Source organism: Salmo salar, chromosome ssa15 (assembly GCF_905237065.1).
Source record: "Salmo salar chromosome ssa15, Ssal_v3.1, whole genome shotgun sequence".
In the NCBI taxonomy this organism is placed as follows: domain Eukaryota; kingdom Metazoa; phylum Chordata; class Actinopteri; order Salmoniformes; family Salmonidae; genus Salmo; species Salmo salar.
Genome location: NC_059456.1, coordinates 37,700,931 through 37,761,878, shown reverse-complemented (window position 1 = coordinate 37,761,878; position 60,948 = coordinate 37,700,931). Strand labels below are relative to the sequence as shown.

Genomic DNA, 60,948 nt, shown 5'->3' with positions numbered 1-60,948 from the left:
GCCACAGATAAATTATATAAATGTGTATATTTCTTTGGGATTTGTATCATTGGTTGTGCCATTGCTTGTAAGAGTTGATGTAATGTAATTCATATATCACCATAATCTTGATTTAATAAATTACTCTTTTATAAGGAATCTATTCTGGCTGGTATCATTGTGTTTGGTTTGATTCCTCTTTTGTTATTATAAATGAGCCTCAGAATGTTTGCCTCCATGATGCCTATTTCATGAACAACTCTGAGCTCTGTGTTATTAATTCAATGCAATATAAAACATTTATGTAGATGTGTTCCTGTTTAATCTGTTGTTGGTATCTATCTGTCAATCATTACGCGGAACCTTCCAGTCAGTCCCAAGGGTTAACTTTAAAATCCCATTTGTCGATGATGACTGTGACTGTGAACCTGCTGATGGGTTACGCAATCCCAACCACCAGCCCTAAAATCTCAAGGTTCAACTTATGTTAACATCAGTTGGCTACAGTCTCCATAGGGTCAGGACAAGGTAAGAGGCAACATTTTCTTTTTAAATTTAACAAAAAATGAACAGAACAGCAGTTCAATTTGTAATAATTTTTGATATAAGGATTCCACTGTAAATATTGTCTTTGGAGTTTACTGAATAACAGGCATTATCATCAAATGTTTAAATATAATTGATTCCAAAGTTATACCAACATTTTATCTCAGAATGATTACATTTACATTTAATACTATACATTTACTATCAAATAGACTGTCAATCAGTGGTTTCTCTACATTTGACCAACTGCTTACATTTAATTTATTTTTGGTTTTAATAATTTTTGGATACACACGGAATTAGAAGACAATGTTTTGTAACAATCATTTTCTTATTAAAGGTAAATTAAAGCGATTGAAGGGATACCAGTTTTAGGCACTTGGCTTGAGGCTATTGTGTGCGTTTCCCAATAGTCAGATTAATGATTAAGGCCGAAAACTGAGTGAAAAACATTGAAAACCTGACTCATTGATAAGATGGCCCTTGTGACTGAGCCCCTCGTGTCCATTCATATTCATAGACAGTAACTTGTTTCATGTCTTCTTCTTTTCTCTAGAAAGCCATTGAACATCAGCAAACATGGGGGACTGGGGTTTTCTTTCCAAGTTACTGGACAAGGTGCAGTCTCACTCAACAGTCATCGGAAAGATATGGATGAGTGTCCTGTTCCTGTTCAGAATCATGGTCTTGGGTGCCGGAGCGGAGAGCGTGTGGGGCGATGAACAGTCTGGTTTCATATGCAATACGCAACAACCTGGTTGTGAGAATGTGTGCTACGACCATATCTTCCCCATCTCACACATCCGCTTCTGGGTCATGCAGATCATCTTTGTCTCCACCCCAACTCTTCTATATCTGGGCCATGCCATGCATGTCATCAGCCAGGAGAACAAACTGAGAGCCATACTGCAGAGCCAAGTTGACAATGGCACATTGAAGAAGCCCAAATACAGCAACGAAGCAGGGAAGATCAAAATTAAGGGGAATTTGCTGGGCAGTTACATGACCCAGCTGTTCTTTAAGATCATTATAGAGATCACTTTCATCGTGGGTCAGTACTACCTGTATGGGTTTATCATGGTCCCCATGTTCCCCTGCTCAAGATCTCCCTGCCCCTTCACTGTCGAATGCTACATGTCCCGTCCTACAGAGAAGACCATCTTCATCATCTTCATGCTGGTGGTGGCCTGTGTGTCTCTGGCTTTGAACGTGATTGAGGTGTTCTATCTGCTTTGTACAAGATTAAGATGTGGTGGCTCCAAAGGCCGCAGTTATCACACTACCTCAACAGCGAACCCAGCCACCCTCCCGCCTCCTGGGTGGTCTGGTCACGTAGATACTGAAATGGACGCCCTGAGACAGAACAAGATGAATCTGGAGTTTGAGAGTGGCCAGAGTTTAGGGGGTAGTCTGGATAGAGCTAAGGAAGAGAAACATTTGCTGGGTAACAACCACTAAAACACTTGAAAGTTAATTTGCCTTGAATGTATCTTAATCTTTTGTATTGTTGAAAATCTGAATTAATACACTACCTGTTTTGTCTTCTTATTTTTATTTGTTTTAGGCACAGTGTACTAGTAGTGTGTATTAAGTTTCTAAAATTGTCCTTAAGTTATGGCAACCACCAGCTGGGGTCTTGAACTGACTTGACACTTGAATGCCTACAGTTGACTTGACACTTGAATGCCTACAGTTGAGATATTTTCTGTCATGTGATACAATAAATGTGTCAAGATATACAAGTGTATTAAAAAAAAGAATAATCAAAATATAGTGCCTAAGTTAGTAGTGTTTTATTTGTATCAATGGTGCCTGAATGAAAATGAGAGACTGAAAACCCATCAATAAAATCACTGAAATGTAACAAAATAACACACGTTAGGAAAACGTTGATTATCTTAGGACACCATTTATGGAAATATGTCTATCAAATTAACATCACTGAACATAAGACATCTGGTCTCCAAACTCTCAAAATAAAGGGGCTTGTAAATAAACTCTCCTTTTTTTACCAGAACTTTGTCAAACTACCAATCCAGACAAATGTTCTAGAAGTGAGAGTATGAAAATATGTCTGTATCTATTTGAAAATAAGGAGCGCCCCGTCCTCCAACCCCTCACAATAAAGAGGCATAGAAGAGTTGTATGTCTCCCAACCCCTCACAATAAAGGGGCTTACAGGTATAATATAACAAAAATATCCTTATTGTTTTGCCAGAACTGGATTAACTACAGTACCAACCCAGGCACATATTCTGAGAGAGTATATTATATTTTAAAAAATCATGACCTCATATTACCTTCTACCTACCTGGACCACCCACATTTTCAATTAGAAATCCTTAGCACAGAACATAGCTTAGACTACAATGCTCTTTCATGGTTATTACTAATTCAATTGGAAATACTGATACATAATTAACTTTATCATTGTGTTGCCAATTATTAACCTTAACAATCACCACAGGTACAGCCAAATTCTAAACAGCAGACTTCTCATTTCAAGATGTCATGCACAACGTGCCACCTTGCACAACAAGCAAATTGTGCAACTTCAAGGTAGACGGTTGTAGGCTACTACGTAGAATTTGATCATTTGTCTCTACTGCTGGTGGCTGTTGTGTTCTGTCCAGAAACTGTCTCTTTAAAGGTAAAGCATTTTTTTTGCTTATCTTTCTACTTATTTTTTATGTTGCCTATAATTATGAATAATTGTATTGTTTTCATCTAACATGAATAGACATAAAAATGAAAATCTAATATCATCAAAACCAAAATGATTCATTGATAAGCTTGAACCATTCTAAGATGGACAACCAAAGTGAAACATAACCTACAAATTATTATCTGAAACAAGTGTACTAGTTTTTATTTAAATATTGATTTTGTGGTATTTGGGACATTTTACTTTGATAGCCTCGTGCCGTCTGTGTCCATTACTTGAAGCAAGTAAATCATTGATGCAGACTTAACACACAGACCACCTATACTGGTATACTGACCTCATAAGAGCCCCGTGAGGCTTACAGCATGGAAAAAAATATCACATTTACTCACTTTCCCAATGTTTTTGGGCATATCATTAAACTAAATTAATATAATTTGTAACAAAATTTTATCACATCGAAATAGAATACATACTGTATGTATAAATAAGTGATATACACTGAGTGGACAAAACATTAGGAACACCTGCTCTTCCCATGACATAGACTGACCAGGTGAATCCAGGTGAAAGATACGATCCCTTATTGACGTCACTTGTTAAATACACTTCAATCAGTGTAGATGAAGGGGAGGAGACAGGTTAAAGAAGGGTTTTTAAGCCTTGACCAATTGAGACATGGATTGTGTATGTGTGCCGTTCAGAGAGTTAATGGAAAAACAAAAGATGTAAGTGCCTTTGAATGGGGCATAGTAGTAGGTGCCAGGCTCACCAGTTTGAGTGTGTCAAGAACCGCAGTGCTGCTGGGTTTTTCACATTCAAAAGTTTCCCGTGTGTATCAAGAATGGTCCACCACCCAAAGGACATCCAGCCAACTTGACACAACTGTGGGAAGCATTGGAGTCAACATGGGCCAGCATTCCTGTGGAATGCTTTCGACACCTTGTAGAGTCCATGCCCCAACGAATTGAGGCTGTTCTAAGGGCGAAAGGGGGTGCAACTCAATATTAGGAAGGTGTTCCTAATGTTTTGTACACTCAGTGTATTTTGCTCCCGAAATACTGAATTCCAAGATGACACATTAGATTTTGACTAAGAAAAAACATCATCTGGTTGATAACAGACAGCATGGGATATCTCTCCTGTTATGCGATATGTTTTATAGCTCACTTGGCTCTAGGAAATAGCCTTACTATCCCATACACAGCTTGTGTTCTTATCTCCACAACACAGACTGTTCTCTGTTGAGCTACTTACTGTGTGTGATTCTGCTTTAGTCATTTGATATTTAGTCATTTCATTTTATCATAGATTTTTCATCATTTATCAGAATGTTGCAAATATTGTAACTCAACTTATACATTTGTTTTCCCAAACATTAGCATCACATTTATCGTTCCTATGTTCGTATTTCTTTCCAAACAGAACAATCCGCAAATATGGGAGAGTGGGGATTCCTGTCATCACTGCTGGACAAGGTGCAGTCACACTCCACGGTCGTCGGTAAAGTTTGGATGACTGTCCTGTTTATCTTTAGGATCATGGTCCTGGGTGCCGGGGCAGAGAAGGTGTGGAGCGATGAGCAGTCTAGTATGATCTGCAATACCAAACAGCCCGGCTGTAAGAACGTGTGCTACGACCACGCCTTCCCCATCTCCCACATCCGTTTCTGGGTCCTTCAGATCATCTTCGTCTCCACCCCAACGTTAGTGTATCTGGGACATGTCATGCACGTCATCCACAAGGAAAACAAACTGAGGCAATGGCTAAGTCAGGCAGGAAATGAGATGGGGAAAATGCCTAAGTATTCTGATGAGAAGGGTCATGTCAAAATCAAAGGTGACTTGCTGGCCAGTTACATGGTCAATATCTTCTTCAGGATTTTACTGGAGATATCATTTATAGTGGGTCAGTATTACTTGTATGGGTTTATTCTGGACCCCAAGATTGAATGCAGCAGAGCTCCCTGTCCGTTCACTGTAGAATGCTTCATGTCACGACCAACAGAGAAGACCATCTTCATCATCTTCATGCTGGTGGTTGCCTGTGCATCTCTGCTGCTGTATGTGGTGGAGATATTCTATCTGATCTGCTCCAAGTGTGGTTCTGGCTCAAGAAGACGAGCCAAAGCAGTTCCAGCCATTGCAATCCACAGCTGTCTGGATGGAGGCAGTATGATGCAGAACGAGAAGATGAGTCTTCATGCAACTGGTCACAGCACAGCCTGAAGTCACTGATCACCAATCAACTATTGTTAACACTATTGACATTTCTGTTGATATACAGAGGAAGAATGCCACTGAAACTGTCAGCCCTACAATAATGCAGGGTCTTAAAGGCCCAGTAAAGTCAAAAACGTGATTTGCCTGTGTTTTATATGTATTTTCACACTATGAGGTTTGACTAATGCAGTGAACTTGTGAGAATGATGATAATGCCCTTTCAGTGGAAGAGCTGTTTGAAATGGCTGCCTGAAATTGGAGTTTGGATGAAGTTTTGACCTTCCACAGTGACATCACCATGTGGTAATTAGTTAAATAGACCAATAAGAAAGAGAGTTCCAAACGTTGCTGACAATAACAGCTCATTTTCAGTTTCCCCCTCCCTACTCAGACCACGCCCAGACAGACCTAGCAAAATTATTGCTTGAGAAATTGCTCTTTGCTAAGAAGTTATTTTTGTTTCTTTTTGACCATTTACATTGAAAACAATCACAGTACGGTACTTCATTGAAATGATTTGATACTGAGATAAAAACAGCTGCATTGGACCTTTAAGATTATTGTTAGGCTTGGCTTGATTCCGTAAGTTTATTTATTTTAATTTTACCATTATTTAACTAGGCAAGTCAGTTAAGAACAAATTCTTATTTTCAATGTTGGCCTAGGAACAGTTGATGACAAGCAAGGGTTAATACAATACAGTAGGTGTAGCAGGACTGATGCTTTGAGCTTTGATGATGTGCACTAGGAGCAACTTAATTTTCAGCAGTCTTGTTGTCACTCCTCAGTGAGCTAGTCACCGCAGGGTCTTTCTCTAATGAGGTGTGAACCTTGATATAATGTGATTCATCATACATTGTTTTGGTTATTGAACCCACGCTGTCCTAAAGTGACACAAAAAATTGTTTCAGAAAATATTTGTAACTTCATCATGTGAATATGTCAATTTGATTTTGTAATTGATTTATGTTTTTGTAAAAAAAAATGAAATGTGAGCGTTGACTTGAGTGTATTTTATGTTATAAGATGAGGAAAGACGAGAAATAATATACACAGGGGACTGGTGAGATGTTTTTTCTCTATATGTACATTATATATAAAAAAGTAAATTGTCCAGCAAAACAGGACTTTGATGTGTACTGTATATTATATCAGTGATTTAATAGACCAAAACATAAGACGTATACACAGCATAGTCTTCATGGGTCAAGAGGTCAAACAAACTTCTCATGGTTATTGACCATAACAAGTATGTGTGCAATGAGGCTGTCCACTTGGCACACACTGGTTGAATCAACATTGTTTCCACGTCATTTCAATTAAATTACGTTGAATTGATGTCTGTGCCCAGTGGCTGTAGTCTACACACTGTATGTATATCTGCAGGAATGTACAATAATAATATTGAGTCAATTATGGTTGAATTGTAGGAGACGCAATTATAAGTACTTCATCAGTTAGATTTCAATGAGGTGACATTTTCAAAAGTTAATCATCTATGTACCAATCAGTGAAAGTTTGCTTTTGCTACATCATGAAAAAATGTGTCAGTCTACTGCTGCATATGTGAAGAGAAATGATGTAACATTATAAAACTCAGTGAACTCAAATTTGATGCTTGATATATGACTGCATGGATCCAGACAAGCTAATCTGTGTATGCAACAAATAAACTTTGATTTGGTTTGTTGTATTTGTTGAAAAGGCACGTCCTTATCAAATGCACAGCACTATTTCGTGATTCATATCCCAAACAAAAAACGCACAAAAAGAACCAATTCGGTTGTCAGTAGTAGCCTATGTATCTAGTCCTCCTCTAGTATTCGTCAAACATCAGAGATATTTTAGTCACAACTCAGCAATGTCTTAGAACATCCCAGTTTTTACTGCATATTAAACATATAGGCAGTACATTCAATCAATTGTACACAACAGAGTCAGAGAGCAGCGGTAAAAACAACAACGTATTGTATTCGGGATGTCTTGTTATAATTGTGAGGTCAATGGCTCTCGTCATACTGTACACAAGAAAATAAATTAAGCTAGACAGTGATTCAACTGAATATTCAGCAGAATGACTCTTTATCAAACTGCTTGTGTTTATCATGGAGTGCATACCTCTCAGCTGCAGGAGGTTGTCTGTTACACCCCTGCCTAACCTTTGATCCAATCAGGTGGAACATCTCCACCACATTGAGCAGCAGAGACACACAGGCCATCACCAGCATGAAGATGATAAAGATAGTCTTCTCAGTGGGCCGCGATATGAAGCACTCTACATGGTCTCCCTTACATGGGTATCCACTGCATTTAATCTTATTGGGCAATACAAAGCCATACAGGTAATACTGGCCCACTATGAATCCAACCTCAAATAGAATCTTAAAAAGCACATTGGACATGTAACTGACAAGCAAGGTCCCCTTTATGTGAACTTTGCCCTTGTCGTCAGTGTATTTGGGCACTTTCACGTTTCCATTCTTTCCTTTTGATTGTTGTCTTCTCAGTTTGTTCTCCTTGTGGATGATGTGCATGACGTGTGCCAGGTAAACCAGAGTTGGGACGGAGATGAAGATGATCTGAAGGACCCAGAAGCGGATGTGGGAGATGGGGAAAGCCCGGTCGTAGCACAGATTCTTACAACCTGGTGACAGTGTGTTGCAGACCAGACGTGATTGCTCATCCCCCCATACTTTTTCTATCCCTGCCACCAGAACCAGCAGTCTGAACACAAACAGGACTGTCAGCCAAACCTTCCCGACAACTGTAGAGTGGGATTGTACTTTGTCCAACAGGGAAGCAAGAAAGGACCAGTCCCCCATTTTTCAGGTGTGGCTAAATGTTCAAAGAAAGATAGGATAATAGGAGATAAAACATGATTAGTGTTGTTAGTACTGTATCTACTACATATGAATCTTAGTTTGATCGCTCTGTTGTTGCTGAGAACTTTTCTGCACTGAAGGATATGCAGATAAGCTTTGTGATTTACATAAATCCACTGACACACGGTGCAGTAACTAACCACGCTAACACACGGTTATATTAACAGAGCTTTTCATGTAGCCTACTTTTGGACAGCTAATAGCCTAACACTGATCAAGCAATATTATGGACTAAACGTTAAAATCCTTTTGCTGCAGGATTGTTTTGCTGTGAAAACATAGATCAAATTAAGATCATACATCTGTATACTCTATGAAGATACAGCAGTCAGCCAATGTTCTATGTAACACGTTTTGCTGCAGCGTAAACTAAATTACATGGTAGTTTGCTGAAATGTTGAGTATATAAAGCAGCTTTCTTACCTCAGAGGTGAGCACAATCTCCTCACACCAGTTCTTCTCTACTATGGGGAATTCTCTCTTAATGAATTGTACTCTCCCCTCTTATAGTTTGACCTCAGTTTGAATCATCAGGTCAGCCCCATCCAGCCCCATACTCTCTGACAACTTGCACGTCGTTCATTCCTCTTTACAAATGTTTAAACCAAGGAAGGCAGAAACTCATGACTGCTCCCCCCCCAAATATGTCATCATTGGTCAGTCACCACCCAATGCCTCATCCTTGTGAAACAATCAAATGACTGTAAATCCAAAAGGTCATGGTGGATTCAGGGATGTTATCAAACACGATCCATGGCATTTGGTCCCTACCTAGAGGGGTAGGCTACTATTCATATCTATGTTTGTGTTGATATCTCCTTTGAGACTTTCCAAACATGCCTTACTTTAACAGATGAGTTTGCTCATGGAGAATCTCAGCTGTGTACAATCATTTAAAGTACTGACACAAAAATCCATTAAGAAACTGTCAGGAGGTCTATGTGTAGCTGGTGTATAGGAGTCAGGCGCAGGACAGTAGATAAGAGTAAATAAACGTATTTTACTCAACATATAATAAATGCAATACAAAAACAGAGCCCACAATAACAGACCTACCTACATAGAAACAATCACTCACAAACAAACATGGGGGAACAGAGGGTTAAATAATGAACAGGTAATTGGGTGATTGAAACCAGGTGTGTAAGACAAACACAAAACAAATGGAAAATGGAAAATGAAAAGTGGATCGGCGATGGCTAGAAAGCCGGTGACGTCGACCGCCGAACGCCGCCCGAACAAGGAGAGGGACTGACTTCGGCGGAAGTCGTGACAGAAACAAACTCTCTGTAGAAAATACAGTCAGAGAGGGTTGAATGACTCTGCAAAATGTGTTTGTGATAGTTCACATGTTTAGATTGGGAGTTCAAGCACATCTTTTTTTGTGTTGACATTAACATGAGGAAGGGGTGGGATGTCAAAAGGTCAACCCACTTTAGAGGAAGAGAGAGATTAAGTGAAATTATGAAATTGTTGCATGGAAGTCTGATTGGTGTAAAAGTGTTACTACAAGCACGTAGTATAACTGTGAGTCAGGCTGACCAAACCCATCAGGTTTATAAGAAGGGGCTACTCTTTGAGTATTTCAATATCCTAATCCCATGTTCACGAATGCTATTCCTTGCATCTGCCTTATTGATGAAAAAAAAAATCTGATCTGAGCAACATAACAAGTGAGTAAATCTGTTTATTTTTGTACAAACTGAAGATAATAACTTATGGATATATAGAAATAAATAGTATTTCATTTTGAAATAGTGCTGTGAAGCCAATTTACTTTCCAGTCTTTTCACAGCTCACTACTATCAAAGGCAATTCCTTATCTCAGTATGTTGTCACTTTCTCTCTAAAATGGTATTCATGGATGAAATTTCACCTATGTTTTCCACAGAGATAATAATCAGTGGCAATGGGGGACTGGTCATATCTTTCCAAGTTATTGGACCAGGTGCAGTCCCACTCAACGGCCATCGGAAAGACGTGGATGAGTGTCCTGTTTATCTTCAGGATCCTGGTTCTGGGTGCAGCAGCAGATAGCGTGTGGGGAGACGAACAGTCTGATTTCTACTGCAACAACAAAGAACCTGGGTGTGAGAATGTGTGCTATGACTGGGCCTTCCCCATCTCACACATCCGTTTCTGGGTCATGCAGATCATCTTTGTCTCCACCCCAACTCTTCTATATCTGGGCCATGCCATGCATGTCATCCAACAGGAGGATAAGATGAGGGAGGCACTGCAGAGCCAGGTTGACAATGGCATGTTGAAGAAGCCCAAATACACAGATGACCGGGGGAAAATCAAAATCAAGGGAATTCTGCTACGTAGCTACATGACCCAGTTGTTCTTTAAGATAGTGTTGGAGCTCGCTTTTATTGTGGGACAGTACTACTTATATGGGTTTGTCATGAAACCCATGTTCCTCTGTCAACAACAGCCCTGTTCCAGACTGGGTGCTGAGTGCTTCATGTCCCGTCCCACAGAGAAGACCATTTTTATCATCTTCATGCTGGTGGTGGGCTGTGTGTCCCTGCTTTTGAATGTGATTGAGGTGTTTTATTTGATTTGCACCAGAGTAAAATGTGGAACCAAGAAACAATACCCACTGCATATCATCTCAGCTGAGAACCCAGTCACGCTGTACAGTCCTGCATCAGAATGGCATGGTAACCTGGATGGACATAAAGATTGCTCATCCCTTCACAACATCCAAAGAGAAGCTGAACTAATGGAGGAAAAGAAAAACACTCCTTAGGTTTGCAATAGATTTCATGTGATGATATTCGGACGTGAATTGATGTAATCACTTCCAGTAAATTAGGGAAACAAATCATTCCAGAGTGTATTGAGTTTTGTTTGTCAAATAGACTACCTTGTTACTGAATGTTGTAAATATTACAGTTTGTTTCTATGCTGACACTGCGATGACTAATGTTTTGTAGGATATGCATATCTCTGTTCAAAATAAAAGTACTGGAAAAGGAAACGTGAAACATTTCTCACGGCCGCGCATTCCCAGGGCTTACACTAGATGGCAGCATAAACTTGGGGATTGAAGTCACATTTTACCTGCACCAGTGGTCAGACTTTGTTCCGCAGAATAGGTTATAGTCTTAACTAAATGTCTAGCTCTATGTTTATAAACACATGCAACACAAGTTACCTTTCGTGTCAAAGTTTTATATTATCAGCGCATCGTTAGGCGTCTTGATGAGTTATTCTCATCATGATTAATGTTTGACACTTTTTGTCTGTCATTACAACTAACAAGAAAAGGTGACTGTCAAACATGTTAAGCAACTATCTTTGGGCTTTGATCTACATACAATGGATATTATCTTAAACAATTAAAACATAATCCTGAACTAGGCTACTGGTTTACGGAGTGGCGCACAGGACCTATCAACGGAACGCTCTAGCCTATCATATGCTGTAGACTTGGTCTCGGTGAAGCTTTTAATTCATAGTGATCTGAAAAAGTTGCGGTTAATCTTATTATTTAAAGAAAACAATCTGTCACACAATTACATTTAAGTTGAAAAAAAGTACAGAATCCGAGCGAAAGGAGGTCTAAGTCTTGACGTAGGGGTCAGGTGACTCCAAACTTTTCTCTCCATCGTTTTTTTCTCCCCCCAGCCTGTATGTGGACTGTTATAAGGCAAGCAAAGTTTGACAAGTCAGTCTAAATTTCTCCCTGGTCCCAAACTTGGATATCAAGAAAGTGGTGACTGTTTTCAAGAAGTGACAGGGAAAGTCCCTAAGGGCTCTCTTCTTACTTCTGAGTAACTTTCAAGGTAAGCGTTGCGTTAAATTCCAGTGCCAATATTGATCTGAAGAAGTATTTGTATATATATATTTGCCGAGAAACCAAATTGCTCAGAATCCAGACGCAGTGCCAATACAGACGCATTGTATTAATATAGGCTATCTATCCGTTATAGTATGGTCCATAATATATACTTTAAAAAAGTTATTTTTTTCTGTGTTTAACAAGGAAAAGTTTAAATGATCCTCCAAGAAAGATTGAGACATTGATTCATCTGTTTCTTTTGATGTTTTCCTTTTATAATTTGGTGTGACCATTGCTTATGAGATACACGAGTAACCTGGGTCCAAAAGCAGCATGTGATGTCAAGCTCATAGAGAATTGCAACTGAACTGCTTATAAGCTGTAGACTGGAGATAGATTTGTTTTCTAAACTTAAACCTAACCAAGTATATTGACATGCTTATTTATACTTTTTTTTAAATTAAATATTGTCGAATTTGGCTACTCAGATTTGTGAAGTTCTTCCTTGCATCTGGGAAGCGCAGTTTAAAATACGCTTCCACTGTAAGGAAATATTAAGGTTGAACTGATGTACTTATTACAATCTTATACATTGTGATATTCGCTCAACGTTTAATTTAATTGCTGTAATAACATCATTACAAGATCAGAGATCTTAAGCTTTAGTGGGTTTCTTACTCTAGATCAGAATTGTCCTCGTGGACGTTTTTTCTTCTTCTTCAAGTCACGAAATTATTCTGTTATATTAAATAGGCCTATAAATTACCCAGTGAAATTGATTACAAATGATTTATTTGAAAAGGCTTTTATCATGGTACCATCATTGTTGAGTAAGAAGCAGTCCTTAGATTGATGTGTTATTTTTCACTTTACTGTAGTGCTTTGAGAAGTGGGGCCACAAGTGAGAATCATGTAGAAGTTTGGCGGGAGTTTAGAAGTTTTCCTGCATGCTGAACATCAAAATTGAATGACATCAAGATTAGGGTTAGGCATTAGGGCTCATGCATGTGAAACCTGCATGTGAAAGGTTGTTTGTGATGTGAAGTTGCAAACTCTAGTACAGTATGCCTATAGTATATGCAGTACATTATTAGCTAATTGAAGACACATGCTTTTGGTACACCCTCCTAACAGATGGCTTCTACTTATCCATGTTTGTTCATTGTGCAGTCATTCTCGGGCCTTTATTTGTGTACTGGCATCGTTCAGAATCTTTATTGAAATGGTATTCGTGTTTACAAACTTGAATCTCATATGTCATGCAGTATGAGTTTAGTATCTGTGATAGTTGGGTCTCTGCAGCGGAGCTACGGTAGGCAGGTCACTAATAAGCGCACAATGAACGGGGCCCTGTGCTGTAGTCTCAGAGCGCAGACGTGTGTCTGAGTGCGCTCCAGACACTCTCGCTATTGGCCCCAGCAGGAGAGCCATTGGTCCCCAATCTGAGGCAATCTCTGAGAGCAGAGAGCTATTAGGCTTTAGTAAAGTAAAGTTTGTACCTGGATGTGGAAGTTGGTTCTATTCCATCTCCAGCTTTTAGGAACAATATTTACTGAGGATGAAACTTAATGAGAATTGAAATGATATATCCAGGATAATCAGAATGCAAATAGATCTTGCATTCTGAAGATCTTATAGTTATTTTCTCAGCTGACTAGTAAATGAATGTATTTTGTGAAGAACAGTAACTTTGTCTGAAACTGTGTGTGACATTTATTTGAGACTTGGGGGTATTTACATAACAATCCTTCAATTACACTGTACACCACAAGTTAACATTGAGAAATGCTCACACACACCCTACTTGACATCTTTTTAACAACCCTAATAAACATGAAACAATGTAGAAATAAGGCATACGGACCAAATTAACAAACAATGGTTTGATGAGAAACAGGTCATGTTTTTATAGCCTGCCGATGAAGGGGAAACAAATGTTTGTGCTTGTGTTTCAAAAACCTGGGCTCTATCATCTACCATTACACTATTCACTTACTCCGTTTTTTAAGAAGTACCATCAACACTTGTAGGACCACACAATGTGGTTTTCCTCTCATCACTTCCAATAGGAAGACAATAGCTATCAAATTCACTTTCTGGATTGAAGATTCATTAAGCATAACATAAGGGATTGACATCTTGTGCTCAATAAGACATTGGTCTAGTCCATACAGAAAGTGGATTTCCCTCCAGAGCCATGAAAGAGCCATCACAAGACTTGTGGTCATTCCACTTTTTCATAGAACGTTGAGATGTGTTTGATTAGAATCAAAAAGGTTACTTGAGAAAGTGATATATAAGCATGTTTACTGTATATAGGAATGTTTATTTATTTATTGCATTCAATTATTTTCTGTCTAATTGCAGCTAAAGCTCCTTCATCATGGGTGACTGGAGTGCTTTGGGGAGGCTCCTGGACAAGGTACAGGCTTACTCCACGGCTGGAGGGAAGGTGTGGCTCTCTGTCCTCTTCATCTTCAGGATCCTGGTGCTTGGGACGGCTGTGGAGTCTGCCTGGGGGGACGAGCAGTCCGCCTTCAAGTGCAACACCCAGCAACCTGGTTGTGAGAACGTGTGTTATGACAAATCTTTTCCTATATCACATGTACGGTTCTGGGTGCTACAGATTATCTTTGTCTCGACGCCAACTCTTCTCTACCTTGCCCATGTGTTCTACCTGTTGCGAATAGAGCAGAAGATTAACCGCAAAGAGGAAGGGCTGAAAAACATCCAGAACGACGGAGGCGACGTGGACGTACCTCTAAAGAAGATTGAGTTAAAAAAGCTCAAGCATGGGCTGGAAGAGCATGGGAAGGTTAAGATGAAGGGAGCCCTCTTGAGAACCTATATATTCAGCATTTTTTTCAAGTCCATTTTTGAGGTGGGCTTCCTGGTCATACAGTGGTACATTTACGGCTTCAGCTTGGCTGCTGTCTACACCTGTGAGAGGTCCCCCTGCCCCCACAGAGTCGACTGTTTCCTCTCCCGACCTACTGAGAAAACCGTCTTCATCATCTTCATGCTGGTGGTCTCTCTGGTCTCCCTGCTTCTGAACGTCATTGAGCTCTTCTACGTGATGTTCAAGAGGATCAAGGACCGCGTGAAGGGGAAACAACCGCCCGTCCACTACCCTGGCACTGGGACGTTAAGCCCCACCCCCAAGGATCTGTCCACCACTAAGTATGCCTACTATAACGGCTGTTCCTCTCCCACTGCCCCCCTGTCACCCATGTCACCCCCGGGGTACAAGCTGGCCACTGGGGAGAGAACCAACTCCGTTCGCAACTACAACAAGCAAGCCAATGAGCAAAACTGGGCCAACTATAGCACTGAGCAGAACCGCCTGGGCCAGAATGGCAGCACCATCTCCAACTCCCATGCACAGGCCTTTGACTTTCCTGACGACACCCAGGAGAGTAAGAAACTGACCCCAGGGCACGAGCTGCAGCCGTTGGCCTTGATGGACCCCAGGCCCTGCAGTCGGGCCAGCAGTCGCATGAGCAGTCGGCCGAGGCCAGATGATCTAGATGTCTAGCCCCCCACACCCCCTCCCCCCACACCTCCCCATTGGTGCCAGAGAACAGAGAGCACAAGGAAGCATTCTCAAAGTGCTGAAGCGGGCGGGGCATAGCCCATTCACTGTCCTCACTAGAGAATCTAGTCAATAAAGAGACATTAAAATACTTACACTGTTGGAGGTACGATACATTTATTGATGACTTTCAAACTAGTGGAGCTAACAAGCTTTAAAAAAAAACAACTAGTTGGTGAAGAACATGTGACCGTGTTGCGATAACTGTGCCCAACAGTCCCTTATTTCACTTTAGAAGAATATGCCTTGGTTATGTGTTTGGTTTAGTTATCATGTTTTTACCTGTAGGTTTCATTACGCAGGATGGCATTTATTGTCATGAATCTTGCCCTCGAGGCAGCTCTGCTGAGTGGTCACTAGCTGGCACAGCCACAAAGTCATACAATTTAATTTTGAACTTCTTACCTTACCTTACCTGCTAACCCTAATGTCTAACCTTAACCTTAAATTAAGACCAAAAAGCACTTTTTAAAAATGAATTTTTATGATATAACCAATTTTGACTTTGCAGCTGCTGGCCCATCTAGCAGAAATTGCTCAGTTTTGCCTCCAGTGCAAGATTTATGGCAATAAACTTCAACCTGCTTCCACCATATGGCCACACACAATGACATTACATTTAGAAAGATTACTCTTCAATATAATAGCAATGTGTCTTTTTCCATGCCTTGGAAGTAGTTTGGCTTTTAAGTCTCCGTCACACTCATCCTCTGTATGACTTCCAAGTATGTCTTGTCAAACTGGGTTGTGAGAAGGATGCTCAAATTCATGAATAAATATTTATTTATTAGTATGCAGGACATCCACCACTAGAAAAAGATTGACTACTATCCAAGGTCATGTCCATACACCCAACTGCATATTTATTGATAATAATCCAAATTACAGCAGTACAATTTTTTAAACAAATAAGAGGTTGATTTTATTATTGTGGACTGTCATTTCCTGATAAACTTTGAATTTATGTGGTGTCAGTTGATTTGTTTTATGTTTGTTGTTTTGGATTTTTTGGGGAAGAGGTTGTTGTCAGATGGTGGACTCAAGCTGCTGGAAGAGAAATACAGAGCAACAGTTTTGTATTGCAACACGTGTGTCTCGGAAGCATCTTTGAAAGAAAGGCTTTATATTTTTCTCATTTTAAAGTGTGTGTTTGATTTTTTATGTTGTTTCCTGTTGGATGGTAGAGGAGGGCAATAGAATGATTTTTTTTTGTGTTTTGCCTTTTGAGTGAATGATTTTTTTTCCCAAACTCAATGTAATCATTGCTGCTTGAGAGATAGATATTTAGTACTGTAAATCAAGCTAACTGTGTCACAAATGTGAGTTTTTAGAAGACTGCTTATAGAGCCGGACTAATATTTAGTCAAATATATTAAAAGGTATATGCCAATGTAGCTCCACACCTACCATACACTTTTAAATGGATTTTCAATTGGAAATGTTCATGTTTTCTTTCCGTTTTTTTCTCTCCAATTTTGCATTATAGTATTTCGGTACTCAAACAGAGAGTTTCATGGGTTTTTCAGCTACGATGGTGTTTGCACTGAGATCTTGACTAGGGTTTAATAGGATTAAAAAAGTGGCAAGTGTTTTCTGATATGCATGTTACTAATTTATTTTACAACACAAGGCAGAAATCACTACAGTACATACATTCAGACAGTGCTTTTGTTTGACCACTGGTTTCAATGATCTTGCAAGGCTAAAGCAAAGGGCCTCCATACAGAGTACAAGACAAACTTGGGTGTACATGTGTTTGATAACGTGGTCAAATAACGCCATTCCATGGAAATCCACTGTTGTACAGTGTGTAAGTGCATGATAGCAAAAAACCTCATTAATCATATCTGTGAAAAGCTATTTTAACCCAATAAAGATTTTTTCTTTCTTAAGATTGTTTTCTTTACAAGTCTGTTATCATATGCACCTAATTTTGCCTTTGTCCGTCTTGATACAGGCTATGTGTCTAGTCCAGCCTCCTCAGTGAAGGACCTACTGTTTAAATAGATATCAAACAGATCAATGTTATGGTTAAAAGATACATTTGTCATGTTTTGAGACTACCGTAGCTCACACTTTCCTCTTTTATAGGAAACGAACCCTAAACAATGAATCATATATGTTAAAGCCAGCTTGGGGATATTGAGAGAATGACAAGAGTTATTCAGTATTATGTACTGAAAATGCCTCGGAGACTTTGAAAATGTCATAATATGAAAAGACTCAGCGTTTTTCTCTTATCCAAGTTTCCTATTTAACCTTTCCACAAAGCTAAATAATACCACATGTTTGGACCCAATCTGTAGACCACATGTGGCTAAAGCGGAACGGAAAACAGCGATACTTTGATCCAATGCTAATTAATCTAGATTTTTAATTTGACAATGAGTTTTTATCAGGACTTTTAAACAAGACGTTACTGTAAGTACAACTGTTAACACAAAAATGGTTAAAACACACACCATTTTTACGAAAAATCTGTATTACATAATGTATTTACATAACAGAAGATATCATAAAAATTAAGAACTGTGCCGAGTGTGAAAACTAACAATACAGCAGTTTACCTAATTAAGATAAAGTTTTCTTAAATATGTTTTAAATGTTGATTCTCTGTGTGAGTGAAGCAAAGACATGACCCCTGATACTGTGGAATACTAAATGGTAGAAATAGTTCAAAGTCCATTAGCAAAACTGTATCACAGAATTGTCCAATTTAAAATGGTAGTCCTAGTATATTTTAAAGCATTCAGAAGGTGACGGAAAACAAAATGCGATACTACAACTTCTGTCTCTCTAGTGCAGATGCTAACCACATGAATACTTGATAAATGTCAAATAAAGTCCTGTAACTGTACTTGGTGCAGTGGTTAGGTTAGAGTTTTACTGTGTTTGTGCATGCTTATTTTTAGACAACGAGGATTCAAATGAGTACAGCTTTAATTTCTCCCAAAGACTACTGGAAACCTCAATGTCTGAGTTACATTTCCGCTGTCTGTACAACCACTCAGACCACAAGGCCAGGGCGGTGCTACCAACGCATGGTAAATCTGCTAACCTTAACTAAAAATGCTAGATTAACTTTTCATCATGACGTCACCACAGAGTTAACAGAAACAGCTGGTGCTTGGTGTAGACTTCTCATCACAGAATAAGCTTTTAAGTTATTTATTCCTTTTATCATGTCAGTGGGGTGGAAAATAGTTTAATTAGGCATCTTTGACAGATTAGCCATTCCCTGTCCTCTGAAGGAAAGACAGCTTGCAAAACTACAGATAAATGAGTAGCACAACACATCAAAAGTGAATTCAACTATCTACTGTACATGGTAGATATATCATTCACCTCTCTCTGCAAAGTTTATTAGTAACTGAACTGTCCTATGGTGTCTATAGCTAGACCATTAGCGTCACTAACTTGGACCTAATTGCTGTTTATTTTGTTTATGCTCTTCAGTTTCCCACCTCTTGTTAGGGCAAACCTGTGGATTCACAAGACAGACTTGACCCTATTTACTTTGTGGTCACCATTACTGGGTCAGCTAACCAGTGGTGACCCGTCATTCAGGGCAGAGCCCCGCCTGTTTTGAGCCGCACATTTTTAGCTATCATTTTTTAATAAAAATATTTAATACAATTCTGGGTTGCATGTTTGCATGTTATTTTGGCATTAATACATGTCACATATCAGTTTGCAAACAATGTAAAATATCGATAAAAAATGATATGGGTGGCAGGTAGCCTAGTGGTTAGAGTGTTGGGACAATAACCGAAAGGTTGCTGGGTCGAATCCCTGAGCTGACAAGGTAAAAATCTGTCGTTCAACCCCTGAACAAGGCAGATAACCCACTGTCCCCTGGTAGCCTGTCATTAGAAATAAGAATTTGTTTGTAACTGACTTGCCTAGTTAATTAACTAAAGCTGCATACAAACATGGTCACTTTCTTGAATAAGGCAGCTCCAAATTGCAGATGTTTCAGCCTAGCTCAGTGCTTTCTGTGGTGGTGGAGCAGCCAGCGGAAAATACGGAGCGTGGGGTTGGTAATGTATTTGCGCCGTGATTGGCTCAGTGTTCTGTCACTCATGGGGACACTACGTCACCGCCAAATCTAAGGGTATAGCTCGAAAATTAAAGCCCCTTGGGTGCTGCCATAGAGTTACATTAGAAGTGCCAATCCAAGAAGGCTCAAGGTCATTGGCCACAGATCAAATGACGTCAAATCACTTTATATCTACAGTAGCTTTGTTTGGACTGATCATGTCAACATCATACTTTCAAAATAGCTAGCAGTCATCATCATGAATCAAGTCAACAATCTACTGGCAAATAATTTTTAATCCCTGTCATATGAAGATAAATAATTAAGAGAAATTATAGATAAAACGTATCAGTGCTCATCGCCCACTGGACATAAACATTACAGAACAAGCTGGAAATTGCAAATTCAACAATGAGTGGTTAGGAAGGAATCAGTGGCTAACTGCAAGCATTGCAAAGCAATCACTAGCCTGATAGTCAGTGGAGTGGCTGTGTGGTCCCAAGTCTGGTTTCCAAGCTTAAAATGATAAACATTCAACATTGGCCGTGCTGTCAATCCAGCATAATTTCTGCCACACTCAAAACAACTGAGTTCAAGACAACTGGGAACTCGGAAGTAGCCTATAACTGCTGAACAATTAATCAAATGGCCACCGGACTATTTACATTGACCCCCCCTCCTTTTGTTTTGTACACTGCTGCTACTCGCTGTTTATTATCTATGCATAGTCACTTCACCCTTACCGACTGGGAAAATACATTTTGAATGGTCATCCAACTAAGTCGGGAACTCGAGCCTCTTTCTAGAGCTCCGACCTGAAGATCACTGACGTCATCATGATTCAACCTTGTTTTTTCCCGAGATCCCAGTTGTCTTGAAAGCACCATAAATCCAGAGAATGCCAGACTTTGATGACAAAGATTGATGACAAAATTTACCCACGAAGGACCGCAGCGCCACCTTCCTGTTCAAGTGAGCACAACACAACAAGGTGAGTCCAAGAATGTATTGTATGCTGCTGCATAAATTATGTAATATGCCAGGGAGATATGTATACTGTAGCTAAGAAAGTAATACTAAGTGTATGTTGTGTAGTAAGCTGTTAGTAGCCCGTGTGCCTAACCCTAATAATTTGATCTATTTTCCCCTCTTCATTTCACCTACTGTTCTGACTTGGTGGTGCACATGTAGCCTATAACTTGTTTTAGAGAAATGTAATCATTGAATATTGTAAGAGCTTTCATTGTCTGCTTATATGCCCCCTTTAATAATCCTACAGTTCTGACTTGATGCACAGGGAGAATACTGTAAGAATGGCCCATGTTCTGAATTCTGCCTCTGTACATTTCAAAAGTGCTGAACAAATAGTTATATTGATTACGTTCGTCCGAGCTCGCTCATTAATGTCTTAATCGAAATTATGGATTGGCTGTTATCCGCTTGTCGTCCCCTTATGCCATAGTTTGTACATCTCAATTGTCAGTAGAACCCACATTTGTTTAAGCAAGTCAGCCATATCAGCTATGTTTTTTTAAAAGGCAGTAAATGAGGCTGAATGAACTGTTTCGCAGTCAGACAAGGCTCCGCTGATAGCCAGGTATAGCAGTGGTAAGGTGTTGGGACTGCTGTTGGGACTCTGCTGTTGGGACAGCTTTATGTAGGCCCTAACAGTTTGTGGGCACCATTTGTCACCGGTATAGTACAATTAATGTATTGTTTAGTGTTGTGTTGTGTAGTGGCTATGCTGGCATGCATCCCCCCAAAAATGGTGGGCTTTGCTCCACCAAGATTTACATGCTAAAATCGCCACTGCAGCTAACCAACTTTAACAAGCAGTTCTGGCAAAATAACTGCATGGAAATATCCCACCTGTTGCTAGCTGGCAGCGGCCAGGATTATTGGTGAAACAGAACATCATATTTCATCCCTTCAAGCAGATCTGACTCAAATAGAGCATGGAGAGTAAGGGTAAACCCAGCCATTCCACATGTGTGTGGGAAAAAAATGTGGGAGATCTCATATGATTCAGTGGAAACTATAGTCAGTATGTGTGCTACATTTGAATTGTATCCACAGATGTTCTTTACCGTGCAGCTCCACAGTGAGTGCGGATATCATGCTCAGTCATGTTTCCTGAGCTGTCTACACACTCCCAACTGTTTATATAAGCAGAAGTAAAGGAAAACAATCGGATACTTCCAATTTTAAATGGACAGAGTAGCAGATCTTTAATTTTTTTTTTAAAAGAGTAGCAGATTTCAAAAGGTGTCTCAGCTTTCTTTGCAGTTACAATTAGATTCATACCCAATCAATTTTCTTTGAATTTTGCCACTGCTGGACAGAGGCCGTCGAACTGTGGTTATATTAAACACGGAAAGCTCCTCCAAGCATGTCTAATGAACGTGAGGACTTGCGCTGAGTCAAAGTAGGTTTGTGCTAATGTACTTTAACTGTCAGTTAGACAAGCACACAGCACCATGCCCAATCTATTAGGGAAGTGCCCTGGAAGTGTCCACTATAACTGAAGCCATAGCAGGATGTCTGTGCTGAAATGTGGGGTGCCAGAGCATGGGAGCATATGACCCCAGGGTTTCCTCCCATGGAAAAGGACACAAAAACACAAGGTAAACAGAAATGTATCTGAACTACGTGTTTATATTGGTAAATTGTTTAATAAACTGACATAATAAGAAAAGTTAAATAATAGTTGAAACTTTTAACCGGATTACCAATCACTGAAAGCTAAAAGCATTCTTGGGGGGTTCTTACCACAGTATCAGCCATAAAACTTCACTTAATTAAACTTAAAGGCCCAGTGCAGTAAAAAACGTGATTTGTCTGTGTTTTATATATTTATATATATACACTGCTCAAAAAAATAAAGAGAACACTTAAACAACACATCCTAGATCTGAATGAAATAAATAATCTTATTAAATACTATTTTCTTTACATAGTTGAATGTGCTGACAACAAAATCACACAAAAATAATCAATGGAAATCCAATTTATCAACCCATGGAGGTCTGGATTTGGAGTCACACTCAAAATTAAAGTGGAAAACCACACTACAGGCTGATCCAACTTTGATGTCCTTAAAACAAGTCAAAATGAGGCTCAGTAGTGTGTGTGGCCTCCACGTGCCTGTATGACTGACCTCCCTACAATGCCTGGACATGCTCCTGATGAGGTGGCGGATGGTCTCCTGAGGGCTCCCCTCAGACCTGGACTAAAGCACCCGCCAACTCCTGGACAGTCTGTGGTGCAACGTGGCGTTGGTGGATGGAGTGAGACATGATGTCCCAGATGTGCTCAATTGGATTCAGGTCTGGGGAACGGGCGGGCCAGTCCATAGCATCAATGCCTTCCTCTTGCAGGAACTGCTGACACACTCCAGCCACATGAGGTCTAGCATTGTCTTGCATTAGGAGGAACCCAAGGCCAACCGCACCAGCATATGGTCTCACAAGGGGTCTGAGGATCTCATCTCGGTACCTAATGGCAGTCAGGCTACCACTGGCGAGCACATGGAGGGCTGTGCGGCCCCCCAAAGAAATGCCACCCCACACCATGACTGACCCACCGCCAAACCGGTCATGCTGGAGGATGTTGCAGGCAGCAGAACGTTCTCCACGGCGTCTCCAGACTCTGTCACGTCTGTCACGTGCTCAGTGTGAACCTGCTTTCATCTGTGAAGAGCACAGGGCGCCAGTGGCGAATTTGCCAATCTTGGTGTTCTCTGGCAAATGCCAAACGTCCTGCACGGTGTTGGGCTGTAAGCACAACCCCCACCTGTGGACGTCGGGCCCTCATACCACCCTCATGGAGTCTGTTTCTGACCGTTTGAGCAGACACATGCACATTTGTGGCCTACTGGAGGTCATTTTGCAGGGCTCTGGCAGTGCTCCTCCTGCTCCTCCAGTCCTGCTGCTGGGTTGTTGCCCTCCTACGGCCTCCTCCACGTCTCCTGATGTACTGGCCTGTCTCCTGGTAGTGCCTCCATGCTCTGGACACTACGCTGACAGACACAGCAAACCTTCTTGCCACAGCTCGCATTGATGTGCCATCCTGGATGAGCTGCACTACCTGTGCCACTTGTGTGGGTTGTAGACTCCGTCTCATGCTACCACTAGAGTGAAAGCACCGCCAGCATTCAAAAGTGACCAAAACATCAGCCAGGAAGCATAGGAACTGAGAAGTGGTCTGTGGTCACCACCTGCTGAACCACTCCTTTATTGGGGGTGTCTTGCTTATTGCCTATAATTTCCACCTGTTGTCTATTCCATTTGCACAACAGCATGTGAAATGTATTGTCAATCAGTGTTGCTTCCTAAGTGGACAGTTTGATTTCACAGAAGTGTGATTGACTTGGAGTTACATTGTGTTGTTTAAGTGTTCCCTTTATTTTTTTGAGCAGTGTATTTCCACACTATGAGGTTGGAAAAATACTGTGAAATTGTGAAAATGATGATAATACCCTTTTTAGTGTAAGAGCTTTTAAAAAAAGAGCACCTCAAATTTCAGCATGTTTTGGTGGAATGCTTTGGCTTGCTTGGTGACATCACCAGTTGGTAAATTAAATTAGAGACCAATAATAATTAGAGACCAAACCTCTCTGCCAATAACAGCTTGTTTTCAGTATTCCCCTCTCCACTCAGACCACTCCTAGCTAAATTCTTGCTCGATAAATTTCTCTTTGCTAAGAAGATATTTTAGTTACTTTTGACCATTTTCAAATGACTGAATTGGTCCTTAAACTCATACTTTTTAATCTTTTCATTACACACACACACACACACACACACACACACACACACACACACACACACACACACACACACACACACACACACACACACACACACACACACACACACACACACACACACACACACACACACACACACACACACACAGAGTCAATTCATATTTGTACGTGCCTTTATTTCAAGGCACATAAACCACTGATTGCAAAAAGCTGTGTCCCAGACATTTTTGCTTTTGAAGTCTGTGAGCAGCACATTAGGCATATGGTTCATGAGCTTCCTTGTCCCAAACAACTGGAGCCTGAGGCAGGGAGAGACACAGAGAAGGAAGCACTGAGCAGAAAAACAGGGTCTCAGAACAGATTATGGTAAAGTGCAGGGGCAGGTAACTACAGTACAGTGGTTTCTGTAACATGAAAGGTGTCCAAGTTAATTTAAGTTTTATAAGCCAATTCAAGCCACTGCCTATGAAACAAGACACTTGGATTTAGATTGATGGGACTGGAACTGTTATCATAAAACTGGTAAGGCTAAAATGACCGTTTTTGACAGCTTTTTATTCTCTGAAAGCTCATAATAAAGAAACTATGTAGCAGGCATAGAAATGCAATAGCTAATTGTACTTGCAAACAAATTATTTCCTCATCTCGCTAAATAATGTTCTGTGTATTTTCTTCCACATCAGCATTCACTAACAACGCAGCCTGGTCGGTGCGTTGGCAATGCTGGTTAGTCTATATTTGGCCAGTTGGGTCCTGGTTTACCATAACAAGATCCAAATCTCGAAAATCAAGCTAGGAGTATTCTAAGAATGGTGAGTCCTACATTCTTTTTCAGATATCTAATATGCTTGCGATAGAATCACTTGCACAAGATTATTTTAGCAATGCTGTACATATTCGCCATAGCAGTAATTTCATTGGGAAAGGTCTGTACACAGTTATACGCTTGCTCTCGCAGAGGGAACAGACTGAAATAACCAGAGGTAATGTGTGATGAATGGCTCAGACAGTCACTGGGTAAGGCCCAAAGTCAACCTCTCACTTGCGTAACAAAATGAATGTAGTCAAGATCCTCCTGTACATACACCACCTGGCTTCTTGTGCAAATGAAAAGAAACAAGACCCCCCAAATCATAGTAAAATATTATTTGTATTCCCAAAGCAAGTGATAAGTTGGATGGCTGTAGTGTAGACAGTAGGAGGACAGAGCAGAACAGAATGCCAAGTGGAAACTGTTACTCACTGGTAACTGATTCAAATCTACTTTAGGAAAAAATTGTTTCTGATTATCATTACCCACTGGGCACACACTAGTTGAATCAACATTGTTTCCATGTCATTTCAATTCAATTACGTTGAACCAATGTGGGAAACATGTTGAGTTGACATCTGTGCCGAGTGGGTATGTTGTGATTGATGATCAGAACCAGTTAAATCTGCTGTTTAAGCTAGATCTGGATTTGCACTCGTAGCAATAGCTAAAGCTTACCTGACCATAATAACCAGTCCTCAGTTTGCCCCAGTATCCATCACCACAGTAGCCTATATCTGCTGAACAATTAATCAAATGGCCACCGGACTATTTACATTGACAACCCCTCCCCCTTCCATTTGTTTTGTACACTGCTGCAACTCGCTGTTTATTATCTATGCATAGTCATTTCACCCCTACCTACATGTACAAATTATCTCAACTAACCTGTACCCCTGCACGGTGACTCGGTACCGGTACCCCCTGTATATATCCTCGTTATTGTTATGTTATTGTGTTACTTTTATTGTTTTTTACTTTACTTTATTTGGTAAATATTTTCTTAGCTCTTCTTGAACTGCACTGTTGGTTAAGGGCTTGTAAGTAGGCATTTCACGGTAAGGTCTACACTTGGTGATTTCGATGCATGTGACAAATAAAGTTTGATTTGATTTGATCACAAGATACAGTTCACAAGCAACTACACCAATATGGGCTAACCAGAATGCAAACCCTTAAACACTTGACATGTTTGTTTTCATATTACTCTTTGAACATTTTACAGAACATGTTTGTTAGTTACTAGATCCAGTAGATTAGTGTGGACTGTAGGCAACAAATTACTTTCAGAGGCCATTACAACAAGCTGGGTATAACATAGCACCCATTTAACAGCTGTGGACTTATTCAACAAACAAGTTGAAGAACACATCCACCAATGTCAAAATAGAGCCTGTTTTCATTGGTGAGCTATTTTCGCAATATAAGGCTATGTACATGAGACACCGATTATGTCAAAGATTTTTGAGGCAGGGAGGACTGTGCGGTGTGTGATTACTTACTAAACTATTCCGTATGTCAAAACATATACAGTAACATTGTCTGACAAATGGTTGTTTTAAAGTTAAAAATACTTAAAGTTTCATTACTTTGCCTTGTGATCTTAGGCTCCCATCTCTTACTGGGCATCTGAAACACACACGAGGGATGCAGTCTCTACTTTTTCTTTTCTCCTTTGAATAGGTAGATTGAAATGTAAAGATGAAAGGCTACTGTCTTAGCATGATGAATACCACTCAAGAGACATTTGAGATCATAGAGAGATATTGTGAGTTGTAGTAGATTTATCGGGGGCAGTGTCACGGTTACTGATAATGAGTCTAGCATGCTTAGATGGTACTACTTTTCCCATTAGTGTACAAACCTGCGCAGTGGGAGCTTGGTCATTTAGCCGGATAAAGCAGAATGAAGCAGAATGAAAAGTAGCATATGCAACTCATGTAGAAAAGGAGACAGGCCACTGAGGAAATTGAACAGGAAGTGGAGGTATGTGTACTTACCAACAATAGGGACTGGACAGGTTTTTGCAAAGCAACATGAAAGAAGACTGAGGATGTTGATTCTGCTTGTTTCTGGATACCATCCAGACCCTCAACATTAATTTTCCCCTTTGTTCAGTAAAAAGTGATTCTCAGAATGTTCACATTGTGATAGAAAGGAGACAATCACAAGATTCGTTGGACAGGACAAAATACCCAGTGTGGAACAAACTATTATGTTCAAGAGGGAGGGAAGGAGGGAAGGACGTAGCAGCACAAATGACTAGGATTAAATGGCATTTATAACAAAGGACAAAAGGTAATGTGCTACTGCCACTACTTTGGGCCAGTGGTGGTGATGAGATATACAAACATCAGAGATACTGACATATTTCCTCTCCATTGTCCCAGACAAATGTTAATTGAACTCAGGACTAATGTCATAATCCATTTGGTTTATGTCCTTAAACGAACTCTAAGCCATTTTCCAATACACTGCACATGTTTTGTGTACTAAAACAGATACAAATACCAAATGTTTCATTACACAATTGGTAATCTTTTCCACAGCATCTTGAGGTGGAAGTACTAAATCACTCTCACGCATCTTCGCTCGCTCCTTGTAGCATAGCGCCTCAACAAATGGATCTCCACGCAGTCCTATTCTGGGCCAGGCCCCAGGCTGATGTGGTGTTGAGTCCCAGGTTGTGTAGGGTGTCCTCCAACTGGTCGGACCATTTGGCTCTCGGTCTTCCTCTTGGGCATGGTCAGTTGGGGGATGGCTCCTTGAGGATAAGGGCAGGCTCCAAAGGTGGGTTTGATCTGACCAGGTGACCAAACAGTCGGAGTCAGGAGGCTCTGACCAGGGAGGAGACAGAAGGTTGGTCCGTATTGGAGAGTCAAAGGTGTCCAGATGACATGTAAGGTCCAGGGTGAGGATTCAATCCAGGGGGGCAAAGGTACAGGTAGGCAGGCAGGCTCAGGGTCAAGGGCAGGGGCAGGCAGAGTGGTCAGGCAGGCGGGCTAGGAGTCAGGACAGGCAAGGGTCAAAACCAGGAGGGTGAGAAAAGAGAGACTGGAAAAAGCAGGAGCTGAGACACAAAACGCTGGTTGACTCAAACGAACAAGACGAACTGGCAACAGAAAAAAACTGAGAACACAGGTATAAATACAGAGGGGATAATGGGGAAGATGGGCGACACCTGGTGGGGGGGTGGAGACAATCACAAAGACAGGTGAAACAGATCAAGGTGTTACAGAAGGACTGGATCTTAGTTTTGTCCCAGCTGATCATGAGGCCAATGTGGCTGGGTCTCCTCATTCAACGGCAAGGTGTATGATGTCCAAGAGCTCGGCAAGGATTGCCACATCGTCCGCATATTCCAGGTCAGTGAAGCTAAGGCTGCTATAACTGGTACCACACATGCTTCGGGAAACAGTCCTTCCCATTATGAAGTCGATGGTTGTGTTAAAGGTGGTAGGTGCCAGAAAATAGCCCTGTCTAACTCCACTGTTGATATTAAAGGTGGGGGAAGTTCGCCTGTTGACCTGAACACAAGAGATGGTGTTCCTGTACAGCAAGGAAAGCAGACCGGTCAGCTTCCCTGAAACTCTTAGGATCCTTAGGAATTTCCAGAGGACTTCCCTGTGCGTCCTGCCAAAAGCCTGCTTTAGGTCAACTTAGGCAACGTATAGTGGCTTCCTGAACTCTCTTTTCTGCAAGAAGTCTGTGGGAGAAGACCCGGTCGGTAGTGGAGCGACTAGGGGTGAATCCGCTTTGTTCACAGCTCTGTTTTTGCAGAAGTAGGGGGCGTATGCATTTGAGGAGAATGTGAGTGAGTGCTTTTCCTGTGACGCTGAGGAATGTGATGCCTCTGTTGTTGTTGCACTGGTCCTTGGGACCCTTCTTTCAGGAAGGTAGAATGACTACCAGGAGCCAGTCTTTGGGGATTGGTATGGTCTGCCAGATGAAGTTGATAAAGCAGTACAGCCAGGTGACTACGGGGGGCTCCCCTTTCACCAGAAGCTCTGGGGGGATATTGTCAGAACCTGCTGCTCGGCCTAGCTTCAGTTTCCCTATGGCCTCCTCAACCTCTACCTCCAAGGGAGGCTCTGTCATGATGGTAGAGTCTTCCACTGAGGAGGAGGCCAGCTCATCTGGGATTAGAGAGGGAGGTGGAGGAGGGCGGTTAAGGAGTCTGAAGAAGTGTTTACTCCAGCACTCAAGTTGCTGTTCTGAGGTCTCTAACTCAGACCGATTGAGTGCCATATACTGACACTGTGCGGGGTGTATTCTTCACAGTGAGAGTCCAGAGGGTTTCGTAAAAGGCTCCATGGTTCCTACCTTAGAAGTAGCCTTGGCCTTGTGGAGTTCAACCTTCTTTACTCGCTCCTGAGTCCTTTGAGTCTGGCCGCTCTTCTGGCCCCGATTATATTAATGTTTGCCTCTGAGATGAACTCCTTCTTCTTTGTGTCTTTTCAGCTGCTTCAGTGATGTACTTAAAGGCACTCCAGATCTCTTCTAGATTGGCTGGGATATTGTGGGCGAGAGCAGAGAAGTGGTTCTGCAACTTAAGTTGGAACGTGGATGTTGCTTCAAGATGTCCATAGCAACCGCTGGGCTCTCCAGAGGATTGTGCGGTCAGCCCAACATATCATCGGGGGCACACTGCCTGTTCTCCAGAACATCTAAAGCACCCAGTGTCACAGGAAAGCCATGAAAATCATCAAGGACCTCAGCCACTCAAGCCACGGCCTGTTCATCCGCTAATATCTAGAAGAGAGAGACATTACAGGTGCATTAAACCTGGGACCGAGAGACTGAAAAACAGCTTCTATCTCCAGGCCATCAGACTGTTAACTAGTCACCACTAGCTGGCCCCCGCCCAGTACCATGCCTAGGACGGTTGCGGTGACCATATTACCGCCACACCGGCAGTCATGAGTCATGACCGCAGTAAAATTCCACGTGCATGGTAATCTCCACTTAGTATGTACTTTAGACACGCGCTGGTAGTAACAAACTCGCTAATGATCATCAGGTCGCTAATGGCCTGGTACTCAGGGCTTTATTGTCCCTCTAACCATTCTGACATCAATGCAAATGCTGTTGAAAATCACATCAAACACCATCAAAACAGTCTGTGATTTTAAAACTCACCTCACTGTGATTGATAATTTTGCAGAAATAAGTTCAACAACAGGATGTTGTTTCAAACCCTAACACAACAAAATGGACAGTGCTTTCTAAGGTGATGATTAATTCCAAACACCCATACGCATACTAGACTTTATGCATACACATAGGCCTATATATGAGACCAAGTCCGAAAAAAACACAAATTAAAATATTGATTGTGCCTTTAAACAATACGTAGCCTACCGCATATTACGCATGGCAGAAAACCATAAAAAATACGTATTTAAAATGTCTTCGGTATATAATTGGTCTAGTCTATACTCCAAAATGAAACAAATTCTAGTAATCACCTTTGAGTGTGGACTGTATTTTTACGCATACTGGATGGACTGGTTACCTTATGCTATGCTCCAAACTTTCTATCCATGAGTCTGGGAGAGAACTAATAGGCCTAGGCGAAGCTGTTGGTTCACTGACTGTGCTGGGTGGCTTACAGAGTAGTTTACAATTATAGTGAATTTGTATATTATGTTGAATAGCCTAGTAATAACACATCACCTTTCGCTACAGAATATCTCACCACCGTGCGTTTCCATCTCCTCCCCTCTCTCCTTCATTCCTTTCTCAAGCTCGCAGAGAGGGGTGCTGTCAACAGTTTAATGAAATATGTTTTGTTGTGAAAACGTTGACGTTCCCGAACAGATCTCTCTTGGTTTCGCAAATGAAACACTGGGTAGCTGCAGGAAAAGGGTTGGAGAGCCCATGGCATACAGAGTTTTGGTGGAATATCACCTGTCATGCAGAGAGAGGTTGCATGCTCCTCAAACAATGGTTGATGCTTGGAGTGAAAGAACTGGAGTAGCATTCTCTGGATGAAAGTGAAAAAGTGGCCTCGATTCTCTATTCGAGTGCATACAGATGACATATATTTTTTCTCTTGCCCCTGTTCCTGCCCATTTGATAATATATGGACCATTCAATATCAAAGTAATTTGACATGTTAGTAAAGACAAGATTAAATTGAGAATAGCCTGATGGATAAAAATATGATCACTTGATGAGAAAATAGCGTGGCAAGGAACAGAGCGCAAGCTTTTTTTGGGTGATTTTTTCAAATCATCAATAGCCTATAGTCGCATCATGCAGCCCATATATGTTATGATTTCTAAAACATTCTCATATTGGCTGCTAAATGAACAAACCTACAGTCTATGGCAGGTTTCCCCAACTGGCGACCAGAGGGTGGTTTTATTTGGCCTCCCAAGTTTTCTGAGCATAAATAAATACATGTAAAAATAAATAAATAAGAAGAATTCATTGGGGCGGCAGGTGTCCTAGTGGTTAGAGTGTTGGGCCAGTAACCAAAAGCTTGCTGGATCGAATCCCTGACCTGACATGGTAAAAGTCTGTTGTTCTGTGCAAGGCAATTAACCCACTGTTCCCTGGGCATTGTGGATGTCGATTAAGGCAGCCCCCCGCACCTCTCTGATTCAGAGGGGTTGGGTTGAATGCGGGAGACACATTTCAGTTGAAGGCATTCAGTTGTACAACTGACTAGGTATACCCCTTCCCATTGTTGGACATAAAAGACAACACCAGGAAATCAGTGATTTTCCTTTTGAAAATCTGTTCCCAAGTATTTCCATGCATAATAGAGATCACCATAATAGAGAGACGTGATCGTATACAAATGTAAGCAAGGTTTGAAATTATAATGTCTTAGTCAAATATTATAAATGTTCGAGCTTCTTGTGGTCAATTTGCAGTCTGCAAATTATTTGTAATTATGATCTGGCCCCCCAACCATCTGCTCAAGAAAATATCTGCATGAAATAAATAATGGATTTATTGTGATGGTGTATATTAAATTGATTTATTAGGCTAGACTTATTTTAAATGTAGGCTAGATGTTCCAAAGGCACGCATTAGCAGCGTATGAGGCTTGTATGTGTGGAAGCCTAGAGACACTAAACGTGCTTATGTTACTTAACAGTCAATTACCATTGGACTGACAGTATTCTCCATAAGAATAACCAGCTGACAAAACGTAATGACCCCCACAGCCCTAACCCTGCCCCAGTGGTGTATTGGTGCCTGAAGAAGTAGGTATACTGTAATTTTGCAAAAAAGTATCTAAATGGCCCGCCCGCAGAAAGAAAGGCGCCCTATGTGAAATATTCTATGAGAAACAGTGACATACACTATGAATGACCTAAAATTATTAATCTCATATTGGTCTTCAAAGTCAGGCCAACCCAAGCTGTACTCTGCAGTAGGTTAATAGTAGGTCTACTATTGAAACAGAAAAACTGAGTCAGAAATTTCCGGAATCTTTTTTCAGGTTCTAGTTCATATTCTTTTTTTGGGGGGGCAAAATTGTGCATTCTAAGTCCATAGCAATGCTTAAACCACATCAGGAGACCACTTTTGAGGCCTGGGAAAAACATAAGACATTGACTTTTGCAGGCGGCACCTAGCACTACTGTTTGATTAGCAGTGTTTCTGTAGCACATGAGATGGAGTTTGCAAAAGAAATGGCGACTGGACTGATGCAAATAATCACCATGATATAATTCTGACAGGTAGGCATGGGCTACTTGTAGCTAGTTAACATTTAATAGAGAAGGTCTTTGGGAAAGCCTTTCCACCTACCAGAAGACGGTTAGGCTATTATTAGCATTGCCAAATTGTTCCTGTTTTTTTATTGTTTGAAACCTGGACGTTTTACTTCATATTATGAGGCATGTCTTAATTACTTAGTAATTAGCAAAGTCCACTCACATAGAACTATTTGGAGAGGCTTGGAAATGGCATAACCTCTTGCTAAGCAGAATGGACTTTGCCACCCTATTATTACCCATGGTAGCCTGGTAGTCGTATCCAAGACATAGCTTTCTCTTAGCCTGCCATCTCCCTAAATCTAATCTCAATCAGGTGGATCACACAGTGAAGATAATGGAGGATTTGTGTCCAGTCATAACAATAAAAGCAGTTTAGACAGATCTAATATGTTCATTTTTCTGTTATTTAGAAGTGAAGCTATTGAGGTGTTACCTCTGCGACATCCAGCATCTCCAAGTGTACGCACGGGATTAGGCCTGGATGTAATGACTAATACAAACAGGGATTGAGGACAGAGCAATAGGTACCACTGCAAGCAATGCACCTAACTCCTATTACAGGATTCAGCAGAGACCTCAAATCCTTCATTTAGACTTGAGTACAGCCAGAGAGAGATACTTTCTCACCCAAAGAGTATTGGCACATTTCTAATGTTCCAACCCAATCCCACTGCCAGAGCTAATCAACTGAAAATGCTGACAGATTCTAAATGATGCTGACAAATAAAACCAAGTCCTTACTGAAGGGGTGGTCCATTCAAAGTCTATTTACTAACTGTTTATCCAGGCACACACTCAGGATTTATACCTCACTTACATGAGCTCTGATTGCCCTTTGACAGTAGCATGTAAAGTGACAGACCTAATTTATAAAATAAATGCAAGTAGTTAGTCTCAATGTTTTTGACAGAAACACAACTGCAAAGACACCCTCCCACACACGCAACTAAATGTGTTTTTGCTTTTTCAAAATTTCACTGCATGAGCCCAATTAAGGAATGTAGTTCCTACGCAACCCCGCCTCTGCTTCACACGTCTCCAAATGCTTGGCTGTCGGTCTTTGTGATATTGGCAACAAAGCGTTACAACACATACTTAAATGCAGTGCCATGCTCTGGAAGCTTTAAAAAGAAACAGTCCAAAAGTACTGAATGTATTTAATCAGTGTTGCCTATTTGTACAGCAATTATTATTTCTGTGGGTTGATTTAAGATATGCACAGCAGAAGCAACGATCTCACCTCATCTAGAGAAGTGGATATAATTAGGGCATGACCACATCTTTATGCTTCAGTCATTGTTATTATGGTCAACAATTACGTCAGCTGTAGTATTACATACACTCTTAGAAAAAAGGGTTCCAAAAGGGTTATTCGGCTGTCCCCATAGGAAACCCCTTTTTGGTTCCAGGTAGAACTATTTTTGGTTCCATGTAGAACCCTCTGGGGAGGGGTTTTTACATGGAACCAAAAGGATTTCTTCAAAGGTTTTTTCTATGGGGACAGCCGAAGAACCCTTTAAGGTTCTAGATAGCACCTTTCAAATACTTTCTCAGAAGGAAAAATCATTTAGGATATAGTTATGTGAGAGTAAGATTAAGCAGTGGTGGAAAAAGTACCCAACTATCATCCTTGAGTAAAAGTAAAGATACCTTAATAGAAGACAAGTAAAAGTAAAAGTCAGACAGTAAAATTCTACTTGAGTAAAAGTCTAAACGTTTTTGGTTTAAAATATACTTATCAAAAGTAAAAGTATAAATCATCAAAAATTCTGTATATTATGCAAACTAGATGGCACCAATTTTTTTTTTTTTTTTACGGAAAGCCATGGGCACATTCCAAAATTCAGACATCATTTACAAACGAAGCATGTGTGTTTAGTGAGTCAGCCAGATCAGAGGTTGTAGGGATAGGGATAGGGATAGGGATGTTCGGTTGATAAGTGCGTGAATTTGACTTTTTTCCTGTCCTGCTACACGTTCAAAATGTAACGAGTACTTTTGTGTGTCAAGGAAAATGTATGGAGTAAAAAGTACTATATTTTCTTAAGGAATGTAGCGAAGTAAAAGTAAAAATAGTCAAAAATATAAATAGTAAAGTACAGATACCCCCAAAAAACTAGTTAAGTAGTACTTTAAAGTAGTTTTACTGAAGTACTTTTCACCACTTAGATTAAGTACTATTTAACTAACAGGTAATGGACTGAAAGTTCACCCCAGGTGACTGGGTGGGTTCATCTCCCCCACATACTGGAGTGCAATACACTCCTGATGTCTGCACCTCTTTGTACCAATATAGTCCACATGCAATAGAAAAGTATGAAGAATGGTAACCATAGCAAAGCTGAGCAGCAACAGACAAGTGTTTAATTTGGCTCTGTCCCTTTCACCAAACGTTATGTCCTTCCTTCCTGTCTGTACAAGCACACTTCCCAATGTTCTGATAGCCTCTAGGTCTAGCCTAGAGAAATTCCTGTCCATCTTTTTATGATTTACTTCAAATCATAAAAATACTATTTCTCGTTAGACTGGTGAATAAGAAAGTGCATAGAGGATGAGAATAGGATATAGCTTATATTTAGCAAATATAATACATTTATAAGAGAGTATTATGAGAATGGATTGCAATTGCAATTTAAAAAACCTATACGATCTGGTCTTAATCAGAAAATAAACACTGTATCTTGGAAAATAAGATTACTCTCCTCACACTTCTCGTAATTATCTGAAATTCAAATCCCACATGAAACCTCAGGGATTCTTGAGATTTGCTGATCTTTTGTTTTTCAAGGAGACTAAGCCCATTTTTTTGCCCACAACATTTGTTTTTAATGAAAAGAGTATGGCATTGCACTATGATGTTATGTTCATGAACTTGAACCCAGACAAAGTTTACTCCTTGATTATGAAATCATATGTTATGCTGCCAATACATCATGTGTTTCTATGTATGGTTACGGTCTGTTTTGTCTAAACATAATTATTGAGGAAATTATTATTTACACCTTTTCAGTTTGAACGTTCCCACCATTATGTTCCCATGGTGTTTCAGATGAAGTCAGTCAGGTGGGCTTGGCCAAGTCTCTTGTAAACACATTCTGTCATGTTTTGGGGGGAAATAATGTCACCCAGTCACAGTATCCTTGTTCAGTATCATACATTATTGGTTTGGAAAACCTTTTTGAACCTCTAGCATCCCTATCACCAACATTGGAGCTGTATCAGACAGTCAGTTGAGTCGAGCAAGATGGAGGACAACCATACAATAATTTACATACTAGATATGTTTGTCCAACAATCTTTCGTTTTTGCTGGGCTCAGCGATAAGTAATGAAAATTAAAGCAGTTCAGCATTTATATGCTGTAATTAGGCATACTGAACTGTTTGGACTGGGTCTCTCAGACATAGACAGGGCCTAATAACCCTCTTCTTGGGTTTTACTGCCCACAAAACAGCTTCATTAACAGTAGCTACCAGTATCACCTGCTGGGTGTGTTTGGCCCGTGGACAGGGGGGCCAGCCAGGGGCAGTGTGGCTACGCCACAAGGGGAGCTCCCTGTGGGTCCCCTCCAGCCCCCCGTCACTATCACCACAGGCCCTAGATGAGTCTCAGATTTCAACTGTTTTTATTGGACCAATACGCCTGAGTGATGGTACATTGTTTATGGCACAGCTGCGTCACTTTCTTCAAAATGGAGTTGTTGTAAAGTTGTAATAAAATCTCAAATGTATTAATAACCCATTATTAACAACTTGAAAGAAAGATGTGATGATTTAGAAGTAGATTTAGTGGAAAACTATGAACTTTGTGTAAAACGCATGTATTAAAAATACCGTAGGCGTGCTTTGCACTGTGTCCCTCCCATTCAAAATGGCTCATAAGGTAGAGTAGGCACCAGTAACCTTTTTGCTTTTTCAAGTTAGTCAACATTTTGGGAGGGTTTTATTGGCTAGCTGAATACTTCTAGTGATGTGTCCCCTAAGGGGGAGTATCTCTGATTGAACAGAAAGGGGATTGACGTTTTGGCTATTCCTTTCCTTCTGCAGTCTCTTGGGTGACCAAACAGACACAACGATTACTCTCTCAGAACTACTCCTTCTGAATGACATTCTACTATACAATGTAACGTTTAAGCCATTTTCACCATACGGAAAAGAGCTCACATCCAAAATATGCCTGTATGACATGACTCAGCTGCTGTAGAAGGGTGATATACTGTAAAGCTGTTGGACTAGTTCACTTCCTGCCTCTTGTAGAGGAGTGTGTGAGTGAGCTCAGTTTATTAAAATAGTCTTTGGTGAAAAGTTTACATGGCTTTAAATTAGGGATCAACCTACAGTTTATGCATGTTTGCTCCTCATGCAGTGAGTTATCAAGTCTCTGTGAAAGGAAGAAAACCCTAGCAAGTGTATCTGTGATTGCATCATCAATATACAGATACATAGAGATCTAAAGGTGTCATTTAAACGTCCCTTCATACTGCTACCTAAGTGACTATTCTTCACTGTAAGTATATTTTACAAACTTTATAATAGAAAGTTGGTACTTTGAAGGCATCTTTTTATATTTTGTATCCAGTAGGTCTTTCTCTGAGACAGAAGAACAGATCTGTTATTCGGTCCTTGGACATGTTTCCAGGAAACCAGAGAGATTATTTCCTCCTCATTAGTAGGCAGGTCATCAATGAAGGGCCGATGTTAGCTTTTCACTGTTCCTTGTAGTTAGTGATGTCAACGGGTAAATCTAGTGATTGCAACTACCATTGAAATCCTTATAAAGTATAAGCTTACTTCACAATAAATGATTTATACCATGAATTGAATAGTTAATTATATGGTCATTAAAGCCTGTTGATGTAAAAAATGAAACCCCAAAAACTAAAGCCTGTGTTCATAACAAATGCTATATTATTTGGTGACTGAACCTGTAAAAAGGTCACAATGTACTGCGGGGTCCTATATACTGTAGCTCTGAAATTCACCCTGTATGCCTTGTGAGATCTTTGTCTTCTGTTCTTACATAGCATTTGTCCGAGCCACTTATGTATCAGCTGGTTTTGGGACTGCTGCATCAGTTTAGCATTGTTTAATACCACTATGATGAGAAAGCAGGCGATCACACAGAGGAGATGGGCTTTTTGGTTAGCACATCAAACAGCACAGTAACTCTCATGAATGGCCAAAGCAATCAGGCCCTGATTGCCTAAGCCATCCGAGCTCTTATTATGTGCAATCTTTTGGTAATGTTGCAGACAACCAAGAGATCTGACGTCTTCATTTTGTCCTTTCCAACCTGGCATTAAGGAGGGTGATGGTAAAGGCCCATTCACACGCACTACGCCACACTACAATGCTGGTTCGCCAAGTGGTCATATCAGATCTACACAAAACAGATTATCCTCATAAATCATCTGTTATATTTGAGCTAATTGAATCCTCAAAAAATGTAAATGCTTCTGAGAAATCAGACTCAACTTCACCTATCGAGGCAGTGTCTGAGACTGAGTTTGTTACTTTCACTGGGGTGTGCCCTATGTCCCACAATGCTTCATGCTCTCTGGTTATGTGCAGTTCACATCTTGGGTCTCTTTGAAGAAGTCTGAATTATGTTTAAAGTAGTTGTTTTTTTTGTTTCCACTGAGTGCAGTCAGCATGAAGCAGAAACAAAAAAGTATCCCTTTAACACTAAGTGCTCTTGGCTGTTGTGTCCATAAAGCTTTCTCCCAATGTTACTGGTTTTCAAAGAGCTGCCTCTAAAGACATACAAACCATCCATCACTCTGTCAGAAGGGTTTATCTTCACACCTAAGGAAGGACACTTATCTGAAGGGTGCCACATTAGCATGGTTGCTCTGCACATACTGCTCAGAATAGAGGGACATACAAGTCTTTTGAAGGGAAAACAAGTGTTGAAGACACTGTAAATGGATGCTTATTGCAATTTCTGATTAAGTTTGGCCTAGACAGATCTGTCCTGTTTCAGTTTTATGTGAATGATGACTCAAATGAACTCCAGACTGTAATTCCAGCTTGGAAAACCACTGTAAGAGGATGGAGGCATCCTGTCAGGTGTATATTAAGGACTAAAAATAACTGTTTTAAGTATGGGAGCACTGACATATCTCTAGCATGGCACTACCATATTTGCCTTCACCTGGAGGCTGGCAGAGTATGGGACAGTATGAAACTTCCATCGCCCATTCTTGGTTGGTACATAGACCTCCACCACACCACCTTAATTCCTACTGAAGGAAAGCGCTCTCTAACCTTTAATCTAGCATTAAGTCAAAAAGTATATTTTCAAGAATGACCTAGATTGTTTTCCATCTTTAATAGTAATATTTAGACTTGCATTGAACTTGCCAGTGCAAATAGATATTTTATAAATAGTTAAAAGAGCATTTGGAAACAGACCACAGGCAGTATGGAACCTTACGTAATTGATGCTGGAAAGACTTTGAAAGCTAAACTTCACGGACAGCTCTTCTCAGTGCAACGACACAAAAGCTCAAACAGGTCCTCTTTGGATAGTGTTCCTCTCAGAAACGTTGTTGAATAACATGCAAATTAAGATTTGAGGAGAACATATGACTTAATTTTGCCAAACATCATGAGTTGAGGAATGGTCACAGTGTTTTACATAAGCTCAGAAAAGAAGCCTTTTTTTCAGGTCAGGGGCAGAAAGCCCACTTGACATAATTGTGGCCGTGTACGGCTCCAAGAGAGCCCCACCTAGTGCACTCTATCGCCCACAGACCATAAACAAGTCGTCTCAGGGTCTTGTAAAGTGTTTCCGTCGCAGCCATTAAAAGAGCTTTAACTTGAAGGTGTTATCCTAATTCTGTTAAGTCTTCCTTGTGGAGGAAAGAAAGAAGCTGAGGCAGAAGAAGAAGTATGTCAGCGGGAGATAATTCACCCCTCCATCCCTCCAACGTGTAAGTATAGCATGGAACTGGGCTTTCACTCTCCACAGCTGACCACCTGACCACACTCCCGTGCTATTTCAGCTAAGATAACATCAGGCCTCTGTGACCTCTGAGAAAGTAAATGGTTTAAATTCAAAATATGTTATTATCACCTACCTATTGCGCTTACTGAAGATTTGTGTAGAATACCTGAGCAGTAAACTAAAAGTTGCAATAGATTCATCAGAAAACATTTGTATATTTCAAAACATTATTTTAGCTGTGGATGTTGGGGGGGGGCTTTCTCTGGCTTCATTTAATATCAGGGCATTGTTTGGCCTAAATAAAGGCAGGAAAAAGTTATTGATACTGGTTTCAAAGCCTTAAACAGAGGAAAGAAAAGGCAGAGACCACATCAGACACAACAAACTATGCCTGCAACTTGTAATTATGTTTGAAATGCGGTAACTAGAAATCGGGATTTCCAATTATTTGCAAAGTCTTTTGAGATATAAGTCTGCTTCACATGGTTCCACTTTACAAGCTTGAGGAGAAACAAACAAATTGCACCTCATTTGGTTCACTAGGGTATTTTTAACTGCCTTTGGCTAGCGCGGCTGCAGGACAATCAATAACGTGCTGGAGACAAAAACTGACTCTGCAGAAAGCTTGATACCGTGTACAGTATGTAGTTGTTAAACATCATGCAGCTAACCCACTGAGGGAGAATAGAGAGACACCATAGGCTTACTTACCCTGACATGCCAAATGAAGACCTTGTCATCCATGACAGAGAAAGGAATGATTCATGTCTTTGAGATGATAAGCACAACTATAGTTTTAGCTCTCTGAGAGAACAAGTATAGCTCAAGAGAGTATGGCTCATGTTTTTATTTCATAAGTGTCCTGCTGCAGCAGCTAAGGTGTTCTTGAACCCCACATTACATTGTTCTCGTTTTGGCATGGACTTCAGAAGATGTGTAAGATTTCAGAAAGAAAAGTGCTTTGTTCTTTTCATTGCTTAGAAGCATCCTCCAATAGTGCAGCTTTTATAGTGTAGCATAGTGTGGTGTTTGTTCGTTTGCGCCTCACAAGCAGAGCCAATCTGGCGGCGTGAAGAGAGGAACCCATAAAAGACTGCTAGCCTGGGTACAGAAAGCATGGTGTTAGTGCTCCTCTGTAAAAGGAGGCTGCGGTTCATACAGAGCGATTTGGAGAGCTGCAGACTACACCCCCCCCCGCTAGCAGCTGAGGTGGACAGCAGACAGACACACAGACACACAAACACACACAGACACAATGGAGAACGAGGTTTTCAATAAGAATACATTTATCATATGAATAAACAATTTATTCTTTGTTACCAAGAGGACAAGTAAAAAGTGTCATCCCTGAAAATATAATTTGCAATACTGCTATGAGAGACTATAGCTGGTAGATAAGATGTTATGTGAAACAGGCAGTGTCTCAGCACAAGCCACTGATTCAGTTATGTTTGAGAAAAAGTACAGTATTCCAAAATGCTACTAGGAGTCAACAAATGAACAACAGAACACAATACAGCTCAGTGACTGCATTATTAAGCAAAGGATGTAACTAACAAGACTGAGATTACACATTGTTATTTCACTCCCATTAAACTTTATTAGTTTTACACAATAAAAGGCCCAGTTATGCTGAAGTTTTTCATGAAAACAAAAAGAGGCCTCTGCCGCCCTCTTAAAAGAAACGGTAGACACTAAGCAATTATGAAAGCAAGTGGTGGGAGGAGAAGGGGAGATGTGGGTAGTGATGGCGAAAGAGCTTTATCCCTCTTTAAAACAAACTGGCAATAACTCTCCCGTGTTATAATGGACACTTCATGAACTGTTCACTGTATTCATTTATTTTTAAAAGCTCCTTTGTAAACAGGAAAATGGTCGACTTCACACCAAAAACTGTCCCATCCATTTTAATTGGAGAAAAGAGTCCCCGTCAGACAAGTCAATGCCTGCCGCTCCGTTTTTGAACTAATCCCCTCTAATTAACACGTGATTCGCCAGTGAGGGAGCGTCAGGCAGACAAAGTAGTTCCGTCATTTGGAAAACTATTTGATGGTAGAAAGGAAGAAAGAAAAGTTAGACATAGACCTGTGGTGCATGTTAATAATTGAAGATGTTTGTTTATTTGTAATGTAAATCTAACTGTTGATGCTGAGCATAATGAGGTACAACTGTTTGTAACTATATATCAATCTCATAAATATAGGAATGATTAAGGAAACCTAGAGCGAACAATACAATTATAGAAAGTTTAAAACTTGGAGAAATTCAAACAAACAGCTCCATCTCTATAAGCATACTGTCTCGGTGTGTTTGAATTGGAATTCCTCTTGACAAAGTTGGCTCTGTTGACATTCTGTGGTCACTCCATGCAGAAGCAGCAGCTGACTGGTCTGATAGAGAATAGAGGGAAGAATAGATGGAGAGGAGAAAGAGAAGAGAGGGAACAGCTGTTTTTTTCCATAGGACTCATGGCTAAGCCCTCTCATAACTGCGCTTCTTGCTGGATTGTGGCCTTAAACAATTATTTCCACAAAGGCCATTCTGCTGATGGCTTGGGCGCATTGTTCCCATACTGGTGGCGTCATGTCTAATTTGGAGGGAATGTATGGTTACAGATGCTAAGTGCTGACCCAGTGCAGTGAAGGAGAAACAGGGCCGGCAGCAGACAGTAGCTGTATAGTCCCCCTGCTTGGCCAATCAGAGGAAAGGAGGTAGAGTATCCAAACCCCCACCCGCGCCCCTCCAACTACCCACCATCCCCTATCCATGTTACCTTAACTGTGACCTTAATTAGGAAAACAACACACATTCAGTTAGAGAGTATGTGACACATATGGTATTTAGCACAATTAGTATGCAACGCGGTCACTCACACAAGGAGAAGCATGTCTCTCCCTGTAAACAAACAGACTGCTGAATGGGACGCTGCGTGTCAGTACAAAGTTTATTTTTTGTTTTTGACAAATGTCATGGAATTTATGAACGGAAACAGTTGCAGACAACGTTTTCTGCACATGTGCTGAACCTCCACCAATAACCATGAGTTTGTGTTTTCGCTGGGGACCAGCCTTTGCTGTGTTTTGGACACTGGTGACCAGCAACGTATTGTACCAGCATATGTTGGTCACCCGCAAAACCAGCAATAAATCACATTATGCTGGCTTGCGAAGTGATGTCTAATTCCTATTGGAATCCAGCATGAGTGGGGATATCCAACAATTTGAACTTTTATTCAGCCACAAAATGCATTTAGAATGACTGCCAGGGTTAGACAGAAAAATGAACAAAACTGCCTAAACCATCTGAACTGTTAACAACCATTTCAGTAACGGGAGCAATAAGTCCAACTAACAGATTGGATTAGTTTAAAAAAAGGTATGTTATTTATCTTTGTGATTAATTAATCAATCAATGTACATGCAAAAATATAGATATTGAAACAAACAATTCTACAAATCAAACTGCAATAGAGCATGCTGGGAAATATGATAATGATGGGCATGGTTTTGCGGATCAGCTGGACCAGCATACACTGAAGGTGAGGGTGATATGTGTAACCAACCATCAGGAAGGGTTCTTTACTGGTGTGATAGTTATTTCCCTCTCCACCATGTTTTCCTTTTATGCCATGAAATGCTACACTGTTAAAAAGTTCCTGTAATTGTATGGTACACAACAACAAGTGACTTAATTTATACTGCTGAATTAAGGTATTATTGCTGTAAAAGAACAGTATGCTGCTGAATGCTGGTTACTTAAGACTATACCTCACTTGGGATTTAACTCACAACCTAATGACCGGAATGTCCTGCTATACCACCAGGTCTGTGGGTATGACAGAGATTGGCACAGATTTAATGGCAAGAATACATTTCTGGACTTTGGAAAAAGTTGATTAAGAATCAAGTCAATAATTGTCAGATTATCTGACAACACCAACGTAAAAATAACAGTGCTCAGCGACACTTGATGTTTTTTAATTTTTTAACATTTTTTTTAACCTTTATTTACGTAGGAAAGTCAGTGAAGTGTGTAAAGTGTGCATGAATGCTTTGCAGATTTGAACTTGCAAGTTTTAGGCAGAAGTGCATTAATGTTTCAGCAGTGCCAACAAACAAATCTTTATTACCAACAACATACAGTGGGGTCTGAAATGATTGACACCCTTGATAAAGATAAAAAATAATTCAAATACTGAGCTATATTGTATTCTCCAAATACTATCAAAATTTCTCTGAGGAAGTAATTTTGTTTAACAAGTAATAATTTTTTTATCATAAAGGTAGGAGAAACACATTTTGATGATTCCACATAAAATGCTGAAAGCGGTATTTCAGAATGCTCTCCAGAGTATCCCCACCCTGCTGGAAAAAAAACCATACAGTAAGAAAGGGAAATTGAATTGAATAAATGGTGAATTTTTATCTGAACAGAGTTCCAGTAATAGCTAGTAGCAGGACTGAAATCGTATAAAACTGCCTCACGTCAGTGGTCGCACGAGTTAGTTCCTGCCTTAAGATAATCATCCACACCATTAAAAGTTTCATAGGTACTGCCAAGACACTTAATCTGCAGAGTTGAGAGAGAAAAAAGGCAGCCAACACTATAAACAAATCAAGTATAAGCTTGCTTATCTTGGCAAGTCTATGATAAATAGTTAATTACTTAAGAGAAAGACTAATGTCTGCCGAACCATAACTGTTCAGGCTCAACACTGTTATTTAAAACACTGTTGGATGATTGCGTGATGCATTAACCAGCTCTAAGGGGGTTTATGATAACCATGACGTAGCAGACCCGGCCATTTTTCCAAACAATGTTACATAATCTATTCTAGGACGCATTTCATGGAGGCATGAAAATAGCTCCAATGGTGCCATGTATTGATTAGGATGCTAAAATATGGCACACATACAATACTATTCAATGAGTCATTCAATTTAGTCATAGTGTATAAACTGCTTTACAATTAAGGTCTTAGAGTTCATGCATATGTTTATGAGCTGAAGTTGTGTGATTATATACATCCAGATTCCACACCCCAGTCTGAAATAACTCTCCATATAATGCATGGAGCTACAGTATTAGATAGTAAACCTGGCCAGCGATGTCAGAAGTGTAACACCAGTGCACCGTGTTCTTGGACACAAGTTCCCATGTCTTGAAGTACGTGTCCATCACCTGAGGTTAGTGGCACCTTAATTGGGGAGGACAGGCTGGTGGAAATGTCTGGAGTGGAACAGGTGGAATTGTATCAAAGACATCAAACATGGTTTCCATTCGCTTCGTTCCAGCTATTATTATAAGCGGTCCTCCCCTCAGCAGACTCCACTGTTGTCCATGTGGGTCACGTGTATTTGTGCCATTGTGGGAAGCGGATGGTTCGTCGAGTGCAGCGGCATTTCAACAAGAAGAGGAGACGAGGTCAGGGTTCACCCTTATGTGTGGCTGTGACCTCATACTGTAGCAGCATATACTGTATGTCCCTGTTTGTTCCCACTGGACACTACCCAGCTAGTGCATTTGGTTCATTGGAAGTTGTGGGAATGTATGTTTTTGGTTTCACATTGGTTGTGTGAACAACGCCATACATTTCCCGACCGTTTAAAAAAAAATTCTGAGAACAGAAGTGAACCTTTTTCCTGTTCTGGGAACGTTTATTTTTAGGTTGCGAAGCTGTTCATTTCAGTCTATTCAAACAGAGTCCATTTCAATGGAAACAAGCACTCATTAAGGTCAGGTGTGGCCAATTAGTGGATGCGGCCAAGACACCTGAACACACTTTACAAGATAGAGGATAGAGAGAGTTTTGTTGATGCTGTGAACGGAGACACCCATCTGTCAGAACCTTCCCCCCACTCAATCACAACAAACAAACCTCCTGCAGGTTGAGTTTAATCACTACTGTACCTGCAGATCTATGCTGAGATGCCAGAGGAAGCTTTGAATAGGTCAGTAGCCTACAGAGTAAAATGAGAATACAATTGCTGAATTCATGTAGACATTCTAAACTAAATGTTTTGATAACTTTTAAATGTACTAACAGGTCCATGTAGAATTTTTTTTACATAATACCATAGAAGAAGTGTTCTGCTAATATAACAATGTGCATCTTTTCATTTTCATTGTCATTCCTACTGTGCCAATTGGAATTTTGTCTGGTGGTAATGGGGTTAACTTGGAAAAAATGTCAGAGTGGTCATTCCTTCCTTTATGGTGTCCCATATACAACAGGAGTTCACTGATCCTGGTGCAGAATACAAAGGGTTTCTCTCTCCCCATATTGACTGATACAATTTAATTCAAGAATAAAAAAGACAATACAAGTAAAAGTTGTCTATTCCCAATGTCAAACCAGTTGGAGAACGTTCCTAGAACATTACCAACATGTAAAATTCAATGTAGCCGATTGAACTTTTAGGAAACGTTCTGTTAAAGTAATGAAATACCCCAAAATACGTCCCTGTGTTAAATGCTTAGCTGTGTTGCATGCGTAGTGAGTGACTGACTCTATTGCTCAAACCGCTTGGCTCCCGCCTCGGGCAGTAATGGGTGGCTGTTAATAAAACCGCAGTCACAGAATTGAAGTGGAACGTTAATAAAGCCACAGGCACACTGAGACAGAGTTGAGTGCGACTGGAACTGAATGGGGGGAATCATTTCATTTGGATCTCAGTTTACAGCTTGTCAACACGTACGTAGGACCCCATTTCACATCCAGTATAAAAGTCAGCCAGGCACTGGATGGGGGACTACTATACACATCCCTTCAATGCATTAACACTTGACTGTCGGCTTAAAGTGCTAGCCTCTCCCCTGCCATGACCTGCTTGGCTTCAGCGTGTGACATTCCCGTTGTGACGTCTTTGAGCATAGCAGCAGCCACCTCTAGTAAGATCATAGGGAAAACACATGGTTTGCAATACACTGTTGACAACAGTTACTGAGGGGTAGGAGTGTGAAAAACTGCAGCAATTAGTGGGCAGAACTGATATGTTGGCACTTTTAAGTACAGTATTTACCACTGATTTAATAACCGAGACTGTGATGAATAGAAAGGCAATGACAGCCTGTTGTCATTGTGTCTGAAAAGAGATGTTCCCCACTCCCAAGCATGTTTTCTTTTAAGTTTTTGTTCTGCACCCATTCAATGTGGTTTCCATTTGCTTGCGTTGCAGAAAGCCAGTCATGAAATATTTTGTGCTGAACTGTCCATTCACCAACACAGTTAAAGTTCTTGTTCATAAACTGACTCACCCTATTCAAATGTAGTGCAATTCTACAGTATGACTGAGTTGTTATGGGCCCTACAGGATGTCATGTTCTTACGCTGTGAAATTCTGCCTTTCTTCACGTGATCTAAATAGTAAAATGTATGAAAAAGTAATGCCTCTGTTACTTTAAAAAAATATATATATATTTCACCTTGTCAGAATGCTCAAGGAAGCAGGAGGGTTGAAGTCAGGCGCAGGAGACACAAGTCCGTGAACACTCGTTTCTTTTTAATAAATAATCCACGCTTGCCAAAAACAGGTAGGGCAGGGCAAGGTAAAACAAATACCCATAAACAGCCCGAACACAGCGTAGGGACGCAGCCCAAAACACACTGCCACAAAACCTACAGGGAGAAGGGAAAAACACCTGTTCCCCAGACGTACAACCTGACGAAAATAATCACGCACAAACACAGACATACCTTGCTAGACTAAATAACCCCCCCTACTAATAACTAAACCAAAACAGGTGCGTGCCTACCTAGACCTAACCAACAGAAAGTGAAACAAAAAGGATCGATGGAAGCTAGTAGGCCGGCGACGACGACCGCCGAGCGCCGCCCGGTCGAGGAGGGGCGCCACCATCCGTCGGTGTCGTGACACACCTTTATTTAGCCAGGTAGGCTAGTTGAGAACAAGTTCTCATTTGCAACTGCGACCTGGCCAAGATAAAGCGTAGCAATTCGACACATACAACAACACAGAGTTACACATGGAATAAACAAAACATACAGTCAAAAATACAGTAGAACAAAAGAAAACAAAAAGTCTATATACAGTGAGTGCAAATGGGGTAAGTTAAGGCAATAAATAGGCCATGGCGGCGAAGTTATTACAATATAGCAATTAAACACTGGAATGGTAGATGTGCAGAAGATGAATGTGCAAGTAGAGATACTGGGGTGCAAAGGAGCAAGTTAAATAAATGAATACAGTATGGGGATGAGGTAGGTAGATAGATGGGCTGTTTACAGATGGGCTATGTACAGGTGCAGTGATCTGTGAGCTGCTCTGACAGCTGGTGCTTAAAGCTAGTGAGGGAGATATGAGTCTCCAGCTTCAGAGACTTTCGCAGTTCGTTCCAGTCATTGGCAGCAGAGAACTGGAAGGAAAGACGACCAAAGGAGGAATTAGCTTTGGGGGTGACCAGTGAAATATACCTGCTGGAGCGAGTGCTACGAGTGGGTGCTGCTATGTTGACCAGTGAGCTGAGATAAGGCGGGGCTTTACCTAGCAGAGACTTGTAGATAACCTGTAGCCAGTGGGTTTGGCGACGAGTATGAAGCGAGGGCCAACCAACGAGAGCGTACAGGTCGCAATGGTGGGTAGTGTATGGGGCTTTGGTGACAAAACGGATGGCACTGTGATAGACTGCATCCAGTTTGTTGAGTAGTGTTGGAGGCTATTTTATAGATGACATCACCGAAGTCGAGGATCGGTAGGATGGTCAGTTTTACGAGGGTGTGTTTGGCAGCACGAATGAAGGATGTGTCGTGTCTTTGGCTATGCCGGATTGATAAGTGATATGACATGCTAACCTATAAAATTCTTTCTCTAATTAATATTACCTGATTAAGCTAATCATGTAAAAATAATTAACTAGAAAGTCGGGGCACCACGGAAGAACGTTTATAGAGCCGTTATCTTCCGAATAAACTCTTAAAATACTTAGTAATACTTTACATCGATAGCAGTCAATATTAACCCTTATCTTATTTTCAGTCTCATAATGAAAGTTATAAATTCTTGGCTATCTTCACGAACCCTGGCTAACAAGTTTAATCAGCAATACCAAATTGGGTTTAATGATTTATTTACTAAATACCTAAACTAATCACACAGAATTACATATACACAGAATACAAATGATGTCATACAGAAAAAGTCCTGGTGGACAGAACCTGTATGATGCCTGGTTACACAAAGGAAAGGGGGTTGAGCTTGAATGAAAGAGCGGGAAGATTTAGGAACAAAGAAACAGCAGCTATGCTATCGTAAATACATTATCTTATGCATTCTAAATTACCGCCCATTTGGAAAAGGAAAATGCAATAATAATTGCTCTGAGCTGCGCTTCGGTAGATTGGTCGTAGATGCTGGCCGGGTTGGCCAACAGATCTTCCGGTCCTCGGAAGAATGTCTCTGGTGGTAAATTGGATACGTGGTGGTATCTTCGTCTGTTCGTTGTTAGACTGGATCCGTCGTCCGTCCTTTCCTAGCCCACGTCTACAGCGGCCGCTGCTAACTCAATAACTCAACGGCTAGGAGGTATCACTTCTGTAGTGAATAAGCTCAAAGTTCATACCATTCGCCACCAAAGCTCACGCCGAGGTTGGCTTAGTTCTGTACTTGACGTGTGTCCTTCTAACCTCTCTGGGCTAGGCGGGACGAATTTGTCTGTTCGGTAAACAGAGGAAAAAAGAGAAAGACGGGGGCGGCCAGTGCACGCGCCTAAGCCCACTGTCCCTTGATCGGCCAGAAAGGCGATAATGTGTTTCAGCCTGGGGCTGGAATGACGACATTCAGGTTTTTCCCGGGCTCTGAGAGCCTATTGGAGCCGTGGGAAGTGTCACCGCAGAGATCCTAAGTTTTGGAAAGAGATGTCAAAGAAAGCCAATAAATGGTCAGACAGGCCACTTCCTGTAAAGGAATCTCTCAGGTTTTGACCTGCCATTTGAGTTCTGTTATACTCACAGACACCATTCAAACAGTTTTAGAAACTTTGGAGTGTTTTCTATCCAAACCCAACAATTATATGCATATTCTAGTTACTGGGCAGGAGTAGTAACCAGATTAAATCGGGTACGTTTTTTTATCCAGCCGTGTCAATACTGCCCCCTAGCCCTAACAGGCTAACGTAGAGGCTGCAGACCTCACGTACTGGAACATGTGGTTATCTTTTCGACAAAGGCTTATATAGTGGAGAGGGGGAAGGATGTGTTTCATCATTTATAACCCCTGTCTCTTCACAGGGGTGGGCCACTGATCAAGCAGGGCACGTTCCTTATGAAAACCCAATTCTCTCATTTGGAAGCTAAAATTACATTTAATCTCCTAACAAACAATTTCAATATCAAACATTTCAATTGCATAACAATTCCATGTGACTCTGATAACTAGAGGGTGTATACTTTCCCAGCTACAGTTTATGTCGTCCTGTTATCAGTCATAATGTCTCAGATGACAACCGAACTGACGTCCATACTCATTACGTTCCAAAGCATATTTCCAACTGGTTTTATTACCAAAATATGGTTCCTTTCCCCATTTCTTTGATGTTCCCAGACTCTCTATATTTAACAGGACAGCAGTCCTTCAGGACAGCAGTCCTTCAGTAGGGTCAGAAAGAGAGGGGAAGGGAGAAAGGTATTTATGGGGGGGTCATAAACCTTACCCACAGGCCAACGTCATGACAGATGCTTTGTTGCAATAAAGGAAGCCGATTCTAGATTTAATTTTGGATTGGAGATGTTAATGTGAGTCTGGAAGGAGAGTTTACAGTCTAACCAGACACCCAGGTATTTGTAGTTTGACCATGTATTCTAAGTCAGAGCCGTCCAGAGTAGTGATGCTGGACGGGCGAGCAGGTGCGGGCAGTGATCGATTGAATAGCATGCATTTAGTTTTACCTGCGTTTAAGAGCAGTTGGAGGCCACGGAAGGAGAGTTGTATGGCATTGAAGCTCGTCTGGAGGTTAGTTAACACAGTGTCCAAAGAGGGGTTCAGAAGTATACAGAATGGTCTGCGTAGAGGTGGATCAGAGAATCACCAGCAGCAAGAGCAACATCATTGATGTATACAAAGAAGATAGTCGGCCCGAGAATTGAACCCATTGGCACACCCATAGAGACTGCCAGAGGTCCGGACAACAGGCCCTCCGATTTGACACACTAAACTCCATCAGAGAAGTAGTTGGTAAACCAGGCAAGGCAATGATTTGAGAAACCAAGGCTGTTGAGTCTGCCAATAAGAATGTGGTGATTGACAGAGTCGAAAGCCTTGGCCAGGTCGATGAATATGGCTGCACAGTAATGTCTCTTATCGATGGCGGTTATGATGTCGTTGGACCTTGAGCGTGGCTGAGGTGCACCCATGACCAGCTCTGAAACCAGATTGCATAGAGGAGAAGGTACGGTGGTATTCGAAATGGTCGGTAATCTGTTTGTTAACTTGGCTTTCAAAGACCTTAGAAAGACAGGGTAGGATAGATATAGGTCTGTAGCAGTTTGGGTCTAGAGTGTCACCCCCTTTGAAGAGGGGGATGACCGCGGTAGCTTTCCAATCTTTGGGAATCTCAGACGATACGAAAGACAGGTTGAACAGGCTAGTAATAGGGGTTGCAACAATTTCGGCAGATAATTTTAGAAAGAGAGGGTCCAGATTGTCTAGCCCGGCTGATTTGTATGGGTCCAGATTTTGCAGCTCTTTCAGAACATCAGCTATCTGGATTTGGGTGAAGGAGAAATGGTGGGGGCTTTGGCAGGTTGCTGTGGAGGGTGCCGGACAGTTGACCGGGGTAGGGGTAGCCAGGTGAAAAGCATTGCCAGCCGTAGAGAAATGCTTATTAAAATTCTCAATTATAGTGGATTTATCGGTGGTAACAGGGTTTCCTAGCCTCAGAGCAGTGGGGAGCTGGGAGGAGGTGCTCTTATTCTCCATGGACTTTACAGTGTCCCAGAAGTTTTTGGAGTTAGTACTACAGGATGCAAATTTCTGTTCGAAAAAGATAGCCTTAGCTTTTCTAACTGCCTGTGTATATTTGTTCCTAACTTCCCTGAAAAGTTGCATATCACGGGGGCTATTCGATGCTAATGCAGAACGCCACAGGATGTTTTTGTGCTGGTCAAGGGCAGACAGGTCTGGAGTGAACCAAGGACTGTATCTATTCCTAGTTCTACATTTTTTGAGTGGGGCATGCTTATATAAGACTTTGGTAACTAATCTGTGTGACACAGAAGAAAACAGAGACTGCAGAGGACATGCACATTAGGACTGTATTTTTGTTTTCAAGCACTCAACAAGCAATTAGTTATGACTGCCAAACTTTATGGTGAGAAAAAGTTGTCATAAAAAGCACTGGTCACTTTCATTTAAATCTGGAGCGGCCAAACAAATATTTTAATTACATTTCCATCGCTTGTTAAAAGAAGCCAAAAACAGAGACAATACTTTTTGGTGGGGAAACATAATGTTTAGAATGTGCTTTGCTTGGCCTTGATGGCTGTAAAACAGTAAACACACGTTTTATTATTCCAGAAAAGCTCAATTCCTCAATGTTAGGGAGCTTCTCCCATGGCCTTTGATCAGCCCAGAGCTATTTTTCTTCCCATAGCCATGCCACTGGCGGAAGTGGAGCCATTTGAGGACATTGGGGACGAAGGAGCAATGTGCAGGGATTCAGGGAGATGTCGCAGACACACAGGCGGACATGCACGGTCACTCACACACAGGCACACAGACACACAGTTTCAATTTCATGGTTCAAGTTTTAATGTCACATGCACAAGTACAGGGAAATGCCTTTCCTGCAAACCCAAAGCCCAACAATGCAATAATCAATAATCTAATACTAAAAAAAACACATGAGAAATAAGAAATATGAACACACACACACACCAGTGGAGACTGGTGACTTGAAAAATTGAGGAGGATGGGAGACCCGCGGTATAGGCGTAGAACGCATGGAGACGACAAAGTGTGTTTCAAAAATCGTCAAAAATAATTTGAACCTAAAGCATTTAATAAAGACATTTATAGTGCAATAGTATGGAGCGTCGGAATGAGAGGGCTACTAACAGTGTTGGAAAGGGATCATAGCAGTAGTTGAATGAGGGTATGAGGCATGAGTTGAGGTGTTCAGAGGCTTGACTTCAGTGCAGGACAGGATTTTACTGACAAGACAAAAAACAATCAATCATTGATGTGTAATAATGTGATTGTGTTTGTGTATGTGATTGCCTCTACATACAGTAATGAGAGAAAATTAATAGGGGTACTCACAGTGCTTGGAGAGGAAACATTCAATGTGCCAGTGGATGAGCGATCACATGAGTCGTAGCTTCAGTTCATGTCAGGAGAGAGTTGACAATGGTAGTGGATTGGAGTGGTCATCACCTCTTAATCAGGGAACAGGATAGCAGATACATTTCATTGCAGCTGCGCCACCGTAGGTTTGAACAATACGTTTCTCCATGATGTTAAACTCAGACATCTCAAAATTCATGAGGTTAAACACAGACTGCGCATCTCGCCCACTTGACACATCAAAGTAGCTCAAGGAATGTTCCTGAATAAAGCCCTGATCATCCACATACCTAACGATAACTGACAACTGCAAGCAGTCTGGTGGCACCATAGGTCCCAGAGTGGGGGGGAAATGTTTACCTCCTGGTGTCTGGAGTTTTTCCTTATCTGTTAACCTGACCAGGAATACTCTGGACCCTATAAGGTATGACAGTGATTAATCAGTTGTGAAAAAGGTTTTATATGGGCTATGATGGGACCAGTTTTTCCTAATCAGGTCACATGGTTTTAAAAAACTCCTGGCCCTGGGAGGATGAAAGCTGCAGTTTGACAGGGTTTTCTTATATTTGTTCATATAAATTATATTTAGACTATATTAGAAGGGGGATTTCCTTTACCCAGCCACATAGACAACAACTGATAGACAATTGAAGTCACAGGGCTGAGCTTGTTTTTTGCATGTTTGCAACTGTAGGCCTTATAAAAATGTCCTCACATCTGTCCTCACTATTATGTTGATTGATTCATTCCGGTTAATCATTTTGTATTGAAAACATATAGGGAGCCTAGCCAGCCCAATTTTGAATATAAACAACCTTTTATCACGTTCACATTTTCTCCTGACACACAAACACTATAAATACATAACGTTACCAATTAGTTACCCTGACCAGATGGACAGAGCACATAGGCTGTATGCAGCTGCTTTTATTAGCAGTCTTCAGTTGATCAGACTGAAAAATTGTCTTGTTTTCATTCCATACAGCATGTCAGATTTCTAATGTTTAGGTGTAGCCTAGGCTGTTGCAACATTTATGTCATAAGTTTTTGCTTGTGTCTGTCTGGAGTGACTATGTGTTATCATCTTTGCTAAATAAATACCGGAGGAAAGTGGAAAGCCTACTTGAGCGCACGCGAAAAAATGCGCTGTGTCAACCTCTCTTTTTAATCTAAATTTTAATGGATGATGCGATGGAAGCTATCAAATCATTCAGAATTGTTTTCTACATCCTAGAAAAGTGTCATGACGTTGGCCTCTTTTGGTACAGGGAGGACAGTTGACCCCCTCCCTTTTGCACCACCACCCAACCTACCTTCCCCCCAACCCAGGCCCTGTGTGAAAGGGTTGTAAAAACTCTAAAATTCCAGGAGAGTCTCTGGCCACATGGCCCATAGAGAGACAAAGGAAATTCTTCCAACTCATAGAATTGGAGAACCGAGCGACATGTGTGTTCTGGAGAAGGTATGGAAGATTAGTGAAGAATCCAGCTACGAACTGATCCGCTTGGTACAATTTTGTGATACTCAGAAGAGACAACATAGCCATATTACCATAAAACTGTTTATATAATAGCCTCAGCTTGAGACTTGCATCATAATGGGTGTATAGAATGTATTAATAAGGATAAAGCTTTTGTAATACATTGAGATGCGATGTACTGATGTAATGTGATAGAATTGTATTTCTGTAACCAAGTCTAACTCAGTCATAGGCACGCCCCCAGGGACCCATACAGGACCAGGCATCATTTGACAAGCCTGTTCTATGGGCACTATAAAACACCCCCTGATTTACATTTCCCCAGACCAGGCCTCCACTACATGGCCAATAGGTTTTACCATCCAATTCCTCTACTGAAAGTGAACCATACCACGTGATTAACTTTTAGACTATTGATACCGACAGAATAAGAACAAGTCTTTGATATTAATTATTAGTCTGCAGCTAAGTAAATTATATCATTGAACGCGAAGACCAACGAAACATCCATTCTATGACGACATTAATGAATGTCGCTCTGAAAGATCCATTCTAACCGAGAGAGAGAGAGAGAGAGAGAGAGAGAGAGAGAGAGAGAACGCGGACAAAAACTCCCCAACAGAACCGAACTCTCCAACAAGAATCAGAACGACACACTGAGCGTAAATATATATTGATTGCAATTGTTCCCGAATGAGTGAGCCTTCAATTGTCAATTGTTAATATTAATGAACTCTGTAGGTGTGCATTCTCAGCTGACCGTTTATGACCCATTGTCTAACAGACCAGCCATGCCTGTTAGCCATTAGCGCACATTACTATACCAATCCTTTGTGACGATAATTACTGTTTGTATGTTTTCTGTTAATTACTTAGTGTAGTAAATAAATGATTTTAAGACAATTGATGTATGGATGATTTTAGTAAAGACTGGGTTCGTGCAGATACAACAATTTACGACGTTTGGAATGAGACTGGACTCGAGGTAAAATACACCATTTAAACCAGAAGATAATCGGCCTATACTATAATAGAAGATAATATTATAGTACAGGAAAGTTATATTAGGAAAATTATAGCTTTGTAATCTGAATATTCTCCTTGGTGCCCCGATCTCCTAGTTAATTACAATTAAACAATATGATAATAATTACAGGGAGCTAATTGATAAACATGTCTTCAGTTTAATGGTACCCCCAAAGACACGACAAAAGACAGTCGAAAGTTCGATATGTTCAGCAAGTAAAGCATAGTAACGTGCAATAACCTCTGCAAGCTCCTTGTAGTTGCCCTTGTTGGCGGTACTTTCCCTCTCGTCGTGTCCTACCGATGCAGCTTTTTCCCAGAAGCTTGAATCTGATGTGGGCATTTATATGCTCCCTTCTTTTGTTTTGCCGTTTAGCTGAACGATCAGTGTTCTTCAGGTCACTGTAACCACCTTTTGACCAAGGTACAGACTTTCCAAAAAGCAGGCAGGGCCAGCAATACAGGCGGCTTGATGAAAGGCTCCCTGTTAACCAGCTATACTTTTTTTTTTTAGATCAGTTGGTATTGAACGCCCTCACCTTTTCATCCTTCTTCGTGAAACTGATGTCAGGCAAAGGTCGACCCTTGCTTTTAATTCGCACCTTTTCCGTGTACCTCAGAGAATGAAAGGGGTTCTTCAACAAAAAGTCCACAACATTTTCGTCAGCGTTGGCCGTTCTAACCATTCTAAAGGAGCTGGTAGCTAGCTAACTACTAAAGTCAGCAAGGCTAACTTAGATTTAAAAAAAAAAATTACCCTAACTGGATACAATTTTTTTAAATTCTAAAACCAGGGTATATACCTACTTCGTCTCCTGTAATTTGAAAAAACTAATTTGAATTGAATAATATCCCAAAAATGCTCAACTATCACTCTTCACTCTTAATCTCTATCCAACAATGTCACCAAGTTTCTCAACAGATAGAACCCCCATAATGCTCTGTGGCACAGTCCCAATACAACACACTAGGTTAGTTCTCTGATCCTAATTCTATGATTAGATGAACAGCATGTTAGTTCATACTGCAAAAGCTTTGATTGGTTGGAGGACATCCTCTGGAAGTGTTCATAATTACCATGTATGTCTATGGAAGGGGGTGAGGCCTGCAAGCCTCCTAGGTTTTGTATTGAAGTCAATGTAGCCAGAGGAGGATGGAAGCTATCTGTCCTCCGGCTACACCATGGTGCTACCCCAGAAGTTACTGTAGACCTTCATTGCAAAACAATCAATTATTTGGTGACATATGAATATATTTAGTATAGTTTTATCTAAAAATGTAAACTTTTTTAATGTTTGTAATGTTTTTATTTTTATGAAAAAATATGGTCCTCAACTTCCTTATCTGAGGAGCCTCCACTGACACGTGCGCGTGCGCGTGCGCACGCACGCACACACACACACACACACACACACACACACACACACACACACACACACACACACACACACACACACACACACACACACAGAGAGCTAAGCTCTGTCTTACTACACAAGGTTCTGTGAGGCAGATGGATAATTATGATTCCAAACGTCCACCTTGCAATTGAAACACTGGAGTAGCTCCAGAAGACAGTGCTGAAGCACACAGCTGAGGAACTGCTTTCACAGACACTTTACGTACGTCAGCACTCAGTCACAACCAGAGACGCAGGAAATCAGACACATGATTGCCACGTCTGGTGTGTTTACAGGCTGCAAAGATACCACCTCACTTTTCTATTTTCTTTGCATCTCACAGACAAAGAAAAAAAAACACGAGTGTCACGCCCTGACCAGGTGAACTCTTCTATTTTGGTCAGGGTGTGGCATTTCTATAGTTTATTTTCTATGTTTTGGTATAGCCTTGCTTTGGGGCGTATTTCTATGTTGGGTTCTGTAGATTCCCAATCAGAGACAGCTGTCGCTAGTTGCCTCTGATTGGGGAATCATATTTAAGTTCCTTTTCCCCCCACGATGTTTGTGGGTTGTTGTCTCTTTTGTTGGAGCAGTAGCGATACGTGTATTCTCTGTTTTGACCGTGTTATTTCAATCTGTAATAAATAACATGTGTTCGCTCCCAGCTGCGCCTTGGTCCACTTCTTCCTTCCTGCACGACGATCGTTACAACGAGATGATATATTGTATAAGTACATCCACAGTCTGTGTATCAGAAAGGAATCCTCTCTGCGTGCTACTGTAACCATTTCTGTGTCCTATGCAGTAGCCCTGGACTATGTTGAGCCACAGTGAAGCCATGAAACATCCCAAATCCCATTAATATTTCATTTTGCTGTAATAATGCTTCTATTCCATAGAGGTATCATTGTGAATGGCCTCCCAGGGAACTATGCAAGCCAGGAATGTTGGGAGAGTTATGACCGAGAGAGAGTAAGGGTGAGAAGGTGCTCTCCCGTCCTGATAAGATCTAATGGAAATTAGTTATCAATAGTGTTTACTTTCAACAGAAATATGACATTGTCCAATTTGGTAATGCACAAAATGTCCCAGCCCTCATAGAGTTATTGCAATGGTGGTGACATGTATTGTGCTAGATATTAATGCAATTAATTAAAAGCACAATGTTGTCACTAGTCCATACCATTACACATAATAACAATTCAATTCTAATACCCATAGTGTGGCATATTGTTTTTACAATCATAACATGGCAGAAAATTGCTACAAAACACATCGCTGGCTGCCAAAAGTAGTTTTACAGGCCCAGTAAACACATATGATTTGGTTTTATCTGATTATTTACAGCCCAAATAATCCATTAGGGAATGAATCTCATTCTGATCTGCTTTGGACTGGTAGAGACCAAAGGAGAGTCGTTGTAACAAAGACACCCAACACGCAGAGTAAAAGGGTGCAATATCAGGCTATGTTTATGAAACAGACTACCCTGCTGTAGGATAACTGTTTTCACAGTGATATAACAGCAGACGGGTGGATCCCACCCTCTCTTAGGCCGTACCAGGATGACTGGGGTCAGTGTTATCATGTTGATTCACATTTCTCCCTGTTATTTCATATCCCTGATGCCTGTTGGCTGCAGCACCAGGGGGCAGGGATACTGAGGGACAGATCTGCCATGCCCAGTAATATGAAACAATATTATTCAACCACATATTTCTTTTTAGAACACCATCCATTGTTCAGTCATGAGTAGGGCCAGGAGTTTTGCTGTCCACGTAACATGTAACCTGAGGACATACACACTTTGAAAGAAATCTGCTATCTAGAACCAAAAAGGGTTCTTCAGCTGGCACACATGTAGAACCCTTTCCCAAAATGGTTCTACCTGGAATCAAAAAGAGTTCTACCTGGAACCTAAAAGGGTTCGGCTATGAGGACATTCAAAGAACCCTTTTGGAACCCTTTTTGTCAAAGAGTGTAGCCAATAGCTAATGCCCATTCTGGTCAGCTCACACGGTCAGGAAGAACTCTTTCAGTTCTGGATACTATAAAGTGACAATTAGTGGCATTGGCTGAACGTGGATGAACGTGTTTTTTTGTAGTTGCTGTTGGTCTTGTTTTGTTGTTGTTTATCTGCGTGGTTTATGGTTTGCTTATTTTAGAAGCGATGTCCATTTCATAATCACATTTCTCTCCCATCAAATGAGAACATGGAGCCTCCGCATCTGTCGCACCCTCCTCTTAATGTCTCCTGATCTGTTATTTGTGGCATTTATATCTTCCGCAGTATAATTGCATCTTATGATATGGGTGACTTTGCAAAGCTTTATTTATTATTTTAAGTCCAAGATTGTCCATATGCTTTAGATTTGCTATTTATACCATTTTTGGACTGGGTTTTGTCTCAGTGATTTGGTAAGTACCATAGTCTTTGCCTTTCTGACTCTCAAACCTCACTTAGAGGGCCAGAGAATAATGATAATCATTGTGACACTCATGACAGTAATAAGTGTTTTGTACTAACATTTCAAATGACTTGGCATGTGCAGGTATTGTGGTAATTGTCGGTTTGAGTCTGAGGAGGGTAATTCATATCAAACTAGCTCTCTGGAGAGTATCACGGCCACCCATAGCTGATTTAACTGTGTTATTACTGACAGCTAGCAGACACAAACACAGACACAGAGCTCAGCTTAAACACACCCTGAGCATGGGATATGTCACCAAGAGCTTTCAACACCCTTCTGAAAGGCCATTTTCAGTACCTTGTGTTGTGACAATTTACAGGAAAACATAGGCGTTATGGCACCAAAATGAGTCGTTAGGACTCCTCCGGAATGTCCCCGAGGACATTTATAAGATGTCCCCGAGGACATTTTTAGGATGTTCTTGGGACATTGTGTCATGGTCCCCTGGAAGTTTTTGTGTAGTTCCCGGGTTGTCCCATAGACGTCACCTGATGGTCGCAAAGAAACTTCATTACACATCATCACTTGTAACTGTTGCCAACCGCATCAAGGCCATGATTGGTGAACCACTGAGCCATTCACACAGCTCTCTGTCTTTTAGCAATGCTAGGCACACACAAACAGTGCTTTAAACATGGTCTTTTCAACGTACATATTTTACGAACTTTGATATACGATTACAGTCCTCACCTGGGATTTGAACTCACAATGTCTCACTTCACGGCATTCCAATCTTCCTGCTACACCACCATGTCTGTATCAATGACTGATTTCACCTGTAGGCCTATTCCTACTCTTTGCACTTCAAAGTAAATCTCAACTCTGTTAAAAATACATTCAAGAAAAACTATTATATTTATCATAGTGAATCAGGAGTAACATTAAAACCGAATAATATGCCCCACCAACATTAGACAACTACAGTATACTGAAAATCCAAACTCAAATTGCTCAAATAAGTACATGAAATCAATGAAATAATAGTCAGATTAACTGATAACTAAAATAGCTGTGCAGGTGGTACTATTTTGCTGAGTGCAGATGGGTAATGAATGTGTAAGGGAAATTCTACAGACTTTATGGTTCAGCAGAAAGATCAGCATACACCAAATCCAGAGGTTATGAGTTCAAATCAGTACTAAGATGAAAGATATTTACACTATTTTAGCTGAACAGCATACCACCTTCCTTAAACCCCCCATACAATTTCATTACTTTACTTATAATGGTTTGGGACACCTGTGAACATCACGGGACAAAAATGTCCAGGGGACCATGACACAACGTCCCAAG

General features: G+C 40.9%; 5 protein-coding genes across 5 annotated transcripts; 4 read left to right on the top strand and 1 right to left on the bottom strand.

The window, feature by feature from the left end:
- The first annotated feature begins 474 nt into the window (after positions 1 to 474).
- On the top strand, positions 475 to 2,387 carry cx32 (Gap junction Cx32.2 protein). Its single transcript, NM_001140661.1, is given in 2 exon segments — positions 475 to 507; positions 1,082 to 2,387. A coding segment is annotated over 1 exon segment (879 nt). The 5' UTR covers positions 475 to 507; positions 1,082 to 1,104; the 3' UTR covers positions 1,984 to 2,387.
- A 233-nt stretch (positions 2,388 to 2,620) lies between these two features.
- LOC106571374 (gap junction Cx32.2 protein-like) lies at positions 2,621 to 7,102 on the top strand. The gene is made up of 2 exons (XM_014144391.2): positions 2,621 to 3,175; positions 4,616 to 7,102. The coding sequence occupies exon 2, from the start codon at positions 4,630 to 4,632 to the stop codon at positions 5,416 to 5,418; it is 789 nt and encodes a 262-aa protein (XP_013999866.1). The 5' UTR covers positions 2,621 to 3,175; positions 4,616 to 4,629; the 3' UTR covers positions 5,419 to 7,102.
- A 96-nt stretch (positions 7,103 to 7,198) lies between these two features.
- Positions 7,199 to 8,875, bottom strand: LOC106571536 (gap junction Cx32.2 protein). Its single transcript, XM_014144696.2, has 2 exons — positions 8,718 to 8,875; positions 7,199 to 8,247 (listed from the first exon to the last, which is right to left on the bottom strand). The coding sequence occupies exon 2, from the start codon at positions 8,232 to 8,234 to the stop codon at positions 7,479 to 7,481; it is 756 nt and encodes a 251-aa protein (XP_014000171.1). The 5' UTR covers positions 8,235 to 8,247; positions 8,718 to 8,875; the 3' UTR covers positions 7,199 to 7,478.
- Positions 8,876 to 9,896: 1,021 nt separating this feature from the next.
- LOC106571520 (gap junction Cx32.2 protein-like) lies at positions 9,897 to 11,726 on the top strand. The gene is made up of 2 exons (XM_014144690.2): positions 9,897 to 9,967; positions 10,186 to 11,726. Exon 2 carries the CDS (start codon positions 10,204 to 10,206, stop codon positions 11,047 to 11,049), a length of 846 nt encoding a protein of 281 aa, XP_014000165.2. The 5' UTR covers positions 9,897 to 9,967; positions 10,186 to 10,203; the 3' UTR covers positions 11,050 to 11,726.
- Positions 11,727 to 11,831: 105 nt separating this feature from the next.
- Positions 11,832 to 17,568, top strand: LOC106571373 (gap junction alpha-1 protein). The gene is made up of 2 exons (XM_014144390.2): positions 11,832 to 12,088; positions 14,452 to 17,568. The coding sequence occupies exon 2, from the start codon at positions 14,468 to 14,470 to the stop codon at positions 15,617 to 15,619; it is 1,152 nt and encodes a 383-aa protein (XP_013999865.1). The 5' UTR covers positions 11,832 to 12,088; positions 14,452 to 14,467; the 3' UTR covers positions 15,620 to 17,568.
- The last annotated feature ends 43,380 nt before the right edge of the window (positions 17,569 to 60,948 follow it).

What these genes read in the sequence shown, in the direction of transcription:
- LOC106571374 (XM_014144391.2), top strand. Translation starts at nt 4,630, where the DNA reads ATGGGAGAGTGGGGATTCCTGTCATCACTGCTGGACAAGGTGCAGTCA.
- LOC106571536 (XM_014144696.2), bottom strand. Translation starts at nt 8,234, where the DNA reads ATGGGGGACTGGTCCTTTCTTGCTTCCCTGTTGGACAAAGTACAATCC.
- LOC106571520 (XM_014144690.2), top strand. Translation starts at nt 10,204, where the DNA reads ATGGGGGACTGGTCATATCTTTCCAAGTTATTGGACCAGGTGCAGTCC.
- LOC106571373 (XM_014144390.2), top strand. Translation starts at nt 14,468, where the DNA reads ATGGGTGACTGGAGTGCTTTGGGGAGGCTCCTGGACAAGGTACAGGCT.